Source organism: Rousettus aegyptiacus, unplaced genomic scaffold, assembly GCF_014176215.1.
Source record: "Rousettus aegyptiacus isolate mRouAeg1 unplaced genomic scaffold, mRouAeg1.p scaffold_m13_p_4, whole genome shotgun sequence".
NCBI classification, from domain to species: Eukaryota; Metazoa; Chordata; class Mammalia; order Chiroptera; family Pteropodidae; genus Rousettus; species Rousettus aegyptiacus.
This window is the reverse complement of record NW_023416307.1, coordinates 85059711-85131799: the sequence shown is the minus strand read 5'-3', so window position 1 is coordinate 85131799 and position 72089 is coordinate 85059711.

The following is a 72089-nucleotide window of genomic DNA, read 5'->3' as shown; positions in this document are numbered from 1 at the left end:
ATCTCTATCTATATATCTATACTATATTATCTATCTATAGATATATGTCCTATGGATTCTGTTTATCTGGAGGATCCTGACTCTGACTAATATAGCACTATTATGTGTCAGGCCTTGATTTTGGTGCTCGAGGCAAAAATAGACCCCATACTTGCTCTTATTTAATTTACATAGTGGTAAAATAGCTTTAAATCAATGATGAAGGAAAGGAATATGGTGTTATGGAAGTTTCTAACTGGGGAATTTGACATAAGCATGGATATGTTGTAAAGATAGTCATGCTCATTGAACATCCATCAGCCTCCTCAGTTTCCCAGCTGCCTTACAGTTTAGGTGTGTTATATGACAAATTCCAGTGAATAGGAAATGATGTTTATCATTTCCAAGTCAAAATAGAGAAGAGTATATGTGCCTGATCCTCAGAGGATTCTTCTTCTGCTGAGGCAATGGAGGAAGCACGTGTTTTGCAGGGAGCATTTACAGGATTCTGGAGATCTCATAGGCCTGAATTTCTAAGTGAGTAGGTGGAGTAGATTTCTATAATATACTATCAGTGAGCAGGACAAGCTATACAATATGCAGGCTTAATGCAAATATAAATACTGTAAACCATTGAATTGTACACTTTAAAATTGCAGTTTATGTTATGTGTATTTTACAACTTTAAAAAAGTTATTAAAAATACCAAGTGATTACGACAGAGTCTTAAACCAAACACTGGCCCTTCTGAGCACAGGGCCCTATGTGACTACATATGTTACTGGCCCACAAAACTGGCCTTGTTAGTAAAAACAGACATGGATTGTATCAAGCTATTGAGATTTTCGTGTTATTTATTTCACAGCAAAGAAGGGCCCAGTTGGGACCCCCATAGTAGAGGCTTCACAGAATCCTGAGCCTCACCTTTCTTTACCCTATAGCTTAATAATAGATTGTCCTTTGCAGCTTGACCCAGAACTTGGAACGTCCCCTGCCATAGAAAGTTGCCCTGAAACTTATGATTAATGCCTTTATTCTTACTGATCACAATCTTTATGGCCTAGCATTTTTTACAGACTACTTTCGTCCTTGTTCTTGGGTTGCTAATGCCACTGGAGGACCGCATTGCCAAAGGGAAGGCTCTGTGAAGCACAACAAACTCCCCCCACCTCCTGGAACCATCATGCAGCCTCTAAAATAATGGCCAGATTTTCCCTTACATACCCTAAGCTGAACTGAAAAGGTAAGGCAGTTTTTGAAAGTGTTAACCTCTGCTTTCTTAGAGCATCAGTGTTCTGATGGCAAACAATTATTCTAAAGAGCACAGCTCCTATGTCGGCCTTTTGGCTGAGTGGCATGAACTCTAGACTCAGTTGCCTTCCTGTTACAACAGTATAACTTGACATACACTGACTAATAAAGATCTGAAGAAGGCTTAGCTAAAGAAATGATTTTATAAGCTAATATTCAAAGAATAAACAAGAATTAGCAAATTGAATAGAAGAGAATTACTCAAGGAAAAGAAATAGCATATGCTAAAACCTTTCGTCAGGGAGATCATTACAAACATCATATAGCAATACCTTGCTTATTGAGTATTTCTAATTGCCCCTCGAAAATACACTTTACCACCCAGATTTCTGCTCCAGGAGCTGATCTGTATATACTACAATAATGCACTGCCTTAACTTTGGGTTGTAGTTAGCTTTGGCCACTAGGATGCCCTGACAAAAACAGAAACAGAAACAAAAACAAAATAAAAAACTGAAGGAAAGATAAGGAAGTCAGGATATTTATTTATTTATTTCTCTGGGTCCATTCCTGGGAGGTTGCCTCAGGCGATGTTCTTCCACAAAAGGCCACTGTTTCTTTCAAATCTTCTCCAAAGTAATCTCTTTCCAAATTCCATTACCACCCTCATCCCTCATTTCACAATCCCTTTGGTAATAAGGGTGGTAACACTTTTTGGTTGTGGTTTTATTCTTACAAATTTGTAAATAGTTCCTTTATTTAATCCTCTCGAATTATAATATTTTAAGAGTTGTCTTATTGTTCTTGTTTGGACCCAGTCTAAGTATACAAGTACCAGAGAGTACAAGAGTAAGTATGGGAAGTGGTTAGAGAGCCATGTAGAGGCAAGGCAACCCAAGTCCATGTGGATATGTTTGTGTAAGCTGTTTTCTGTATCATTTTTAAAGAGAAATCATTGATATAAAAACAGAAAGATATTAACAAGACTGGATTTGTATTTCAAAAAGAAGAATCTTGCTACAATGTGGAGAATAGATGGAAATAGACAACAACAGCAAAAAATATAAGGATGCAGATTGGGAGAATATTACAATATGGTAATGTTTTCTCACAGCAATTACTATTTGTCTTTCAGACATTAGCTTTTAAAATCATTTTTATAGTTATGATTTTTTCGGCTCTTTATTTAGTCGGGATATAAGAAGGCATCAATGATATATCACAGATATACTTTGATAGTAGGTAATACCAAAATTACAATGGCTTAATATACTAAAGGTTTATTTCTCACTTACAAGGCATTAGATAGTGTTTTAGACTAACTTATTATGGGTTTAGATACATAAAAGTAAAGCCATCAGGGATAATTGCTAGGTTTCCATCTGATGCCATAAAATAGAAGACTAGAGATGGCTTGTGTTATTTGGGTCAGCACATTGGTATATAGAAGGAGGTAAGATTTTGATTATGAGTGCCTTAAAGGTAAGGAGTAGTGGTCTTGTGTTTCTAACACAAAGAATAATTTGGGTTGTGAGCTACCTGTATGTAGGAGATAATCGAAGCCAATGTATTTATCTAAACAGAAAATATTTTTATGTGATTCGCATGTGCTTAGAAGAAATTTAAGGAAGCTCTTCTTTTCTCCTTAGTATTAATCCCAATGTGCTTACTAGTCTTTATATGAATAATCAGATGTCTTTCTTTCTAAAGAAAGATATAAGGTGTATTAGTCAGCTCAGGCTACCTTACAAACTACCACAAACTGGGTGGCTTAAGCAATAGAAATTTTTTTTCTCACACTTCTGAAAGCTAAAAATCTAAAATTAGGGTACCAGCACTGATGTATTTGGGTGAAGGCTCTCCTCCTGGCTTTCAGACTGCCACCTTCTTGCTGTAGCCTTTTGACATCTATGTTTGGAGAGGAGAGCTCACTCCATCTTCCCCTTTTTCTAAGTCCACCAATCCCATGAAATCAGGACCTCATCCTTATGAATTTATGGCCTCATCTCCCCCTAATTACCTCCCCAAAGCCATATCTCCAAATATACTCACATTGGGCATTAGAATTTCAACATATGAATGGGGGCGGGGTGGGCACAATTGAATCCATAGCATACTGAAAAGGGAAAACCCCTTATGAAACTAAAAATGCAGACAAAGTAAAAATTTTTATATTAAGGTACAGGGGCCATTTATGCATCTCGAGAAAAATGTGTGTATAAACCCTATGGGAAGCTAAAATTGGGAAGCATTTGTATTAAATCAGAAGTGAATCCTTGTGCCTAGATGAAAGTGGTGATTTTGAGGTAAAGAAGCTTTGATAAGAGGAAAAGACATGGATTCAGGTGAGAGATTTCTCAAAGGTTTTGGGACAAGAGGAAAAAGAATTTCCCTTTGTAGAGATATTCAAAGTTGGCCTGTTATAAGAAAGAAATAAGAGAAACAAGTTTAAATTTGATGTGAGTACCTTGGCTTGATTGTAAACACTTTCAGAACTAGGTCTTCTTTTGCTTCTATATTCAAGGTACCTGTTAAAGTGTTTCGAACACTTATGTCTGCAATGAAAGGTTTCTTCACAGGGATATTTTGTGATCATAATGCAAATTTAAAGAGATTTACAGTGTACAGAGACAAAGAAGAGCTGTGGGCTGGGAGGCATGTTAGAATTGTAGTTACACTTGTTAGAAGAAAACTATTACTATAATTACATTTGAAGCAAATATAACAGACTTTATAATATATATGATATATGCCTATATATTAATACTTGGTTGTTTTAATCCTTGGACTCTACATGTTTATGTGAATTATTTTCTGTTAAGTCAATTACAAAACATCATTATTCTGCAGAGACTAGTCACAGTTCATATGAGTAAGGAAATAATGTCACTAACTCAGCTGCCTTTCCCAGAAAAGAACAAAAGTGTGTAATCAGTCTAAACAAACGTAGAGGTAAGAGAGCACATGTTTTTTGGTTTCAATCATCTCTAAACTAGATATTACCCATAATTTCAAGGTAAATCTCAATTGTATTACCTAGTTTATATTTTCCTCATTCCTGTAAAGAAATTCACATCTTAATTCTTTTATTGGTAGAAAAAAAAAATATTACAACTTCCATTAAATCATAAGTTTATACCTCATCATGGCCAATAATGATAATTAATTAGAATACTCGAATTAGCTGGAATAATTGTTTATCACCTGGAATAACTTATTAAAATAAAAGGATATAAATCATGCTATCTGTTCATGCCCATTCGAGTCTATTTATTAAGTTCCAGAAATATTTGTTCTCTTTTAATCAAGTTTGTATTTTAGAGAAAGATGTATATTATAAAGAATCTTGTTAGGAACTAAAATTTGCCTCCCCTGCCCCAACCACATATTCAAAACCTATCCCCAACATAACTATATATGGAGATTGGGCCATTAGGAGGTACGTAAGGGTAATGCTCTAATCTTATAGGACTGATGATCTTTTAGGAAGAGTAAGAGAGAAGTGTGCCACAGAGAAAAGACCATGTGAAGAAACAACATGAGGGAGAATGTTATAAGCCAGGAAGAGTATCTATCACATTATTGGAACTGGATCAGGGACTTCTAGAATCGTAAGAAATCAGAATCGTAAGAAAATAAATTTCTATTATTTAAGCCACCCAGTTTATGGTAATTGTTATGGCAACCCCAGTAAATTAATATAGGTTTTGGTACTGAGAAATGGGGTGCCATTTGGGCTCACTTGCTTTTTTTCTTTCCTTATCCTTCTGCATCCTGAAGAACTGCTTCCTTAATTTCTAGGCCCTTAGATCAGCATCAAAAAGTCTTAAGAACAAAGCCTCAAGTCTGTTGACCACAGAAACAGTTTGGGTCAAACTAAAAATAACATCTGTCAGCTCTTTCCATCTTGCATGAAGGTGGAAAGATTCTACCAGCATCCCCTTGAAACCAGAAAGAACACTATGACTGATATCAGAACCTGATGCAATGATCAACTCCCTCCTACTGTAGCCCTCCCTGGTCAATCAGTAGAGCCCACACCAACTTCTTTAACTGCTAATGAGTTTTCCAGTATATAATCTATTCACTAGAGGCCATCTGGAAGCCCAGATCTTTGAGTGCTAGTTTACCTGTTTCTCTGGACTTGGCATCATTTTCTTAAATAAACCTCTAATTTCTTTGCTGTAAATTCCTGTCTGTGCCTCTTTGGGGTTTGTTGTCTGCAGATAAAATGAATGCCTTGAGTTTATAACACTACTGTAACAAACACCTAAAAGTGAGAAAGTATCTTTGGAACTGGATAATAGGTAGAGTCTAGAATGCTGGTGGAAATATGAATGTTAAAGACCATTCTGGTGATTTCTCAGAGGAAAATAAGGAAGAGATTACTAGGAACTAAAGGAAAGGTGATCCTTGTTAAAAAGTTGCAAAGAACATGATTGGATTGTGTGCATATTCCAGTGTTGTATGGAAAATGAAACCTGTGAGCAACCAAAACTGGATATTTACTGTTAAGGGGGGAAATTTTCAAATGGCCAACTTCTGCTCGCTTATTTAATGTTTAACCATCAGGCTAATAAAGGCTCACAATTCATCTCAATTGGCTCTGTGGGTCTTAAATTTGATCGTGCCACAACATTTACCTGAAGAAATTTCCAGGCAAAGTGTTAAAGGAGCAGGTTGGTTCTTCCTGACAATTTATAATAAAACGTGAAAGGAGTGTGATTAATTAAAGAATAAATTGTTAAGCAAAGCGAAATCAGAAACTTGAAGATTTGGAAAATTCTCAGAGTATTTATATTGCAAAAAATGATTAAGCTTGTTCTGAAGAGAATACTAGGGTGTGCCTGCACAACCATTAGATAAAGAAATTAGTATGAATGTGAAAGTGATTTTAATTAGCTACTTTGGTAGAAGGCAGGAATAGAGATGGAATTATATCATCAGAAACATTGGACCAAAAGAAACAAGGGAAACAAAGAGAATAGAATAGAATGTGTTATGGGTGGACAATTTTTCAGTAAACCAGTATTAAATATTTACTTCTGATTCTGTTAACCAGGGTGTGGTAATCTGATCAAGGAGATGCTGTTAACCAGGGTAATCTGATCAAGGATATACTAATGGCCAACTGTTAACCAGGGTGTGGTGATCTGCTCAGGGATGTGCTGGTGACTATATAAGCTGCCTCTTCTGGGAGCTCGGGGCTGATCTCTTCTAACCCTGCGTGGTGGAAAGTCAGTTGCTGGCCGGCTAATAAAGGCTCACAATTCATCTCAATTGGCTCCGTGGGTTTTGGATTTGATCGCATCACAACATTTGGAGGCCCCAGCAAGATTCTTCCCTAAAAGAAAATGGGAGAATCTCCTAAGACCCACGACCCTGGCCATCTTGGGCGAGGACCTGCCCCGTCTAGGGGGCGGCCGCTGAGAGACATTCCTCAGCCCCAGACGCCAGGCAGACTTGCCCAGGAGGGCAGGCGGACAATTAATCTCAATTGGCTCCGTGGGTCTTAAATTTGATCGCATCACCAACAAATGCAGGAAGGCTGCATGTGTTATCCTTTTGGAGAAGGAAAAAATGACTTCAAAGTCAATTCAAAGACTGTGAGGGATGCCATCCCACCATAGGCCCAGAGGGTAAGGTTGCTTTCTCCTACTTTTCAGTGGACAGTGAGGCCACCACAGTTAACTGCATTAACTGGACCCTCACAGAGAGCCTAATGCATGGGGCCATCCCACAGAGTCAAAGGAGAGGGACAGCTTTGCAGAGCCCTGGGGTGTTATTGCCATCCCAGTGAACCTGAAGGGCAGAGCATCAAAACAAAGAATTATTTTTGAGCTTTAAGATCTAATAAAATTTCTCCTGCTAGGTCTTAAATTGTCTTAGGGCTTGTCACATCCTTCTCCTTTCCAATTTCTCCATTTTGGAATGAGAATGTCTACCCTGCACTTGTCCCATCATTGTATTTTATAACTTGTCTGGTTTCACAGGTTCACACCTGGAGAGGAATTTTGCCTTGAAATGAATTTTAGCCCCAGGCTCATCCATACCTGATTTAGATGATTTTTAGATAAGACTTTGGACTTCAGATTTTAGAGTTGGTGCAGTAATCAGTTAAGACTTTTGGGGCTGTTGAAGTGGAATGAGTATATTTTACATGTGAGAAAACATGAATTTTAAGCTATGGGCTGAATTATCCACAAAATCCATGTGTTGATGCCTAAATCCTTATTTGATTGTATTTGCAGATAGGGACTTTAGGAGATAATTGAGGTCATATGGACATATGGTCATATGGGTGGGGCCCTAATTTGATAGGATCCTTGGTTTTATATGAAGAGGAAGAGAGGATCATTCTCCCCTCCCCCACTATGTGAGGGCAGAACAAGAAGGCTGCAATCTGCTAGCCTGGAAGAGAGCTTTCACCGGGAACCAAACTGGTTGGCACCTTGATCTGAAATTTCTCAGCCTTCTTATTTCTGACTTGTCAGAAAAAAAATTGTGTTGTTTAAGCCACTTAGTCTTTGGTATGTTGCTATGACAGTCTGAGGTGGATAATAGAAACCTCTTTTTAAATATTTACATAAGAGAAAGAGTAAAAAATCCCTATCTCCCCTACCTTAGAAAGCAGTATGCAGCTTTGTATTTTCTTTTTTAATAGAATCTGTATCCATAAATGGTTATAGATTCCATTTAAAAAGCTTAGGTTTGGTGGGGGTAGGACAAAGTATGAATAAAATAATGGGATATCCTGGCATTATTACTTATTCCTGTTTTTTTAAGCCAGATGGTTAATGGTGCTACTGCAGGACTCTCGTGAAGACTATTGTTATCATATCAATCTTTTGGCAGTAGCTTTCCTTTCCCATCACCAGTTGCCAGGGAAACTCAAGTATTGATTGCTGTCTTTTTGCTTCTGTTAGTTCTCTTTGCTCTATTTTCTGAGTTTGCTGAGATAAGTCTATAAGGAAACAATGTGTATGTGTGTGTGTCTGTATATGAGAGTGAGACACTTTTTCACGTGCACTAATCTGACTCATGTTGATTTACTTTTTATTCTTTTCCCCATACAACTCGTAGACCACTAACTATATTTGGACCCTGTAAATTCTCTAACAGAAGCAGAGCTGGCTTCCATTGTGATTTCTCGAATTTCTATGATCTTTCAAAGCATCTAGAGTGCTAAAACTGTGAAGCAGGAACAAAATAGCTATAGGAAATAATAGATTCCTTTTTGTCAAACTATAAGTTCCAGATTTAACTGCAAGAAATATGTTTTCTGTTTTGAGGAAAGAAAATACCACTAATAGTGTTATTGGTTCTGCTTTTTTTATGCTCCAAACTCTCATTAGGATCATCCAGAGGACCGAGTGTAGAAATGACTCTGTCACTAACTGTCTAGAAAGATTTGAACATTGTCATTTAGCCTCTGAACATTACTAATTCATTATACATTACTGAAGGACCCACTGTATGTCAGATGTTGCGCAAGGATAAAGAAAGAAAAATGAGTAAAAATATACACTAAAAAAAAGAGGGAAAAGTCCTAAATCTCAGAAAAATTATAGCCTTGTAAAAGGAGCAGATATGAACAGTAGTATGTACATCAACCTGGGAATCACAGCCTACTTATATGCAAAATGTGTGGCCAATGATCACTATGCCAGGTGGTCAAAATATGTGCATTCTTTAGCAGTGGTAAAGAAAGAGGACACAATATTTATGTCCAAGTCACAGGTTTTACCAGAAGAGATGGTGGTATTGGTATCCAGTCTTCCACTTGACCATGCAACTGAAGTTGAGCTGCAACCTGAAGAAGTATGAGAGACTCAAGTAAATACTGCTTTCACATGGGTGCATCATGCAATTCTGCCACTTTGGTGGTTTTGCAGCTTTTGGTTGCTCTGAATTTCTCTAGCCAGAGCAGGACATAATTTTCCTAGGAGGAGGGAGCCATTGTGGCAGGCAGAGCAGAGAGCTGAAATACTCATTAGACCCAATAAATACTCATCATATAGAAAGAGTCATTAGTAGAGATCTGAGACTTGGGCAGTGTCACCTGAAGGCAAGGTTTCATCTCTGCATACGTGGGATGCCATGATATTTGAGAAATGGGTAAATTGTCTTTGCAGGAACTTCTTGTCTTTGTAGAATCATTAATGTAAAGGGAACTGAGGTAGCAAAGTGAATCTTAATGGTAATGCAACCTCAGCATTTATAGAACCTAAATGGGGAAAAGCAGTTGATATACAAAATTAAAACTGACATATGAGAAATAGCTAATGAATGTTGGTACAACTAGCTATTAGGACACATAAAGATGTGGAGTTAATAACTCATGAAGAATTTGAAGGACAATTCAGCAAGAAAGGCTGTAGTTGAGTATTTTCTTAAAGAAAGAATAAAACATTTCCATATAAGAAAAACAGAAGTGTTCATTTCAAAAAGGCTTGAAGATGAAAAAGCATGGAAAAATAATGATAGCACCTTGAAAAAATCCATCAGTTAGAAATGTAATCCATTGCAAATAATGAGAAACTCAATGATAGTAGTTTAAACAAAGAAAAGTTTGTTTTTATCACAAAACAAAAAAATTCACAATAGACAGTTTCTGGATATTGTTTCAATAGGCAAGAAGACTAAGGTGTTGGGGGAAGGAAGGAGAGAAAGAAAGGAGGAGATTGGGTCAGCCCTTAAGAAAATGCCAGCACCATATCAATCCGAACTAGATTCAGGGGGCTAGTGGGGGATCCTGGATGCCAACTTACCATTCCAGGTGACCTTTGGCTAACCATAATACTATTAGCCTGGCAGCCTAAGAAAATCTCCACCTTCTATGCCATCACAAATCTGAGAGAGCTAAATAAGGAGGGGAAAAAGCTCTTTCCTAATGGGAAGGAGCAGTCTACTAGGACTTGCCTAGGAATGTGTATTACACCACCTCTAAGCTTTGAATATTCCACCTTTTCATTTTATATATAGAAATTACCAAAACCCACTTCTCCTTGGGACAGCTTCTCTTCTCCAAGCCTTCCTGCTCTCACCATCTTGAGAGTGTACTATCCTTCTCTAATAAATAGATTACTTGTTTGGCTTACCCTATGTGTCCTTTAATTCTTTCCTATAGCAAACACCAAGAACCTGATCACCTAAAATAATATAGTTTGGGGAATCGATTATGCCTTTCTTTTGTGGTCGTAATGTGGCTGCTGCAGCTCCAGATAGCAAACATAAAATTCAGTTAAGAGGAAGAAGAAAAATTGGCCATGCCAACCATTCTATGAAAAGATAGAGCTTGGCAAAACTCCTCTTCCCTTCTCCTATGACTTAAGCTAGATTTCAGCCTGAATTGTATCACACGCTCCTTATTCGAACCTCCCTACCACTCACCCCCCATTAGCAATAAATCATTCTTGGAAAGCAAATATTTAACTGAGAACATTGCTGTATTGGGAAAAAAGAAACAAAGAGTTCTGTTAGAAAGATTAAAAGAATTAACCAACAAGAAATAAGAAAATATTACATATGACTAGAACAATAGTCTTTGGGAGGAAGTTGGAGGAGCTTCAAAATAAAGCCTAAAAGTAAAGTTATGGTCTGACCTCAAAAGCCCTTTGGGCTATATTTATAAGTCTTTGTCTTTTGTTCTTCAAAACAAGAACTAGGCTACTTCTCTTTTTACTTTATATATTATAAGGTACTTTGTGAATAATCCTGAACATTCTAAAAATGGCTTTATTTGAATGTTAGCAATTTCTTAGTCATAACCTTCCTGTGTACTCTATTTTCCCTAAAGCCCAATGAATGTGGAACAGGAATCTTTCTTCCAATTCTTCCTCCTTCATCACCATCAATACTGTGACTTTTGCCACATAAAGATTAATGTAACCAGAAGGAGACTCTGCTTAAGAGAATACCATATGAGAAATCAATGAGGACCAACAGGATAAGCAAAGGACCCAGAGGCAGGAAATTCTGTTCAAGCCCTGACTGTCGTATATGAGCTGTGTGGCTTCATGTACCTCAGTCTCTGGACTGATAACTTGGCAGAAAAACTCAAACAATAGAATTGAATTAGTAAAATTTTAGAATCCTTTCTAGTTCTACAATTATGTATTTTTTTTTAGTTCTGTATTATATATTGATTTATTTCCTTCAGCTCCTTCAATCATATACAAGAATTATGGCTTTTTTTTTTTTTTTAAAGATTGATAGAATAGCATTTAGTGGGAAAAAAATCAAGGACAAAATCTGCCTTTATTAAGAGATACATGAATTTCCAACTTAATTTAGTATTTGTGCAAGTAATAATTATGCTATAAAAGAACATATTAAATAATATCCCCTTAATTTAGGGTCTTACCTTTCTATGAATTCACTCTCTCATTTCATTGTTAATTTTTTTTTTAATCACCTACAGGACCTGATCTTCCTAGGTGGTCTCCTATCCAAGTATTAACCAGGCCTGACCCTGGTTATTGACCCTGCTTAGCTTCTGAAGTCAGACGGGATCTGATGTGCTCAGTGCAGCATGGCCGTAGACTTCATTGTTGAAAATTTTGAAGTCTTAGATTTTCAAATAATTCCCTTGTTTCCTTCAGAGCTCATATCTGCCCATTAAGCTTGGAGCAGCAGCTTTATGTTCCTAGATAGTCACAAATATCTTTAAATGTCTTTTAGGCATGACCATGCTTATAAAAATGGAGATTTTGCAACTGGGTTCAGGGGAATAATGACCTCACTGTCATTTATTATCAATAAGCCCTTGACAGTAGTATGTGTAGGCACTCTGCTGGACACAGATGCCAAGCCTAGGCCACTTGACTGACATCCAGGCTCTATGTTTATTGCTCATCTTGGATGATTTTCTTCATTTAAATTTGACAAATTTCCAAAGTTAAAATAGATATTTACCACTGTTGGGGCTGAAATCAAACAAACTGATTGTGAGATTTTCAAGGGAAACTGCTTAGTGCCAGCACCAAAGACAACAATGTTCACTGATAGAGTAAGTCATTATTACCAAGGGTCTGAAGCATGCTGCTGTTACAGGGGAGCTGACATTTTTCTAACTGGATTGCTTCTGTACTTTTAAAAGACAGACAACTAGAGTGTCACTAGAGATAATAGGATCTGGGACTAGAAAGCCTTCATATTTTATTAGGGCTACGTTCATCCCATTTCTTTAAGTCACTGGAGTGTTATTTCACATTCCAGTGTCTGCATAGCTGTATTGCCTTTGTTTCTCAGTTCCATTTAAAATTCTCTGGCATATCGAGGCTAGTGAATGTCAGTAAAGATAACTATCAACATGCAATAACTTTCAACTATAGGAACGCATAGCTTAAAAACACTTAAATGAGGAGGTCTTTTTGTAATAAGTGGGAGCCAAGGGAGAACAAATTAACTCCAACCACTCTGTATCTATGTTAGATTTCATTTGAGTTTGACTGTGCATAGACATAGACATTCATCACAAATGGGCAAGGAACTAGAGTGTATTCCAGTGAATAATAAGCCTACAAAAATCAAATGAGAAACTAATATGCTGCATCACAGAGAACCTTTATATCAACCAGCCTTAAAATCATATAAGAATTAGGGAAAGGCTATAACTTGAATTGCAATTACAAGAAAATCCTACAATGAGAACTTAATTTAGTAACTTGCTTAGAATTCTATCCTGGTTTTCTATTGTTGCATAACAAACTGCAACAAACTAAATGATTTTAAGCAACAATTTATTATTACCTTTACTGGTTCTGTGAGTCTCTCATGAGATTGCAGTCAGACACTATAAGGGTCTGGATTCTTTTGAAGGCTCCTCTGTCTGGAACTACAAGATACCTTTTTCAATCACGAGTGTATCATCTGCATGAAAGGGACAACTTAGGGCTTCCCAGGCATCCTTCTGTCCATGTTACCTCCTCACGGGGCTAGCATAGGTATCCATAGAGCGCGGCAGAGAGTTGGCTTTCCCTGGGTCAAGTGTTCCAAGTCTCAGAGAGTTGGCTTTCCCTGAGTCAAGTGTTCCAAGATAGAAACTATAAGAGTTCTTATGATCTAGCAACAGAAGTCCGACAGTATTATTTCTGTCCCATATTATTTGTTACAAGTGAATCACAAGTGTCAGCTCAGATTCAAGTGATGGGAACTATACAAGGGCATGAATATTGAAAGACTTGTTCTTTTGAGGTCCATCTTTAGAGAATAGCTACTAGTATCTTGTTAATTTCTTAGCTAAGTGGATTCTTATAGCTTACTATGTGCCAAGCACTATGATAAGTACTTTCAAATAAATTTTCTCTTATATAGATAAATTAATTGGTTCAAATATTAGTTGATGGCAGCTCTGTAGCAGACTGTGGTAGACAGAATTCTAAGATGGCTTCCATGGTCTCTGCCATATGGTATTACTCTTTTGACTATGTTGTGTTACTTAGTAAAAGGGATTTTGCAGATTTAATTAATTTTCCTAATCAGTTTACCTTATTATAGAGAGATATTAACTCTAACTACTCTGTGCATATATCAGATTTAATTTGAGTTTTGACTGTGCATAGACATAGCAATTCATCACAGATGGTCAAGGAACTAGAATGTATCCCAATGAAGAATATGGCTACATAAACCAAATGAGAGATGAATAACCTACAGAGAGCCTTTATATTAACCAGCCTTGAAATCACATAGGAACTAGAACAATGCTTATTCCTTTATAATAGGAATAGTGAGCCTAACCTACTCACACAAGCCTTTTAAAGGCAGAGAATTTTCTTTGAATGATAGCAGAAGAAAAAGTCGGTGACATGAAGCACATGAAGGATTCAAAGAGTCATTGATGACATTAAAGATAGAGGTGGTCATGTGCAAAAGTCACAGAGCAACCTTTAGGAACTGTGACTCCTGGCCAATAGCCAACAAAGAAACAGGAACTTTGGTTCTGCACTCATAAGGAACTATATTTTACCCACGATCAGAATGAACTTTGAAGCAGTTTCTTCTCATGAGCCTCCAGATGAAAGCTCAGCCTGGCTGACACTTTGATTTTGGCCTCGTGAGCCTCTAATTGGAGAACCCAGTTGATCTTGCCCACACTTTGACCCACATAACTTGAGATAATAAGTGAGTATTGTTTTAAGTCACTAAGTTGTGGTTATTTGTCACATAGCAATAGAAAACTAATTTGGTACCTGTGGAAATTTTTCTGATACTACAAACTTGCTTGACCTTTATGTTTTCCAAGTCTTATTTCTCCACATCTGTATGTAGTTTTCCAGTGAATTATTTCTAATACATTCATTTCACATAAACTTTGTCTCAGAATATGATTCTGGGGAATCCAGTCTAACAAGAGTTGTTAACAAAAGTGCTTTAGAAACTACATTGCCAGAATGGAATTCTAGAGTGGGGTCATTTACCAGCCAGATGGCAACAGGGGTGCAATTATTGGTGGAAATTGGATGGATTGTAACTCCTGGCACAATACTGCCTTACAAATGCCAAGACTTTTTTTTTGTGTGTGGTAAATTTGAATGAGATGGAGGTAGAAGAGGAAATATTGGTTTATGTAATATTTCTAGCATTCAAGCAATGTAGGAAAAATGGTTATATATTTAGAATTGTAGAGTTGATTTTTTTTTTTATGAGATGTCACTGATGAGCTAAAGAAAGAAAATGACAAACTCAGATTAGTCAATCACCAACTAAAGGCATGATGTGAAAGTGAAAAGGTCCCCCTGGCAGTACTAATGGAGGCTGTTATCTCCTGCAGCCAGAGATTGGCTTATGCTGAAGATCAAGCCCAGTATGCAAGGGTGAGTCCAACAGAGCTACAAAGGATGATGAATTCATAGTTCGTGCAAGTCTCTGAAGTAAGGAAGGGAGTGGGATCCTACTACCTACAATGGAGATATTTGGGTGAATGTGCTTGAATACATTGAAACTTAGAATACTTTGAATTCTCTGTGTTGGTAAAAGTAGCCACTTTCTATTACTCTAGCAAAAGCTCCTTTCCTAAGGACAACACAGAGACATCTCTTTTCCTGAGATCATGCTTAAATCTCCTCTGAGGAGTTCTCTTCCTGGCTAGAGCACCAATAACTAGAGTCAAGTTTTAGGATGGCCCGACTATGAAGTATCAACTCTACTAAGAAAGGATAAGGTCTTTTTATTAAAGAAAAAAAAAAAAATAGGACCCGGATTATACATAGCACCTAGAATGAAGAAAAATTGACTAAGAGTAGATTTGAGGATACTAGTCAAAGTGAGTTGTATATAAAACTAGATTTGATGGATTGAATAATATCGGGGCTCTATCCCATGATTCAGATTCAACATCCTAGCAAGAGCTTGGTCTTAATATACTGTTTGGATGACTTCTGGAAGGATGGACATAATGATGGTTCACATTAAAGTATCTGAAGATGACAGAGCTACATTTAGCAGAACATTGAGGAAGAAACAAAAATACTCAGAAATAAATGTGCAAGAAGAGTTCTATTGTATTAGTCCAAACCACCTGCCTAATAACTATGTTTCTTAGGAGGGCCCAGAAGATACTCCTTTTACCAAGAAAAACACTCAGTAAAAGAGATACCAGCAATATGGAAGCTCAGTGATGGCTATCCACTGGAGGCCCATATTAGTAATAGGAAATACCATTGTGAAACTCTACCTCTGTTATGGTAACGGTAGGATTACAGAATAACTGAACCAGGTGATAGCATTTAACTATCAGACACAAAGTGAGTATATTTACCATTATAGAAATTAAGGTTGGACTGGAAACTAAGGGGCTCTGACCCTGACCTACAGGGATCTAGGGTGATAGCTAATATACCATGGTATTCTCAAGAACCAAATAAATAGACAATCACTAAAGTGTAGCTTAATATATATAATCAAAAGAGATTGAAAGCAGATGAACTGACATTAATGACTGTGGTGGAAAATAATTATTCCTCATTTCATTTCCAGAACTGAGTTTGACTGAGAAGATGAAGGCTTCTTTGAGGAAAGACACTGCAATTGAGATTTATATACACTGGGCTGGAGGAATACCCTGAATTTTCCAAAGTTTTCATTAGAGTGTCCAAAGTAACATGATACCAAGGATCCAATATTCCACTGTAGTCACCCATTATAGTGGAATGCCAGGTGATAAATAGAGTCCTTGTCCAATTCCTGAGGAACCACAGACTCACCTTGTGGTCATGTGTAGCTTGTGAATTTTTAATTGGAATGAATATACTTATAGCTACATTTTAGTCTTGATCAGGGCTATTTTAACTCTCTTGCTCTAGGTCATACTCCAAGGGGATCTTGATGTTTTGGAAATTTCTGCTACATCACAGCCCTGTGCTAAGGAGTCCTGAAAGACAGTGGGAAAACAAACAAACAAACAAAAACCTCTCAGCAGAGATTGATAGTGCATCTGGTCTTCTACCTGACATAGAGAAAGAAGTGGCCTTTGGGAAAGACATACTCAGATTTCTGGGCAGTGGCAAAAGGCTTGGCTGTTTGATCAGTGGCTTAGAAAGAGTAAGATTGGAAGAGAAAGTCTAGGGAAAAAAAGGTCATATGGATGGGTTCATGGGAGTGAGCAAAACACATGAAGACATTTGTATACCACATTAAAGCCAACGAGTAAAAATGCATTGCATAAGGCACTAAACAAGCAGGTGGACAGGATGACTCATCTCATATATGTCAGCTGCCCTTAGTTCCAGTGCTCACAGAATAGACCCATAAATGGACCAGCATTTTAAAAGAGGTGGTGGCTATACATGAGCCCTCTAGCATGGCTTTATTCTAGCAAGTCTGTTATAGCTACTATCATTGCTAAATATTTAAATTGTCAGCAACAGACCAATCAGCTACTTGGTGGCAAGTTGATTGCACCAGACCCTATTCACTTTAAAATGGGCAGTAATTGACAGATGTGCTGGTATGTGTTTTCCTTTCCTCCCCTTGATATTTTGATCAGTACTTAAAGGCTTACAGTATATTTGATTTACTGCCATTTTATCTTGTATAATAATTCTTGAGACCAAGAGACATATTTTGCAGGAAAATGATTATAACATTGGGCATGACCCAAATGATCACTGGGCCTATTATTTGCTGTACCATCCAGAGCCTGCCAGCCTGATTAATGTTGAAAGGCATGGTTAAAATTCCAACTTGCAAATAACACTAGCTAGTTTAAAGAATTGCCTTTAGGTATGGTATATGTCTTTATCCAATGGTCATTTTTTCCTGAGTTTCTGATAATTAGAACATATAAGTCCAGAAATAATGGGATAGAAGCAGAAGTGACCCTTCTCGTCATTACTTCTAATGGCCCATTTAGAGAATTTGCTTCCTGTGCTTACAATTTTAAGTTTCTCAGGTCTAGAGTTCTAAAATTATGTTTTCCTGGCTATTTTCAGCTCCTCATGCCAGCAGACCTTTAGATAATAAAATAACCATATTGACAGTAGTGCTTGACTTTGATCATTATGAGGAGGTAGAACTATTTCTATACACAGGAACAGAAAATAGTATGTCTGAATCCTGGAGATATACTATGGCATCCTTGGTGATCTGAAGCCTGCTTCAACCATGAACAGACCATAACCATACAAGGGCACAGTCCCAATAGCTCGATTGAGATGTAAAGATCTGGGTCATCCTACCATTTAATTAACCAAAAGCAGCAGAAGTATTAGTCAAGAGTGAAAGAAAGGATGCTAATGATGAATATCACCTAAGCCTCAAGACCAACTGCAGAAATAAAGGCTATAGATTTATATGCCAATAGTTTTTTTCCCTTAGTCTTTATCTATCTATTATCTATCTATCTATCTATCTATCTATTTATTTGTTTGTTTTCTAGACCTGTTGCAAAGCAGCATCCTAAAGAATCAGTTCAGTGAGTTTACTGTGAGAGTTGAATAGATCTCATCATTGAAAAGGGTGTAGTATAGCCAACTCTGCTTCACACGCATTCTTCGAGGTTACCTATTCCATTCACTCTGATTCCAATAGTCAAAACCTGCATCTTTTGCTCATAGGGCTCCACTCAGGATTTGAGCTTATTCTACTCACACTAATAGAGTGGGGATAGCCCCAGAACATATGTCCTTTCATGAACAGACCTTAAACAACAATTATGGTAAAAAGGCATGAATCCTTAACTCTCTTAGACGTTGATCTAGAAGACTGTAAATTATGGTGTACTCTGTTTATAGATTAGCATTTTGAGATTGAGCTAAAATTACCATCTCCATGACTTTGCTTACTTCATCTATGCTTGACCTCCTTTCATCCTCAGTGCACCTTCCCCTGTATATTAGACATACTTGTTCCTGCCCCAGTTATATAGAAACAAATTTATCTTTTCATGATGTTCAGGGTCAAACAGCTTAGCCAGTATAGTTTTGCTGCAACTGAACTATAGTTAGTATTTAGAACTTTATTTCGAGTGAGACATAATGCCATTGCAAATCTTTAAGCAGAGAAACAACATGGTTTTACTTTACTGAATATTTTGTCAATATATCCAGAGAACAATCAAGGACACTCACGAGGAGACTATTGTAGGTAAGAGATGATGATAGTTTGAGTGAGGATGATAACATTGGAGGTTACTAAAACGTGGTCAGACTCTGGATATGTTTTGAAAGTAGAGCTAATATTTGTTGATTGATTGAATGTGCACCAGAAGGAAAGAACACTGTCAAGAATAACCCCAAGATGTTGTCCTAGGTAATTGGAAGAAAAAATTTACCAGTTAGTATGAAAATGACAAAAGCAGATTTCTTTAATGCATAATAATTCAACTGGAGATAAGCCTTTTTAGGAAAGGTCCTATCTCCATATCCAGCCTTCCTTGTGCTTTATCTTGTTTAGAGTTGCAGACTCTAGAGTTAGATTAAATTTAAAATTTGGCTCTATCACTAACTTGCTTGGGTAAGTCACAAAAAACCTTAAAACATGTCATCTATTAAAAAAGGGGGATAATAATTGTACTTATGTCATGGGATTAAGTAAAAAAAATAAAATAAAAGATTATATGTGTATTCTGATGTGTTTAACAACCAGATCTTCAGGTTGGAAAAAAAAAAAAAAGAAACCTGATTTGTAGCATCATGATGTCACTAAAAGTAGAGCTGCGTGGCTTTATGTCAAGTTTGCTCTTGTGTGTAGATAAGAGCCTGCACCAGCACATCACTGAATTTGTCATGGTGATTTGCCTATACTATGTGCTCATAAGTATTAGCTATTAGTGTTACTATTTGTATATACACAACACTTAGGACCTTGTATTATATTGTATGTTTATGTGTCAGTCTTTCTTCCTATATCATATACTTCTGGAGGGCAAGGATCATGATTATGTGGCTTGGAAAACTTATCGAGATACTCTAAAATCTTCTTTTTGGTCCTACTCACCCTATTTCAGGAATAAAGATCCATGTCTTTATTGTTATGTATGGATACGACCATCTAGTTTACTTCCCTCTCTCCCAAAGTGAAACTAAGTTATCTTTGTTATTCCCTTTGCCACATTTCTTGTCTTTAACTTAAGCCTCCTTTTTCCTGCTTCTTTTTGAAAAAATATTAACTGAACAAATGAATTGTCAAACCAATGAACTATGTACAGTGAGTGAATATAGAAAGAAAATTAATCTTGAAAACAGATATAAACATCAGAACATTAGTTTGGGTGATACAGAGGCACCCGTCATTAGGCGCTGGAAGACAATGCCTGCAAATAATTAATAATAATAATGATAGAAGAAAAATAATAAATATATATATCACTAATAAGATTATACATATAGACTACTAGGAGAGTCATTTGCTAAGCATTTTCTCTTCATTTTTAAAATTAATTATCACGGTGACCCCATGGGATGCACAGCATTATTTGTATTTTACAAAAATTATCAGCAAGGGATACTCGGGAGAGAAATAATGTTTGGACCCTTAGTGATACATATAAAAACAAAACAATTCTAAGCCTCATTAGATTAGGTTGAAATTAAGAAAAGGTTAGATAGCTACTGTGGGAATATGTTCTGGCTCAACTGGGATTAATTCAGAAAAATTGCATATGGTTAATCTGCATATGGAATCTTTATTGAATCTATCTATCAATAAAGAGTTAAAGAAGATAAAGAGGTGAACAAGACCGATCTCATCTGATCGCTGATGCTAAGCAAGGTCGGGCCTCGTTAGTACTTGGATGGGAGACCACTCAGGAAGACCAGGTGCTGTAGATGTAAAAAAGTTTTAAAATAAGGATTGGAAGATGACAAGGTCCTTGCAAACTGTAAGGTTAACCAAGGATTGCCTCACCTAAAAACTAAACAAAACAAAACTAAACTAAAGTAAACTAAACAAAAAGATAAAGAGGAAGAAAAGGATAATAGTACATATAAAGATTCTAAGTCAACACAAATATAAAAAATGACACTGAGAGAGAGAAATACTTTACCTACACTTAGCATATAGTTGGTACCTTATTTTTTCAGCACAATTTCATGAATTTGAATTCCTTTCATTTTCACAATATGACTCTGATAAGTGGGCATTCTCTTTTCATCTTCTTTGTGTGAATTTTACTATTGCTTTCTTGAGTTCTCTCTTCAGTACTTACTAATGGTAGCTGTTTTATCGATGAATCTGAACAAAAAGTTGGGGATGGGGAGCAGAATACCATAGAAGTTTCTCTGCAATGAGATAGACAATTAGAATTCCTCCATTTCTAATTTGCCATTTTATTTTTACTTATTCTTCATTCAACTAAGTTTGCACTAATTTATATATAGAAAATCAACAAAGCTTTTGGTGAGCTAGAATAAAAAGAGCAATGATTTAATATCTTCTATTTGACATAATTGCATTATAAAATGATTAAAATTGTGTCTGATAACTCTTGTTATACTTAACTATTAAAAGCTCTTCAGCATTATTTAACACTTGAAATATAGTTTATATAAATGCTTTAATTAAGAAAAATTAAATTCGAGTCAATTTTAGACACAAATCTGTTACCACTTTTTATAAACACCATAGTGAATACATTATGATCTTCTCCGGGAAACCTGAAAATCATCGACCTTGGAAATTATATTAGTGAAGACTCCTAGAGGCATTTGACAAAAATTCCAAGTTGAATAAATTAGACAAAACAAGGAATGTTTTAGTTTAAGAAATATATTATATAGATGAACATCCAATATGTAAAAATGTCCAGGTACAGCTGAGGCTTAGGAACTCTTAGAAATAGAGCTTGAAGGATTCTATGTATTAACTGAGCTGCCATTTGTCTATTTATTTTATTTTTCTCAATATTTAAAAGTTATAAAGGATTCATCTATATGGCAAAAAACATGAATTTTAATAGCTTCTGTGTTTTCCACCTTAAGATGAATGTCAGAGACAGACTTATCTTGCTTAGTCTTGTTTGGTTGAGTTCCCAAGCTTGGAACAATGACTTCAGCCAGGAATCAAGGAACTCTGTCTTTTCCAGCTTTGGTCAGTTTCTCACCCTTGGACTGATGCTGGTGCTTAGGATATAAAGTCATGAAAATATGGCCTCTATATAGGGAACCATTAATAGATAGGGGAAAGTCTAAAAGAGAGTATTGGGCAGACCAGATGATAGATATTTATCACAGGAACATAAAGAGAGTTTCAGATTCTTAGATCAGCTGTTACTGGGGACCCAGTAACCTCTTTAATAAGGTTCAAAATGGTCCTTGGATAGCAACTCTCAGACTCCAGTAAGCTCTTTTTACAGGTCAAATCTATCAGGCACAGCTCTCCTCCTGTCATTTGTTATTCCTTCTAACAAAAAGAGTACTGTTAGTATTCACAACACTTGATAAAATGAAATTATTTATTTACTCAACATCAAAGGCAGTGTTAGATATTAATTAACCCTTTTTGTTACTATAGAAAAATCATTACAATAGTTCTCTATTCTTTCATTACTAAGATAGTGATTTAGCAGTAGTTCCATCCCTGAAACTCTTTCTGTAATAGGCTCTGACCTTTAACAATTATCTACAAATAACATTAATATTTTCCTTCTCAAACCTTGCCCTCTCTATCCATTGTCTTCATTCTGTCTTTCAGATCACATTGTGTCATACAGAGGACATATGCTAGATGTTTGGATTCCAGAATTACAAGCTTCACAACCAATTTGTATTTGCATAAAAGCAGACTCACACACATTAGACACATTGCAGCATTCAACCTGCCGACTTCATTACTGTTCATTTTACCATCCTACAGTAGATCCTACTGAAAGTGTAACATAAATCTCAGCAATATAAAGGTAGTATCCCATAATCATTCATCAAAGAAATAAGATGTTATGTTACTCTGTGAATCGCATCAATGATGAGGTACTTGTTAAAGAACTTATGGTTTGGAAACAAAGATGTTAAAATCTAATTGAAGACTTGAGCCAGATATTTTGAAGGATATAAGGAAAACACAAGGAAAAATAAATACATAGCTCTTTTATTTTGGCCGGAAGTGCTATGCCAGCAATACTACCAAGAAGAGACTATTCCATGTATTTTAAAACAGACTGATTCAAACACACACTCCATGTACAATGTATTAACATTCTAAGGCCAATTTTGTGACTTGCTGAACCAGAGAACGGGTTACTTCATATTTGAAGATTTACACTAAGCCTTTTCTTTCCAATTTTCCTTGCATGCCAGGAGTTACTGACGCCGATTGAACTCAGTGGCTCAATAAACAACTTTGCTATCTCAAAAAATACTCTGTATTTGCCAGCAAGATGTTTGGGTTTATCCAAAAAAAAAAAAAAAAAAAAAAAGAAAGAAAGAAAAGAAATAAAAACAAACAAACAAATAAATAAATTCTAGTTAACAGAGAAAAGGGATCACATTGAAACATATGCACTCTTATTTTGACTCTGGTCATAAATCATCTTCTCTGGCATTGATTAATTGGTTTTCCTCATAATCCAGAATTTTATGAAAATCCAGGATAAAGAACAATCAGAATATCAGCAGCAGGCAGAAAGGGATACATTTTCAAAATGTCATCTGGAGATAATGGTGCACAGACAAAAATGTTCCATATTTGATGCAGCTTTTTGGTTATTCACATTTTTAAGTGATTCAGTTCCTTTTGTCAAAGTCTTCATTCACCCTCTTTCTTATCTCAGGTCTACAACCAAACCTGATAAAGGTGAGAGTGACATGCTCTTCATATTCCACCTGTCAGTGTGACACCAGGGCATCCTGAACTCATTTAAAATTTCCTTGTTATGATGTCTGCTTCTTCAGGGTTTATTGCTAATGATCGAATTTTGCATTGATAATTTAATATAGTCTCTTAAATAGATTATAAGTGGGTTAAAACAGCTGTCTGAATGTCACATACAGTCAGTCTCTTGGAGGTAAAAATTGTAATTCTAATAATAGTTTCACTTTGAAAATTGATAAGCTTTTCATTTGAGAACTAATGTTTGCTGATTTCTGCTTTCTGTTCATTCACTTTCTTCTTGACCTACTTCATTCCTCAGTGACTACATTTCTTTCATTTTGATCTGTTTTAAAGCAGGCTTCTCATAACTCTGTATAATTTAGCAGTTACCATCCTAAATGATACATATTGGTCAGTAAATAATGGTTATTACTATAAATTTATAAAAGTAAAAAGTGTGGTAAGTTACAGGAAAGAAAAAGAAATAGAACAATGAATCATATTCAAGGATCCAAATATAGACCAATATACATATAGGCACTTGGTATATGACAAACACATGTATGCTTTTGTATATGGAAGGCTTAAAAGATAGCATTGGGAAAAATGGCCATATATTAAGAAATCCGTATATCTCAGATCACCAATGTAGCATTGTGATAAAAATTCCTACATCTCTCTATGATTATAATGTTTCCATTTGTACTTTTTTCATTGTTTTTTACTAATTATTCTATAATCTGATAAAAATAACAAAATAATCTTTACTTTCCTCAAACATGTAAACATTTGCACAAAAGAAAATAGAATAAGTATAAAAATTAAATAAGATGAAAATACACTTGGAAGAATTTGGGTTGAATGAGATGAAAGTAATATACTTAGTTCCTTAAATGTATAAAACAAAAAGGACATGTGAGCTATTAATAAATATCAGTACAATGAATCAGTGAGTATATAAATGCATGCTGCAGCTCTTAGTCTCTTTGATGGATAATTAACAACTGAAATAACATAATATTTAAAATCATAAATATATGTATGAATTACTAGTCTGGGAGACAAGGACCACAGAGAAGTGTAAGTGGTGTGCTATAGGAAAGGCCATTATTTCTCATAAGTCAAACACATATCCTTTTTTTAACTCATAGAATACTAACATATTGGTATAGGAAAACTTCTAGTAGATCTTCTAGTGGAAAAAAACTCATCCAACCTTGTACTCCCTGATATTACACTCCTGACAAGTAAGATATCATGCTTTTTGAAGAGTGCTGGAGGGAAGGAAACCAAGACTTCTTCATAAAAATAGAGTATTAGAAAATAAGGTTCGTTTTCCTTGGTTCTAGTTCTGGCTGATCAGTTAAGGAGTAGACGAGCAAATCATTTAAACTTGCTGAGTCCACATTTCCTCTTCTGGAAAATAAAAGAATTGAACATGATAATCTTAAGGTACAAGTTTATCAACATTAAATATGCTCATTCTATGATTATATTTTTAGAGACACTTTCATTCAAAAATTTTTCACATAATCAACCAAAAATTTAGTGATGATCCTTTAAGAAAAAATTGCTCTTAGTGGTAGATATTTTTTCCTTCAAAATGAACCAGCACAAAGCTTCATGGATAAGAAAGCAACATAAATTTTTATCACAGATTTGCAAGTTAGAATTTGGCAGTCATCACCTCATCTCTGCTTTACTTGGCTTCAGTTGGGATAGTCCAAAGACTGATTGCTAAAGTATTGTTCACTCAGATGTCTGGTGGTTTAATGCTAGCTGTTAACTTGAACCTTAGCCTATGCTGGAGGGCAGAACATTTATGTGTGCCCTTACTACATAACCCAGCTTCTTTCCTCACGAAATGATGGCTATGTCCCAGGAATGATTGTCCAGAGAGACAATCAGATACGCTCTATCATCTTGTATAGCCTAGCTCTAGAAGTCATTTAGTGTCAATTCTTCACTAATCTATTCATGAGAAACAAGCCACTAAGTTTCCACTGGATTGTTTGTGTTAAAAGAGACTGCTCTTCTCAAAATTGCAAAGCAGTAGTTTCAAAATATGATTCTGGGAAGGTTTCTAAGATATTTTCGGGAGTCTGCAAGGTTAAAACTACTTTCTTAATAATACGAAGTTATTATAATTTTATGCTTATTCTCTCAAGAATATATAGTGGAATTGTCCTACCCTAAATAACAAATAATTTCGCCATCAAAAGATAATTTAAAAAAAAAAAAAAAAGATAAAATCACGTCTCTCTTTCGGATATAAAATGATCATGTGTTTAAATTTTAACCCTACTCTTTAACTAAGAGAACCAGAAATATGAGGGAAGTGGCTTAAAGGAAAAGTAAATAATAAAGCCCAAATATAGAGAGAATAAAGGATCTTAAAATGAATTGCAAATGGAGGCAAAACTATTTATTTTTATTATTATTATTTTTTTTACCATAGGGTTCAAGGAAAGGCATTTGGACCCTTACTAAAAAAGACATCTTTCAGCTACCTATAACAACTACCTACATGATGTTTAATAGTTTCTATACAATCGGAGCCTGAGAAGGTGAACAAATGTATTACAGACAATAGATAGAGTTCTATTAAAGAACATTTCCTCACACATTACAATAGATTGAATGCAGAAGCAGATGTGAAAATCTGGTTATCTTTCATGAAACAAAATATTAAAGAAATGTGAAAATATGTTAATAAAAGGCTCCTCTTCCACAATTTTTTTGTTTTGAAATAGTTATTTTTATAAAATATGTTAACATATGAGTCACTACTATTTTTAATGATTTACTTAACATTTAAATTTTTCTGTTTTAATTTCTAATACAGTAAATATTGAAAAATATAACCAACATGAACAAAAGGTCCATTTATCTTCGATTAACATTAACAATATAAAGGATCCTGAGACCGAAAAGTTTTAGAATTACAGTTTTAAGATCTGTGATTATAAAGGGGATCAGACTATGACACCTCAAAATATGCCACTTTGATATAATAATTGTTTTGAGCTGAAAGTAATTGGGATATAAGAACAGCTGCCTAAAAGCAGAGCAAGGCATACATTTTCCTTTCGAAGGTGTTTCTTTCCTCTTTCTCCTCCCCATTCCCATTCCTAACCAAGAAGACAATCAAGTCCATGGCAAGTGTGAGGGTCCAGGAGGAGTCACTCAAGATATGCTTCTGTAGTATGCAGATTGTTTTGAACTAAAGGCAACTTGAGCCACAGGCTCAAGAGAATCTTCTGTATACCCTCCAATACCCTCTTAGTTATCTAGAAGAACTTGAATTAAGGTCCTCGCCCATAAGAAATTATCAGAGATAATTTATTCTTATCATCTTATAATGACCCTTTGAAGCCCCTAAGGTGTATTATCTCTTTCTTCCCTGAGGATATCTTATATGCCTTGATTCCCCTTTGTATTTCTGAACCTCTTGTGCATACAGGGTCTCTGACTCTGAGCTCCCACACATATGCATGTATTAAATTTGGTAATTTTCTCTTGCTAATCTGTCTCATGTCTAATTGATTATTAGGCCAGCCAGAAGAACTTTGAGGGAAGAGAAAAGTTTTTCCTCTCCTCCTCCCCACACAAGTTTGCATAAATAAACCTTACTAAAATAACATCTATTTTTCATTATTTCCCCCATATAATTCTTAGTCACTCCCCTACAATGTGTTGTTCCTTGAAGCTCAAATCAATCCCTTTTTCTTTGTTATAAAGGTATATAAGGTCCCAAATCTAGCCACTTCTTTGAGTTTCATTTTTTCCCCCTTGAACTCTCATGCATGTAAAATATTAATAAAAATTGTATGCTTTTTCTCTCATTAATCTTTCTTTTATTAAATTCACAGGGCCTGAAATCACTGAACCTAAAGAGAGTAGAGGAAAAGATTTTCCTCTTTGTTAGCTGTTTCGTTTATTCTTTTCAATAGTAAATTCATGGACAATTGACCTCTGGACACGCTGTATGTCCAGTTTTTTCCTGGTTATCTAAAACTTACCAATCTAGTAATTCTACTAAAAAGGGAAATAGTCTGCCTTGTTCTTCGGAAACTAACATAGGTTCTCAACAAGAAAAACATGATCTTCATTAAGTTCTTAGAGATCTTTCATTCAAGATTCCTTTTAATAACTTCTCTCGAGATTAACATCGATTCATTGCTCTACATCTGGAAGAACCCAATTTTTGTCTCTTTAAAAAAAAATGGGACTGCATTTTTTCATTTTCAAACTTTTGTCACCTATTTCATTTTCTACTCCATCACATTACCAACTGTTGCCAATGGTCTTCCCTGATTTCAGGTAATTTGTTTCTTTTCAACTTTCTCCATTATCAAAGATTATCCTTGAATATTTATATATTTAGCAAATAACTCAGTTTACTTTAGGCATATTTCTCTTTTAAATTAAATTTATCGGGATAAATTTAACATTATATAAATTTTGGGCGTACAACTTTATAATTATAATACTATACCTATATACTAATCTTTGGCCTACTAAGGTTGCTATCTCTGTCTTTCAGATAATTTTAGATATGGACTATTAAATTCTTTATTATCTTTTGCCTCTCGCTTTTTAAGGCCTATAAAATATTCCTTAGACCCCTAGAATGCTGTTTTTTCAAGTGTGGTTCAATGGCCATTTATATCAGAATCTCTTGTTTTGCTCACTAAAAAAAATGCAGATTCCTAGACAACAACCCACTCCTGTTAGGTAGCTAGTCAGAATGAGTGACAGGGAGAACAAAGGAATAGGAACCCAGCATAGAGACCTCCCAAAAAACACCCCAATGGTAGTACATGTATACTAGGCAAAGAGTTATAGAGAAGCCGAGTGTCAATAAAAATGGCCTCACTTGCCAATCACCTAAGAATGTCATTGGAATCACCCATCACAGCCCAGATATAATGCAGACATTTCACTTCTGGTCCTTTTTTGCTATTTTGTGGTCCTTTTTGCCCTCTTATTGTTGTGGTGATTGTTATTACAGTTCTTATTGCTGAAACCACGTGCCTCCTTGGAGCATGCTTTGTCTTTCTGAAATATACCTCTAACAAATCTTTTCTAAATCTCACTGACCTGTAATTCTTCACTGCGTTAATGAGGAAGATCAGAGGAAAACACTAATTACATTTCTGCACTGCTATTATCCCTCTCCTTTCCCCCTGCTGTTGGGGCCACCCGAACTTCCATCAGCCCCAATGGTAACACTCCTACTCTATTGGAATATGTGTTCTGAGTTCAATATCTGTCATTTGTAACCAAAGATTTTTAACTGACATTTAAAAAAATATTAAACTTTTTATGTGTTTTAGCTATCTTTCTCATTTAGTCCTCATAAAACCTTATTAGTTCTATTTCATGGTTGAAGACACTGAAGTACTAGTTCAAGGTCACACAGCAAAAAATTGTCAGACCTGGGAATCAAATCAGAAACTTGTTTATTTTTATCCCTTCTATCGCATAAGCAGATTAAACACCTAAGAGGTACTGGGAAGGGCTTGGTGACAAAAACAAAAACAAAAACAAAAGCCTACAAACTCTCATTGGCTCTGCCTCAGAGTCCAAAATTCTCAGCATTCTCTAACTTTTTCAGTTAAAGGAAGCTGTTTAAATGCAAATTGTATCCGGGAAAGTTGTCACATTAATAGCTACTACCAGCTATTAACTCCTAAGCACAAATCAATGTTCTTGTTCTCTGGACTAGACAGGACTCTTAAAGAACACACTGTCTGAAGAAAAATTTTGAACTGAGAATGAAGAGAATGAGAAATGTTGGAAACATGAGGATGCTTCACCATGGGCGCCTTGGTCAAATAACAGACCACAAGTGGTAGGAGGTGGGCAGGCCATGACAAGTGAGGGTAGGACCAGGACACATGCAAAAAGGGCTCTTTTAGAAGGGGTAATTAAAGCAAAGATTACCTATTTTTCTTTTTGCATAGGACCATTTTAAATTCTGACAATCCATTTTGATCATTCTTCAATCTTTATGATAAAATATAAGAAATTACCCCCAAATGTGTGGTGTGTGTTAAATATGAAGAATTAATCCAAGGCTGCCAAATATAATCACATAAGGTCTCAGCATGAGCTCACATTCAATAATCATTAACATCTTTAACCTATTATTCAATTTCTTTAATGAAGAAATTGTATAATGTATCTTATTTTTTTAAACCAAAGAACAATTGGATCTTTTTTTCTTAGGGTCATATATATGTACAATGAAAACTATGACATTAAAGGATGAAATCATGTAATAAACATTACCACGTTGCTTTGTTGTCAGAATCATCACTAATGGAATGATGTTGAAAAGGTATTGCAGAAAGAGCTCTAGATTTATAATATTACCCATAAATTACTCATAAAAGGTCTCACAAACCAATAAAATAATTCTGAGGTGGCATAAATTACCAAATTACTTGTTAAGTTAAAGAAATAAGTGACAGAGCTATTTGGGCCAGAGTGGCTAATGTCAATGCCTAATAAATTTGTTATAAAATGTTACAGGATTTAAAAAATGATCATTTAGGCTTGGATTAACAATAAAAAGCAAGAGCTTTTCCTAAAGCTCTAGGTGAACAATGCACTTGAAAATGAAACACTGGCAAATTGCCCTTCTACTGTGGGAAAAAAAAAAGAAAGAGGCGGCAGCATCTTTGTAAGCAATCACACTAGAGAAGGCAGCCTTCTTCCTGGGGCATTAACAACATCTCAACAGGACTCAGAGATTTTTGTCAAGAGCCACAATTTACACAATAATTACACCCGTTGGAGCAAATACCGATTCCAAATTGCCTCCTACTTCTTGTCCTCTCCCCAAATCAAATGTTTTGTGCATGGACCCAAGTTATTTTATATGATTAGTTTATTCATGTATTCATTTAACAAATACTAGCTTTTGTGTGTGTTTTATTTTTCCAAGCAATCAATTCATAAAGCAGACACTATTTTCCTTTCTATTAATGTATTGAAAGAAAAAAAGAATATGATTTTGAAAGTTTCTGACATATCTAAGCAATGACTCCTCTATGTTCTTAAGGGAAATAAGTATTTTTTAAGAGTTTGGCTAAGCACACTAATCATAATTTATTAACAGAGAACCAAAGATAATAAAAGATAATCTGTATTTATGTGGAAATGGTAGAGATTCTATTGTGAATTTTATAAGACAAAGGTAGTTTTTTCAGACTATTAGTTGCTGGCTTTTCAAGGACAGATGCAAAGCTATCATTTTCCAGATAAATAGGATGAGAAGAAAAGGTACATTTGCCATGACTTAAGCTAATGCACTTACTGTACTTCACAGAATATTCACCTATGTCTGTCTTGACAACATGGGAATTCAATGAACAGATGATCAAACTCTGCCTTCACGGTGCCATGAAAGAGAAGGGTAATCTTAGTCCACCACAGCTCAAATTATTGATGTCCAATCTCATTATGCATTATTAGCCTCTTTATGGTGTTGGGACTCCAAAGAGAGATCCTGTTAAGAAGCAAAGAGTACAAACAGGATCAGTGGGATATTGTAATCAGGTGGAGGAGCAATGAAAGTGCCCGGGAAAAGACCTCCAGATGGTGATGAAAAAAAGATGACCTCCAGGGGAGATGCTACACAAACTGCTGGAGGGGAGTCTTGTGGTCACGAGCTGGGATAGGACCGTGAAGAAGAAGGAAGAACAGCCAATTTTTTCTTCTAAGTAGAGATAGGGGCAAAAAAAAAAAACCTCTTTGGGGATTAAGTACAAACCCTTTGAGCCAAAGATATTTGTTGATGATCTTTCCTGAATTTGTTGATGATTCGTTGGTGAATTTTCATCAGTTATACACATTCCCTACTCCTGACCAGCAGGAATTAGATATTTCACATATGCATGAAAATATCCTTGCCTATTGAGTTTATAGGTGTTGGTACCTTTCTCTGATATAACTGGACTCTGCTGTCTGCTATTTCTTCAAATCTCTTAAGAAGCAAACCTAATTAACATTCTAGAATTCTCATTTTGAGATAAATTGAGTATGTTTACATAAGAGGTCTTTTTTTTTCTGCTACTGGGAAAAACACCAATGATTTATGTGGTGACAATTTTTCTATATATAAGATGAGAATGGAATAAATTAATATTTGTTTTACTATTTAAAATTATGTACAAATGTGAACTATTTTTGTTACTATTCCATTGACATTGAAATTCTTTCATTATTTGTTAAAGTTATGTAAAAATTCCACTATAAAATGAGGAAGCAACTTATTAATATTGACAATTTGGATTTCCATTCTGTTGACAATAAGTCCCCAGAACTATGAAATTAGATTATATTTTTAGAATTAAATGAGGAAGAATTAATATCTAACAGTTAAAATTAACTATTAATGTCATTACTCCCCCGTAAAGCAATTAGTAAATAGTTACTTAGGAGCTCTAAAGACAGGATTCAAATATTCTATTTAAAGCTATATATTAACAAACTTTTTTTTTACTAGCTGAAGCTTTAATGTAACCAATCCTATTCAATTACAAGTACGCAATTATTTGCAAATGTACAAATAAAAACAAATTTAGAAATAAATACTTTTCAACAGGAGACAAGGGTCAAACGACAAAATTAAAACAGTTTAATAATGAGTTTGATGGTCTTTATTCAAGGTAAAACACTGCATGGATTGGGATCGTATTGTTACTGTTGGAGCAATCGGAGTTCTAGTAACACTCACACCTCTAGCTCCTTTTCACAATACAAATAGATTTCAACTCAGTGAATATAATAAATATTTGTTTATTAAAAGCATATTATGAGGTAGAAGATGAGTCAAGCCTAAAACTGGCTAACCATGTGGAAATGAGGTTATGTATCCATGCAGAGGAGGAAGTGTGGGTTATGGCCAGGGAAGATGGAGAGCTGTAACCCCAGGGGAGGGAGAGGTCTGCCTTATATTTAGGACCCTGATGAGTGGTTCCAAATGTATTCTCAGGTTTGACACGTTGGCTGTTGTATAACTCTTTGCCTAGTGCGCATGTTCTTATCCAGAATTTAGTCTGTTATAATTAGATTCACGAACTTCCAGACAGAAACATAGTATTATAATGAAGCTTAAATGGTAGGTAAATTAGGGTAGTACCTTCTGCCCAGATGTCTGTAGGCAGATTAGACAAACTATAGGTTGTGGCTTTTCTGTCCTTTGTCTCTGGGGATGCAGGAGGAATTCTCTAATTACCAATAGGGTGTTCTTTGGGTGGTCTCTAGGCAGGACTCCCGTTCCTTTGTTCCCCCTGTCACTCATGTCTGACTAGCTACATAACAGTATAGCACTTCACAAGCAGTAGATTAGTCTTCCTGCAGGATTTGGGGCAAGAATGGCTTTTATAGAACACTGGAAGTGGTAATGTAGGAAATAGAGCATGATTGGCTAGGAGGTAAGAGATTTCCTTTTAAGGCTAGCAGGTCCTATTTTCTAGTGTAATGTAAGCTAGCTAAAGCTGATTTGGAGGATTGTGATTGATGTACATTAGGTTTTCTTGACAGTGAGGTATTTCCTGTAAGTGCAGGCTGACTTAGGTTTACATTTGTGACATGGGCCAAGCCACTGGGGTGATCTCCATATTGTGGATCTTGATATACAAATTACCTTCATCACAAGTTATAAACATGTTATAGAACCAAGATAAAATGGAATCACTGTGTCAAGAAGAATATTGAGAGAGCCAATGCAAGCACAAAAAGGAAATTCAATCTAACCTTACAGGAATTTACAGCTCTTCTCAGAAATCAGCCCAGGGCACCAGCCAATCCCTTGACACCGAGTCTGTTCTCTTTATCTCTGGACTGAATAGTTCCCCTGACTCCACTACCCTGATCCAGATAAGAAAGAAGACCACTAGGCAACAAATCAACTGAAAAAAGCCAAATAACTTCCATATTTATTCCATAAAAATCCCTTAATCTGTAAGCAACTCAGAACTCATTGCCCCTGTAGCCTTAATTTTCCAACCTTGAAGGTCAAAAAACCTTGCAATAAAGTCATCTTTATGCTTTGTTTTATTCAGTATGCAGTTTGTGTTTTGACAACGTGATTTAGAAAAGCTCTTATAAGAGGTTAGATAATAAGAATGTGTCTCTGTAAAATGCACAATGATACAAGGAGACAGTTTTTGATTTGGTAAATCTAATCAGTCATGTGAGTTGAGCTGGGATTAAATGATCACATTACTTATTTAAAAAAGTCAGAATGAATCATGAGGTCAAAAAATAATCTAAATTTCTGCAAACTAGTCTATATTGTTCTCATGGTATACACATCATGATTCCACAGAGAACAATGGAAATAGAGAGAGGGAAGGAAGGAGGGAGGGAGGGAGAGAGAGAGGGAGAGGGAGAGGGAGAGGGAGAGGGAGAGGGAGAGAGAGAAACTGTGTATATGTAATATTTCTCTGGAAAAATAAAACATATAAAGAATGATAGGTTTGAAACACCGTGGTAAGTCTGAGACAGTAGGGCCACTCTAATCGTGGCAGATGATTAGCTATGACTTACCATAAGAATGCAAGCAAGGAGGAAGAAGTACTCTTTTACCCCATTGAAGAAGGAAGTAGGGACATTTCATTATCCCACAAGCAAATCTTATTTTCCCATTCTCACAATACATCTTCTTTATATTTACCTTATGTTATCGATGTATAATTACTACTATTTAATCTTTAGTTTACTGAGGGCTGACTTTTTCTTACTCTTCTCTGTCCTTAGCAGGGTAGCTGTAAAAACCTGGCACTCAGTAAATATGAGAAATAAGAGAGGTGAGAGGAAGGAAAGAATCACAAACTCTAAGAGGAGCATTTGACCTGCCAGGGAATTTTGACTCCTACTTGCATCCAAGATAAAGATATTTCTCCACATTCACCTTCAAGGCAGCAGCTCTTTGACGAAATAGGGAGGCATTATAGGAGGAGGTACAGGATTGGCAGTTTTCATGTGTGGCCGCTTAACATCAATACAGAGGATGTCATGTCTGAAAAAATAAGGTGAAGGGATGTCAGACTAAAAGGTTTTGAGTCTCTAACCTTCTGCCATCTCTAGCATTCCAAGACTGTATCCAATTGTATATTGGTCAGGTGCAGACAGGATTATTGATGCATAATGATTTCATTAGCAACAGAATTCTCCTTTGAGCAAGGTGTTAAAGATAAAATGCACTGCTCCTTATTAACCAGTAAAAGAATCTGAAATGGACTTAATTTAATTTAGCTCTAAGGAATTGTAGGTCTCTGTAGCGAGCTGTGAATAATCTGCTTTAGATCACTGCAGAAAGTGCTATGTATTCAAGTAGGGGAGAGGACATTTCAGTCCTTTCAGTAGGTATAGATTAGTGTGGTCATTAGCACAACTTTATAAATCCACCAGTTTAGAATTAAAGAAGGCTAGAAGGTCACAGGCTGAAATTTCTCAGAGCACAGCCCATTAGAGACATTTTAGAAACAGTTTTATAATTTCTCCTTGAACTCTTGAGCTCTCTGCATTAGACTATTTACATTTTGACACACATCGTGTCAGTCATGTAAGAGAAGATAGACATCAAGTGCTCCAGGGCCCTAATATACCATTTAGGAGGGAGCCACCAGCTGTGGCAATGAAAATGCAAGGGAAGAATACAAGGTTTTAAAGGACCCTTTGAAACATAAAAGAAAAATTACAGTGTGCCTCGCTGCTTGATTGTCTCCTGTACAAAGGCAACTAACACTGACTAGAATCTGTGGCCTTGTAGCCCACGTGCCTTCCAGATGATTTAAATTACTCAGGCTTGAAATGAGAAAGCTTGAGGTCTCGTCTTGTATGTAGACTGATGCAGGCATTTGGTTGCTTTCAATCAAACTTCAATGTGAAGTATCCCTCAGTCACCTCCTCCCCTAACTCCCTTAAAACAAAACAAAATCAAAACCTGACATGAAAAATGTTGTATTAATTCTTGTTGAAGATCATCAGTTGAAAACTATATCATAAGCTTCATAAATAAATAGGCATTACTGTGTTTCTAGTGATCATATAATATTAATATTGAACCTTGACAATGTCACTTCTAAGTTGATAAATGGAATTCATCACTCTTTTTTAGAATGTCACCAGCTTTAAATTTGGGAGTGGACATAATAGAGTACTGCGAGCTGAATATTCCTTAGGGATCTGACTGTTCTGAGGATCTGAGTACAGCTTTTGGCTAGGGAGAAATACATCTACTCTATCCTGTTTCATGCTTGCTGCCAGCTTCTATAAAGAAATGAGATGTAACAGTTGATTTTGACTCATCACACCATTTAAAGGATGAGAGTTAATTTGTGTTACTACATCCTATATTCCATCTATCGCTTCACTGACTAAATGGATTTAGTTCAGATAAATGTTGCGTTATTTTTTTTTTTCAATCAAAAGCTCAGTACCAACATATAAATTAGAGATAATTCGTACATTTTAATGAAAATGTATGGGAAGTAAGTAATCAGCATTTATTGAGTGTCTGTATAGTGACCCAAGACTAAACACTATGTGCAGTGTTCTCAAATTTTTGTGACACATTAGATCCCCTGGGTGGTTTTTAAAAATGCAAATGCTAGTGCCTCATTTCACATCTACAGAATCAGTCTCAGAAGGTGGGCCTAAAGATATATGTGAATTGCATTACACATGATTCAGGTGGATGTGGGGTCCATATTTTGAAAATAGCAGTTTATGATTTCGATAAAATCCATATTCATGTAATAGTGAAAACTGTACTAGATTTAGAAGCAAATTTCCTTGGTTTCATCCTTAGTATCTTGGTTTGCTAATTGTGTTCTTGCCTTATTCAATTAGTGTTGCTAAGCCTTATCTATCTATCTATCTATCTATCTATCTATTTATTTATTGATCGATTGATTGATAAAACTAAATTAAATTAAGTCCATTTCAGATAATACAGTTTGTTTTTATCCTAAAGGACCCATCTAGCTGTTTAACCAACCTCATTTTTTAATGTGTTTTCAAGAATTTTTAGTTTTTTTTTTTTAACTGATTTTGTAAAAAATAAATCTAGACTAGGGTAGTATTGAGAAAATTTATGCTAAAATAATGATGTTCACCCTGCAATATTCTTTGAAAAACTGTAATTTTAAAGATACGTGAAAATGAGCTCTGCTTTTATTTACATAGATTTGTAAATGACTCGACATTAGTGGTATGATACAAGGCCAAGAATGGGTTCTGGTACTTGTAAAACAAATAAATAAATAAATAAAAGAAAACAAACAATCTTAGGCTTTTGATATAAAAACAAAAAGTTAAAGTGAGAGGCAATGAGCATTTGTGTGAGATCCAAAAGAATAGCTATTTGGGAAACACTGTTTCAGGCAGAAACCCTAAGAGTGTTCCAATTAGGAGGCTAAGGCAAGGGGGTATTTATGAGAAAGAGTAGGGAAATAATTACCTAAATGAAGAGGAACAAATACATCAGTGTAAGAAGGTATTTTTATAAGTGCAGGCAAGTTAGTATAGTAATGTTAATTCTAAAAAATATTTTAATTTTCAGCCAGTAGTTATAATATCTGCTTTCTTGTTATCTTTGCAAGCAGTTGTTTGGGATATAATGATGCTTTAGGCCCAGTCTAAAGGCTATTTTTCCCAGTTTTAACATTCCAAAGTTTTTAATCTTAAGACATGTAAAGCAGTTCCTTTGGGGTGGCAGCTCCAACTCCATTTTAAAGTATCTCTATTTATACTATTTATTTACAGGCCTCAGAAATTATTGTGAGCCCAATGAAACAAAACAAACCTATGAGCTTGGTAATGACATGCAAAACATTTGGGTTCTAGATTTTATTCTAGAACTCAGATCCTAATAATTTATACCAACCTCAAATTTAAACGTCAAAGAGAAAGAAATTTACAAAAATGTGTTTTTCCTTTGCAAAATTATACTCTTTAAACTATTCCAAAATAATGTTATATTGAGTTAATAGCTTATTTTCTTTCCTTACTATGGAGAAATTATTATTATGTATTTTGCTATTACAGTTATTGCTGGGTGATAGTCAATACACTGCATGAGAAATTAAGCTTCTGAATACTCCCCATTTGCAGACACATCCACTCCTCCATCCCTTAAACAGAAAGAACATTCTAGTAAAAAACATTGTGTACTATACCCACTCCTATCTATAGCAGATTTATTCATATAGATAGTATTTTATGTACCATTTTGCAAAGGTGGTATGATATATGCAGTTTGACAAGGATGGGACTAGGAGTGTGGGAAGATATCAGAATATATGATTTTTCAATACTTTATTGATTCTGTTGAATATCTTTTGTTTCTATAATATTTTGCTAGTCTTTATTTCTAATTAGATCTTATCAAAAAAATAGTACAAACCATACCAAAGACATTGTTTTCAGAATCAGAGAAGTACAAAACTAGGCATTTGGCAACTCATTTATGGATTCTTTTGCACCTGCACAATTTCTTTCTGAGTTATGCACTTGAAAGCCTAATGCCATGCCTCAAGGGTAGATCAAGGTATGCCCTGGCAGGATCCATCTAAATAAATTTCTCAGCACCTGCAAATATTAATTGTTAGTCAAATTTAGACAGCTGAGGTAGGCAAGTCGTTCCTCCCACCTTTTTTTCCATCCAGTTCCAATCACAATTACAGATAACTAGATGATGTTTGACATTAATAAATACAAATGCCTTTCTAGGTCGGGTTAGTTTCTACAATATTGAAGAGAGGAAATAATATTCTTTTTAACTAGTGCTTAAAACTAAAATTTATTGTTATTATTGAAGAGAAAAAATACTAGATTCAACATCAATGATGATCTGGTGTGTAAGAAGGAATTAAATACTAAAACACATATAAATCTCTGTCTAACACTGATAAGACTTTCAAGTTGCAGGGGAGACAGAAGTGAGGAGGCCAGAAGCAAATTCCACAAGAAAGAGAAAACTGGAAAACATAATGTGTGTTTCACTGGTGTGACTGGTAATTAGGTGCCTGCCAATAGTCAATAGACTGTTTACGAGGCAGGAAGAGATCATACCTGAACCAATGTTACTTTCGTATCTTCAACACTCAACACAGTAACTATGTGTTGAGTGAATAAGTCAAGTAGAGTGGCTCTCCATTTTCTTTTTCTTTTCTGAAGAAGATGATGACATAGAACTTGAAGGTATGAAGAGGAGAGATTCTTCATCACACTCAAAGTATATGAAAATATTCTTCAATTTCTGGAGAGTAGTTACATTTTGTTGCCAAATTCATAAATAACAACCATTTTCAAAAATTAATTTTCAATGTGAAAACTTATGAAGAGAGGGAACTGATAGGTTTTTCGGGAACTAGGTTAAGCACGCTATGTACATTTTCTCATGAGACAGACTTTATACCTCTCATTCTGCAGATTGCAAAATTTAGGCTTGAAGAGGTGGGCTAGCTGGCCAACTGACACATTGCGATATGGCAAGAATTATTTAATGCCCTAAAAGGCTGAAAAAGTAGTTTAGAAATAAATAAATAGAACAAAACTTTTTTGAGTAGTTCTTTTACATATTCTATGCTAGGTTATTGTGTAATAAACATACATTCTTATTTTGTTTTTTGTTTGTTTAATTTAAATGTGTGCTCTTAAATTAAACCAGGGTTCAAAATGAAATATAAATGGACATGCATATATAGATACAAATAGAATGAAAAAACAAATAGATTTATAAGCAAACTTTATATTATTAAAATGTTATATTTTGTTTTCCACTCAGAATCATTCACTGAATAATAGCTGTATGGAGTTCCAAATGAGTAAGACTCACTATTGAGTTAAAATAATGAGGAAGAGGGATAATTAGGACAAATTACTATGTTATAAGGACTATCATGGAGGTATATAAATGGACTATGTAAACAGGAAGAATGAACAACCATTTCATCAAGAGAAAATGTAAGTAGGGAAAATGCAATCGATGAAATAACTTGTACTGCACACAGACACGCACTCAAAATTTTGTTTGTTTAGTGAAATATATTACCTCCTTATTGAAATTAAAAACTACATTGTTCTACTATAAAAAAAAAGTCAGATGGAACCTTCTTATAAGACCAAGATAAATAAAAGTTTGTATAAAACTCATACACAAATAGTTGATATTTTATACTATTAAATTGCAGAAAGATTTACATACAAGATAGTAAAGGCTTTTTAAAAAGATAATGACTTGATCAGTTTTTTGTTTTAAAAAGATTATTCCATTATCACTGTAAAGAATGACCTGGGAGGAATGCCATGAGTCTTAGATGTGTGGCAGTGAGCAATAGTCCCAGTAAGAGATGGTGAGGGGCTCATGCAGAGAAGACGGGGAGAGGTAGGACGATCAGAGAGAGCATGATAAGGATGAGTTATGAATAACAACTCAGTTTTATAGGAGGCTTCATGAAACCCATAAAGGACAGAGCAAAACTTTGTAACAGTACACAACAAAGCCTTAGAGCACTCTATTTTGCCACTTTAAATTCAAGAATCTTAAAAAAAAAAAATAGATTGTAGTTATGATGTTGCAAAATAAGACATGACAAATTTGTAGAATCCTCTTCCCATCTTTACATGCTTGATGCATATTTTGTTTGCCATTCCAGACCCTCTTCTCTTTTCTCCCCTAACTCCTGCCTCACCTTCATGAGGCTGACCTTTATTCGCACTCAGGCCCTCTGTACTCAGCCAAGTTTAGATGTCCCCAGATCTACACCATTGTCTTACTGGTTCTCTGACCAGTGTTTCTCGAGTAAGGGCTAACATTGTTCTGAATATTGTGAAGCTTAATCTTTCCTGCCACTTTAGGTCAAGAGTGCCTCTATTTGGGTGGTTCACTTTCCTTCAAATTGCTCACAGGCACAAGCCCACAGAACTTTGGTTTATGCTTCAAACCTCTTTCTTTATACCCTGTAGTTTCCTTATTGCTGCTGAATGGGAGACTTCACAAGACCACTAAGTGCCCCTACATGACACAATTCAGCAAAAAGGAGGAGCTGACAATTCATGGGGGCTATTAATAGTCAATGAGACCCCTAATATTCTTGAGAGACATCACAGCTTTATGGCACTTCTCTGGAGATGTTTTGTGAAACTGAGCGATCTGCTGATTATAGAGATGGGGCTAGAAAAGCATTTTTTAGGTATTTGCTCTCCCTTTGTTGCATCATTTCCCTTTTCCCTGCTCCTCATTCCTGCTTCGCTGGGATTGTACTCCCAAAAAAATATGTTACCATAAGCTCTGTGTAAAATACAGACTTGAGATAAGACACCATTTGGTTTCCTACTTGGGACAATGGGGCATAAATGCATGATATAGGTAGCTCAGAAGAAAGTGTGTGTTGGTGTTTTTGTTCCCCTCTTTGTCCTTGCCAATTCCACCCTAGCTTTCTCCTGCAGCTAGTCTGTTTGGGTTCTAATATCTGCTCCCTCCCCTGGTTCCTTCAGGCCTAGGGGAAAAAATGACTCCAGGTACTGTACCATTTTTATTGCTTTCTCTTAACCCTGCCCACACCATAATAATTAGTCCATTTAGAACATATGCTTAATTACCCTGTTGAGTTGTTCAACAACTTACTTGAAAAATTTTGCAATATATCCAAAGAATACACCATAAAAATAAGGCTGGAAATTGACATGTTGATAATTTTAGAATAGGAACAATGAAAAAGGTCTACCACTTTTATAGAAAATATAGGTGAACAAAAGAATTGGTCAAATCCTATTGGTAAAGGGGTTGAACTGTGTCATCATTAACATCTTGCAGGTCTAACATTCTGCGATGCTATCTCAGAGACCATCACAATTTTTAATGTCAATCATATCATTTGAATAAAATAATAGAGGGAAAAATTTTGGTAGTTTTCATTATTTTGAGTTATGCTAGTAAATGATATAAAGCAAACAGGAAAGGTGCTGTGATAGACTAAAACAAAACAACACAACAAAACACTTGGCCTAGAATCAGAATAAATGAGATATAGCCATTATCAATATACTTATTAGCAATTTGACACTGAACAAGTCATTTCTCCACCTTGAGTCTTAGTTTATCAATATGTAAAATGTGGTTGAAAACACCACGTCACAGGCCTCATATGGTTGTTATAAAGATGAAATAAGATGAAGCATATGAAAGTACATTATTTTGCTAGAGCATTAGTTATATTGTAGATACAGAGGTAAATGTTTGCCACCCATGGAAATAGCCTAATATCCATAAAAGATTGCGGTCTAAAATTGTGAAACAGAAAACATTGGTTATGCTTATTTCAGAGGAAAGCTCTGTGCTTATTCATGGCAAATTCACTTTTTTATATCAATTTATAAATTTTTGCCTAAATAATGTACACTTGGACACAGTGCATAATATAAGTAAAGAAAAAAAAAGACCCACTTTACATTATTTACAATCAAAAAATGTATTTTCGGCCCACGATTTTACAAAAATGTTTTTGTAGTCAATATGCCTTAATATTTTTTTCTGGCACCTTTTACCATTTATCCAGTGTAGTGGGAAAAAAATGTCACTTTTCCAAAACAAACAAAATGTTTGCCTTCTAGGAAGATAGCCACAAGCATAGACCAAGCCCCAAGCAAATCTTGGTCTGAAGATAAAGTTTAGAGTCAATTCTTTTGACTCCATATTGGTTGCCTCATTCTGGGATAACCCCAAGGTGCTCTGAACCAGATATTCATGGCTTCCATGTACATACTCTGAAACTGCAGCATATGTTACCATGGGCATTCCAATCGCTCTTATTCCTCAGACTAATTCAGAAAGGGCATTTATTAACTCTTCCTGCTTTCTTTAGTTCACAAGTCAAAATTTTACTGACATCTACTGTAGAATTAAAATCAGATTCAATATCTCATCAATTTTCAGCATAAAAAAGCCAGTACATTTCAACTGTGTTACTGTATCAGCAGTAAACACATTTAATAATGTCAATTACTGACTTCAGTACTTCCCAGATCTGGAAAAAAATACGACCTCTTGGAGATACAGAGTCTTTTGCAACTAAGAGAAAAATGCATTTATTATAGAGTATGTTGCAAATATTTTCAATGGGTACTAACTATACAGAGATAGTGTAATCTTTTGTGATTATTTTAGAGAATACAAATCTAGGCTGAAACACTGAATAAATCACCAAATTCTTTCATCTATGGTTCTTTAAGAAGTCATTGAATTCCTTTAGAGGAGTTACATCAAAATATTCTGGAGAGAAAAATTTATCTGAAATCTCATGCTGACTCTTGGAAATTAGATAGTTGAATTCCACATAGTGATAAATAAGTGTTTATTTGTTTGTTTGTTTATCATGACAATCACCATACTCTATTAATTGCTTTATTATGTTTACTCATTTTTTATATCAAAACCATATAAAGTTGAAATTATTATACCCATTCTATAGAAGAGGAAACAAAGACTCTGTCGTGATAAATAATTTAGGGCCAGCAGCTAATAAAAGAAAGAAACAGATTATAACCCATTTTCTTTTTATAATTTAAGACTAAGTTTTTTCAGTGATGTTCTTGTTCCATTCAGGAAGACATTAAGAATTTATTTCTTTAAAATCTTGGTTTCCAAGACTATAAGCAATATTCTTTCCCAGAAGTAAAAAAAAAATTCACCCTTCTCCTTATGATCTTGCACATAATGATACTCAATAAGAAACAAACAAGAAAAATTCTCTTTGTTATATTTTCCTGTAGACTGTAATTAAAAAACAATAAGAAAAAACAAACAAACAAACAAACAGTGCCTAGCCTCACAGTCCATTGTTGGAGCTAATATGTTTAGCTAAGAGTCATATTGTGAATGCCTTGCCTTAGGACTCATTAATGGCATGAGAGTTCCAAAACCTAAGAAAGATTTCATTAAAAATAGGACTTTTTAGAAGAATGAGAATGGGATCTTGATTTTGGAAACATTCACCTAGCCAAAGGAGATAGAATAGACAGCCCAGTTCTCTCTTTCTACTACTGTCCTCTTACCAGGGTTATGGAAATGTGTTGCCCTTAACTGAATAAATCCATTGACAATGTACTTACAGTAATGATATCCTTAGATTTTTGCGGCCAGGAGTGCACCTCTGAGTAAGAGATCTGCACACATAAAACTACTCCTTGAGATTCAAAGAACTGAAATAGAAGCTGGTTGGTTCAATTTCAGCTGGCAAAATGCTACTATTAACAGCAAAACCTCCATCTTCTAGTATCAAAGAGACAGGGAAAACAATAAGGAATTCTAGCACAATGAAGAGATAAGAGGTCAGAGGCCAGGTTCCTGGGTTCTTGGAACCTGTTAATCTCCACCATAGGAAAAAGAACCTATTCACCTGGTGATAAGGATGAGGCTGGATGTGAGAGAGTGAGCCAGTTCTCTTCCTTGCCGTGACTAGAGAAGGTTTCATCAATCCACTTAGACAAAGTCTTTGTAAATGGCAACCCTAAGGACAGAGTTTCTTTTGGGGAACAGAACAGCAGAAATTTCTTCCAGACAGAAGGGATCTGGAAGTAATGTCACCAGGACCAATGATTTAGCACCAGGACAGAAGGAAGCTGGCATACCTGACTCGCCTGAGTTTCTAAGTTGCTCATTTACCTTTCTATGGCAGGATGAGATTTTCAGTTCACCTTATACTTTTTGCTTTCCATTTCTTTCTTTCTTTTTTTTTAAACACATGTTATCAATTAATTTAATCCTCAATCAATGTTATAAGGGAAGATAAGACATTAAATACTGTCAGAGCAGTGTTTCATATCCAGGCAGTCTATCTCCAGAATCTATGACCGTGACAATTTTTTTTCATACTGCTAGACTTTTCCCATTCCTGCTGGAACAATCTTGTATAAAAAAACTTCACAAAACAGTATGGGATATGTTGGTGTGGAGGTACACTAATAGAGAAAGATCTATGCAGTAGCTTTTCCATTCTGGAGAGTCCTAAGAACTACAGCTTATGAATGCTCATTAGGGTCCATTGCCATCTTTCTAGCCTGGAGCCAGGCTCTAGAAGAAAATCCATAAAGGTAGAAAAGACCCAGAGAGACACAAGCAGCAAGATGAGAAGGGAACAGCCAGAAAAAGAAGAGGCCATCGGAAAAGGATTCCAATTGTGCTGAACTTTTCCTGGCTAGAAGAAGCAAAAAAAGATTTTGTGTTATAGTCTTGACTTTGTTTTTGTTCAAAGGAGATCAATAGTAAGATTGATTTTTTTTTCTGTTAATGAGCAATCTTTCAGACAATTCAGCCTTAACTAAGGGGTCACATTTATTAATTATTGTAGTTATTGTAAAGTATTTGCTTATGCATCAGTCTCCCTCAATGGACTATGGGTTCCTACCTGGAAACTCCACATTTGTTTTGGGCCTCTCCCCAGCACCCAGCTTACAGTGCTGTTTAATAAATGAGAGAACAAGTGCTATGTTGGTGCCATTATTCAGCTCATGTCTCTAAGCTGTGGAACACTCTTGTTAGTAAACTATTCTACCTGGCAATTCTCTGGCAATGGGAATGACTTTGCACCCTAAAAGAAGTACCCATGACCATGTTCTCTACTAGAACTTTGAAAATAATAGATACTAAACATTCCTCAGTGGACTGAAATCTCTTAGGACATCCCTATCAGTCCTCGTGGGGGATTTATAATGTACATAGTAAAAAGTTGGGCCCAATTTCATTTCAAAATGAATGCAAACATTAGTAAATGTCAGCAGCAACAAGGAAAGACACAAAGCTCAGCACCAGAGGTTTATATGACTCCAGCATCTAGTACACATGTTCTGGGCTACTGAACTGTTGGCAAGTTTAGAAGTCGAATAATTAGCGTAATTTTTTAAAACTCTTATAAACAAACCTTATCATTTGAATTGTAAATACACTGTGATTCCCCTAAATATAAAATGTTCTAGTTCATTATATTTTATTTTTATAATGATGTGAAACTCGACAATGTAAAAACTCAAGGTGAGAAAGTGACTTTTATGTATTTATTTAAAATCCAGAGCTGCTAATTGTTTGTTTGTCAACTATTACGAAGGTAAAAAGAAAAATTAGTCACTTTAAAAAGTGTCAGCTAAAGGACCAACTTGACAAATTTAAAAATTTTAAAAAGCTAAAATTATTTAGTGTCAGAAGCAGATTAATATAAATAATAGTAAATAAGTTAATATTATTTGCTTTAAAAAGAGGAAAGAGAATGAGAGGCCATTCAATGTAGCTATTGGGATGTTATATATATATTTTTTCCAGTTGAACAAATAGCAACATGACAAGACTTTGCTTAACAGTTTATATTTGTATTTTATTTGGTATATGTACAGGTGTATATGCGGGGTAGTTGAGAATGTAAGGAGAACTGGGTAAAACAGACTTTTCCTCTCCCATCATGAAGGCACATCTATGTGGGTTGTATTCGGAGAGTTAGAACACTTGTCTTATTTAATAGATTATACTACAAATTAATTATTTAATTAACTGGGAAACTTTGCCATTACTTTAGTTAGAACTACAAGGTCTCTCTACTAAATGTATTATTAGCCATATTATTAGCTATTTCTTCCCTCCTCTGACAACCCTTAGCTTCTGTACTTTCTCCCAATATCTTCCTTTTCCTTATTACTGTGCTATTTGGAACCTCTTCTTCCACTGACAACGAATTGCCTTAGACCTCAGTGCCTCTACTTGATTTTCTTTTATGTGTTACTTAATTCTGGCTCTCTTTTGTGGTCCTCCTCTGTATGGGCTTCTTATTCCTTCTTGTCCTACATATCAATGGAATACAAGATTGAGATGGTACCATTCTATCTCACAACTGCAACTATAGTCATAATAGGCTTAGTCTCTGAATTTTCACCTTAACTTCTACCATCATCTTGGAGAACTTTAACATTCATGCACATGATTGTCTACCATGCTAGTTCCTTATTTAGTTGTGAAGGCATTCACTAGACCCAGTCATAATCTTGAAAGTATTCACTTTAGTGGAAATAGTCATTAAATATCAGTATTTCTAAATATCACATTCCATAGTTCTAATTCTTTTATTTTCTTATGTCCTTTAAATTGTTTTGCTGATTTACATATGATAACAAATGTCTTGATTTCTCCTTGTTTCCAAATATATTAGTTCCTGCCTCAATTACTTTATGGAAATCTCTAGCCTGGTGTCTTGTGTATTGAAAGTATTTAGAAAAAACTAGCCTATTGTTTGTGATATTGTTACTGTCATTATTTTTCTAGTTAATGTACTAGAAAATATGTAAACATGGTTTGTCCTTTTCATCATTTTTTAATTATTTTTTTAGTTTTCTGACCTTATTCTTCCTCCACTGTCCACACTAAGCAAGTTCCAATATTGTTAATCCGACTGCTTTTCTGTTTCACTCACACTGCCGCATTCTCTTTAGCAAAGCATTCCTTGCCTTTATTCCCTAAAGCCCTGACAACAAATGTATTTCAATCTTAACCTTTTTTTCTAGTTTATGTTAGGAAAAAAGATATAAATGCCGACAGTGAAATAATGCTCAGCAATTAGAAGCAATTGACTAACTGTTCACCCATTAGCGTGACTAGATCATAAAAATATATCTCTGAGTAGGAAAAAAAAAGTAAGATCGAGAAAGAAGTATACAGTACAATAATAACATTTGTGCTAATTAAGAATACATGAATATATATATATATTTTTTTTTTCCAAATATCTTATGGTTTGCTACCTCTGTTCACGTTTTTCTCAAATACGTATTTGAGGGATTAAGAGGTACAAATGGATTGTTGTGAAATAGACATGGAGATGTAGAGTGTAGCATGGGAAAGATGGTTAATAATGTAATAAATATGTAAGGGGGAAGAGAGGTACTAGATATAGTGGAGTGATCACTTTGCAAGTTATATAAATTTCTGACCACTACGCTATACAACTGAAACTGATATATTATTGTATTCTGTCTGTAATTGAAAAAAAAGCTCATTGAATTGTACAATGTAAATACAAAAAAAGAGAGATTTGTATGCAAATAAAAATACATTTTCAAAAAAAAAGACTACATGAATATGGAATGACACATAGAACATTTTACAAGAAGCTATATTACACTACTCTGTGGACTGGTCTCCCAGGCTTAGTACTTGACCCATTACAGTCAAATTGCTAAAATTCTTCCAAGGCTTCTCAAAACTCTCAAAGCAAAAACTGAAATCACGAAGGTCAACAAAACCTAGCACAATTCTACTGTCTTGCTTTGTTCTCTATGTTTCTCTATTCTGCTACGGTCTCTTTACTGCTTGCTGAACAAGGAAGGGATATTTTGACTCTGATCCACTCCCCTTGGACATTTTCCAGTTGCTTTCTAAATATCCCATGATTTGCTACCTCTGCTCATGTATTTCTCAAATATTTATTCGAAGTCGACTTTTCTAGGTACTGCCAGGAGGAAGTGGTGGTCACAGAACATATTCACTAATACAAGAGAAAAGAAATATTCTTTCCCTTCTGCCAGGAGCTTACTTTCCAATGTGTGTCCCTGTTGGGGGTAAGATGAGAGAGGGAGAGGAGGAAAGGCATATAATAAGCAAAATGAGCAATCTGTAGAGTGTACTAGAAATTGACACATTTTGTGGAGTAGAATTAGACTGGGAAGAGGAATAGAAATTACAGGCAAGGGAGTAGAGGACGTATTAACATTTTATTTTATTACTATTATTATGCTCCAATGACTTTTAACTCCACATAGCTGGAGAGTTGGAAAGAAAGCCAGGAAGCTGTGGTCTCAGTAAGGGCATTAAAGGGGTGCAGAGTACCCTACATCTTTTGGGACCCTCTTCACATTCACTGTAAGAATGGGCATGATGTACAGCCAATTTAGTTCAGGGCATCTAGCTGCTTCATTTTAAATGCATACTCAGGGAAGACCTTGCTGGGAATGTGACATTGAAGCAAAGACAAAAAGAGATAAGAAGGTGAGCTGCTTGTGTATTTGGATTTTAGTTGAAGCCTCAGGGAACTAGGACATGAAGGCGCTTGTGCATTCTAAGAGCAGCATGGAGTCTGTTTCCGAATGATATGGGAAGTTCTTCGAAGGTTTTAGGTGGGGAAAATACATGATCTGGTTTCAAGTACTTGTCTAAATGTCAATTTCTCAGTGAGACTGACTACCTCAATCAGAACCCCAATCTCACTTTTCTTGGTCACCTCTTATTCTTATCTCCTGATTTCTTTTTTGTTGATAGCACTTATGGGCATTGAGTCTATACACTTTATTTTTTTCTTTCTTTCACTTTTTCTCATATTATAATGAAAAATCCACAAATACAAGAAGTCATTTTTTCTATTTTGTTCACTGACATATTTCCCAACTCCATCTATACATGTAAGTGTTGAGAATAATGTACTTTTGGATAAATAATATCACAGATAAAAGACATATGAATAAATGCCTATAAGAGAGGAGTAGATGAATGAAAGTGGAAAGAGTGATAACATTGATGAATAAATAAACCAAGAGGAAAAATACATAAATCTGTTTTGATAATGTGCCACAAAATATTGACTATAATTTATTCAACTCTTGATAAAATAAAAATACATATATGCATGTTTAAATAGAGAGAAACTCTCAGATACAAATTTTCTTAAATTTTTGATGCTCTGTAATAAACTTTACTGCCTCTGTGTCCATTTTCACATCCACCCCCCCTCAATCTGTTACCATTGGGTCAATCTGAACTCCAATGCTGCCCCAGCAACAATGGAGATTCTCAATCCTTTTCACTGTCTCAGATGATTCTAACACAGAGAAATTTAGAAGTAAGATTTATTAAACGTATATTTTAGAAGGAGATGGGCTATGATCAGGAAGGTGGTAGTTCTATGGAATTTTGGAGGTGAAAAGATAAAAACAGAGTACACTCCAAGGAAAAAGTGAGTTCTCAGTGAAGAGAGCTGTAACAACATAGAATTGGGAAGGTCTGTATTATATTAGGGCCATGTTGGGTGGTTACAAAGCCATTCTTATGTCATTGTCACATGAGTTCATTTTGATTGACATTTGGCTGCTAGATAACACTTTGCCTAGTGTGCATGTGCTTGCCCAGAATTCAGTCTGTTATAATTAGATTTATGAATGTCTGGGCATAGACACACTATAATGATGGTATAATGAGGTTATGGTTATGGATAGGTTAGGGTAGTACCTTTTGTGCAAGTGTTTGTGGACAGACTAAACCATCTTCAGGATTATGGCCCTTCAGCCTTTTATCTCTCATGATGTAGGATTGATTCTTTAACTAAAAATGGGCTGTTCTTTGGGCAGTCTGGGCTGTCTTTGGGTTTCTGTTCTTTTGTTCCCCTGTCACTCATATCTGACTAACTACCTAAAAAATCTAAAGGCAGAAGCCTTTCTCTTATGCAAAGTGAATCCTTTTATGTTTGTTTAAGATAATACTCCCTTCATCATTCTTAGGGGCATTGCTTCATAATTTATATCCTCTCTTTTCAGACTTTTAACTTTATTCACTCCTAAGAGCTATTCCCTTCACTATATTGATGTTTATATGTTTTTTATCCCACTTTAAAAATCAAAAATAAAATCAAGCAAGTAAGAGAACTTCTGACTCTGCATACCCTTGAAAGGCTGTTATGTTTCCTTCAGAGCAAATCTTTGAGCAGGAGTGTCCTAAACATTTTGTTTCTGTCTAGCAACTTCCAGTTCTGAGAACCATTTCTCAAACTGGTTCCCAACCTTGTTATACACATAAAGCTCTTCAGTTAGAGTATCATTTATTTTTTAACGTTTTTGATATTTTTAAATATATATATATATATATATATATATATATATATATATATATATATCTGTATTCTCTGAGATCCCAAACTTTTAAATTCCATTTTAAGAGAAATTAGATCAAAGGGAAACTTGTCAACCAAGTCTAAGAAAAAAAATCAAAATACAAATCAGGGAGCAAAATTCTTTAAGGGATTCCAGAATGCATGGAAGATGAGTGAATACAAAGGAGTGTACATTAAGGAGATACTACCAAATGTGTTGAGAAATGTTAAGAAATATTGGCTCAATCCGAGTCAACAGCTTGATTCATGGGCTAATAGAGACAGGGAACTTGATTCTATAAAGAACTGTATCTCCTTCTCATGTTAATGACATTATATAGGAAATAAGACATTGCTTAAGCCCTCAAGGAACTATAGCCTACTGCAGAGGGATACTTGATGTAAACAATTACAACTAAATAAGACAATTGTTTTAATGATGTGTGTGCCAAGTGCAGTAGAGGGAGAAGTAGCATCTAGATTTGGCTGGAGCTGTCAAGTTCAATCTCAGAGAGAATATAGCATTTGAGGTAAGAGTTTTAAGATGGAAAAGTTGATTAGACTCCCAAGAGAAGAGGATAACAGGAAGAGAATACAGTGCATAAAAAGGTACAGAGAAGCAAGGTTTGCTCTGGAGTCTATAGGCAGTTAGATATTTTGGAGTTAAGAGTAGGAGATAATAAAAATAATGGAGGGCTATAAAATCAGGAGTTAAATGTTGAAAGACTCTTTTATGTCCTGTTAAGGAGTTTAGATTTTTATCTTCTAGGCTATTGAAAAACCATTAAATAATTTTTGGAATGGAAAAAACATGGTAAGATTCATACTTTGGCAAGATCACTGTCTTTCCTGTGGCAGGTAGATTAAAGAAACAGTCTTCCATGGAACACAGGTCTTATATGTCTCGAAGTAAGTATATTGTAGTCTAATACATTTAAGCAAAATGCTGTATACTTTACCTTTTGGGAAGTTCACAATGAAAATAAAATAACCTAAATTTGTTTTTAGTAAAGACAATTGCATAATGAATTTAACCCTGGATTTCCCCAACTTATTTGATGTGTCAACGATCCTAATTGCAAAAAAAGAGAAGTCACTTCAGTGAATTTAAGTACAAAGGTAGTTATGAAACAGTATTAAGCAATAAATTTATTCTTTAAGAGGGTTTGAGAACCAGGACTGTAAAATCTACAATGAGAAGAATCCTCAAAAGTGCACCACAAAGGCTGCTCTCAAGAAAAAGCATCACTATTACTTAAATCTATCATCTCAGTTCAGATCAGTGAGAACTAAGACTGCATGTCATAAATTCTTCTAGGAAAGCAGGCCATGTCCACTGCTAAACTCTGCAAAAGATTAATTCTCTGTAATTTCACTCTGTTCCCTTCTAAAATTGTGCAAGCACACTGATTGGAAGAGTCAAAGAAAATGCCACCATTCTGTCTGCAAGAGAGACTGAGAAATTGAGTTCAGACTTTGACAGAAGTGGGAATCAAAAATATAGATTATTTCAGACATAATGAGTTGCCATAATATAATATATTTCAAGAAATATGACTACAGAACCCCCTTTTTATCTATCACCTATTATTTAATACCTCCTTGGAACAAATATATGTTGTTTACACACTTTGAGTAGTATTGAATCAGAAGCAAGGAGACTAGCAAGAGGGCTACTGATGAACCAAAATTCTTAAATCTTCACATTTTCTATACCTTAGCATTTCTACTTAATTTTTTCTCATCCTATTTGTGGTAAAGATTTAGCCAAAAATAGAGTTATTGTAGCATTCTATTATACAATAAATACAAAACCTCAATGCTAGTTAAATAGATGTGGTAAAAGTATGTAGAACAAAAATAATTTTTGTTAGAAAAGCAAAATTTTAAGTGACACTATGTTCTTTAGCTTTTAGGTTTAAAGAGATTCCTCTTTATGTTGTTGGCTACTATTATTGCATAGAATGTTTTCAAGGGTAGGTGAGGACTGTGAATACAAATTTAAATAGGGGTACATTCCAAGAGAACTTGTTTCTATACTTGCTTCCATTTTCATATGAAGAATGTTAGAAATAAAAAATAATAATAATAATTTGGGGAGAGCTGAGTTGTAAAAAATATTAGTGTGTTGATTTCCTGAAGCTATCATAACAAATTATCACAACTTGGTAGCTTAAAATAACAATTTCTTCTCTCATAGTTCTGAAAGATATGAGTCCAAATTCAGTATGTAAACAGAACTGCATTCCATCAGAGGATCCAGGGAAGAATCTGTTGCTTGCCTCTTCCTGTTTCTAGTGGTTGTTGGCATTTCTTGACCTGTAGTCACATCACTCCAATCTCTGCTTCCATAGTCATATCATTTCCATCTTTTCTGTCTTAAATTTTCTTCTGTCTTTTTCTTATAATACTCATCATTGGAATCAGAGCCTGTCTGGGTAATCCAGGATGTTCTCTTTATTTCACGAGCCTTAATTACAGTTGCAGAGATCCTTTTGCATAAGGAGGCAATATTTACTGTTCTGGACATTAAAATGTGTACATATCTTTGTGTGTGTGTGTGAGGGGGTCACTTTTATTCCACTGGAGAGCAGGCAAGTAGAAGTCATGTTCATTAACATTTCTATATCACAGGGTCACTCCTTTAGGAAGAGTTGGAGGTAGGGGCAAAGCTTTCTGATTTGGGGTGGTATATTAGGGTTCTGCAGGAAAAACAGAGCAAACAGTGTGTGTGTGTGTGTGTGTGTGTGTGTGTGTGTAGACAAATATTTCTATATCTATTTTTCTATTATCCATCTATCTATTGATTTATTTTAAGGAATTAGCTCTTGAGATTGCAGAGGTGCAAGTCCAAAATCTGCAGGTTGAACCAGCAGGCTGGAAAACCAGAGAAGAGGCACAGTCTGAGTCTGAAAGCTGGCTGTTGTCACAATTTTTTCTTGCTTGAGGGAGGGTCAGTCTTCTGTTCTATTAAGATCTTCAATATATTGGATGAGACACACCCATATTATGGAGAGTAATCTCTTTACTCCAAGTTTAAATATTACTCTCATTCAAAAAGTATGTCCACAGAAATGTCCAGAATACTGTTTGACCAAACACTTGGGTACTAGTCAAGTCAATACATAATATTAACCATTAAAATATGGGGTGGCTCTAAAATAATTTCCTTATTTCCTTGCCTAGAACTTCTGAAGTCAGGGGTTTACTGAAGTATATTTTCTAGAATGGCTTAAGGAAATGTAGTGTTTTGGTTAGATTAAAAGAGTCTAGAAGTCACATGCCTTTGCTTTCTTTCTTTCTTTTTTTCCACCAATTGTTCATGTATGCCAGTGTGTACAGAATATTACCTATAGGGTTCTTGAAAATTTGAGAGAGAGAGAGAGAGAAATCAGAGCCTGAAGTCATTCAGCCAAGTTGATATAAGACTTTTGGGGGTTTAGCTCTTGATACTGACAGAAGTGAAAAAGAAAGAGGTTGAGGATAGTCTGAATGATGGAAAAATAGACATTATCCTTGCCAAAACCAGTATAGTAGGAGCAATCAGTGACATCAGATGAAATCAAATTTAGAGCTCAGGCACCTTCTTTGCACTCACCATTTCCAATTTGAAGATGTAGGCAACAATGGGTTCTGTCAGCACCATGGACCACAAAAGGAGAGAATACAAGTAGCAAGAATCATCCGTGGAACACGTCCATCCAGTACTCATACAACCTACCTCTGCCATGCATAGCTTTCTTTCAATACATAGAAATCATCTCAGAAAAGGAAATTAATTTTGAATGCGATGAAAATTTTATCTCTAAGAGATCGTTTCCTTTAAATGTAAGATTAAAATTTTGTATAATTACATAAACAATGGTGTATTAAAGTCATATACAATGTTGTTCTAGAAGTATATTTTATTACATCAAAAATACTTATTATATATTATTAAATAAAAAAATACAAGTTGTAAAATAGTATATATAATAGGGGATCTTTTTTTCTATTAAAAACAACATAAAAGTATGCATTAAAAGGTTGGAAAGACATTCTACAAAAAGCTAGCAGTAATTATCTATGGGTGATGCACTTATGGTTGATTTTTATTTTCTATTTTCATTCTAGATTTTCTACATGAATGAATTCTACATTCATGTAGATATGTGGGAAAAAATAAATGGGAAATTATTCCTTCGTCCATATGCCTAGTTGCAATTAATACACTAACATTCCACTTTAATATTTAGTTCCTTTTGAGTTTGTTCAGTATAAATATTTCTTGATTTTGATTACTACTTATAAATTGATAAAAACAATTTTCTAGATGTGATCAACTACTTTGTAAAGCATTTACTGACTTTGAATAAACTGCAATACTTATGTTTCACAGAAGGAAATGCCAACCAGAAGAAGCCACTTTCAAAATCTATTTTTAAGGTTCAGTTGAACATATCTTAGTGACCAGATAAATGCTCACTATATGGCACGAGGTTTTGCCTTGGATAAAATTGGGTTTGAAGACTGATAAACTGTTATTTTTGAAAGGTTTTTTGCTAAGCATAAAATTGCTTCTCACTTTTTTAGCAGCACTGTTTTTAAAATGTCCAAATTTTTGATTGATTGTATCTTGTAAGTTTTATTTTCATAGCTGTTTCCTATATTAATGGCTATTACATTTTTCTTTTTTCATTTTATCTTAAGTTCCTGTTAAGAATAGAGCTGTATGATCTATTATTCCTAAGAATGACTTCAAATTTTCTCATTACTGCAAGACATTAAGTTGCCAAGATATGATTTACTTTAGTAAGTGCCTTTTATGTCATCTATGTTGGAGAATTTTTGTGACTGTTATTTAAATTTCATTTCCTTGCCAATCTGTCTCAGTGTTAAAAAACAAAGGACTGACTAGATGTTGGAATCTACTAAGATATGGAAAACATTAACTAACCACTACTGCCTCCTTAGGCAGACTCCACCACAACAGACCACACACCACATGAAACCAGGGCAGCCACCTGGAAAAAGCAGAAGAGAGAGGTATTCCTTGGCACTGCTTTTTCAAATGTGTTCCTATCAACTGCACACATTTCTGAATATGTTGAAGCAAAGAGAAGACCACAGAAGTGGAAAATTGGAAGGCAGGAAAAAAATCCCCTCGGGCAAAGATTTAAAGTTAATTTTCAAGAATGTTTAGAAAGGGAATGCTTGCCGGAGTTCGATAAAGGTACAAAATACAATAGAAGTCTTCTGTTCTGATGCTGAGTGACTGTGTTGAATTGGCTGATAAGAAAATGAAATCGTGTAAACAAATTTAAGGTGAGGATGAAGGAGTTCAGTCATGCTGATGATTTCCTAAGCAAGGCTCAGAAAACTGTCACTGTATCTATCTGAGAAAGTGATGTCTTACATGTTTGGACCCAGTGCAACATTTGAAGTAAATAAATAAGGTTTGTAGAAATACGCTAGTTTAAATCATCCCTCTGTTGAATGGTAAATATTCAAATATTTTTTTGTAATGCATTAAGCAAGAGTGAATAATTTGAAATTTGAAATAAAACAAATATTTAAGAGAAGCAAAATAATACCATATATTAGTTTAAAAATCATTAAGATAATTTAGTAGTTATGTTTTATTTGCTGAAAATGTCTATGGCCATTATTATTATTTTGATTTATAATATGCACTTACTTTTAAGGACTCCAGGCACATGTAAGTTACAAAACTATAAATGATTTAAACAAGGGCATAACTAACAATGGCACTTACAAATTGTATTAGCACTATAACATCACTGTTACTCATATCAGCAGACTTCGGTATATTATCTCAGAAATTACATTGTTGAATTATTCCCATTCTTGTCATCATATATATCCCTATTTAATGATAGTAACATAAAAACCATTTAAATGTTAAAATACACTTTTAAGTCATGCTTTCTAGAAAGATTCTTAATAATTTTATAGCTGGTCTCAAGTTTCCCCCCCCCCCTCTTCAATGTAATCATCAGAAATTGCCTTTATTAAAAACAGTAATGGCAAGATAGTATGTGCCGTATTATGCACTTTATGTGTCAACAATCTTATGAGATAAGACTATTATTGTATCTGTTTTAACATAGGAAGGAAATCAAGGCACAAAAAGTTTAATAATTTTTTTCAGTATCACATTGCTAATAACACAACAAGGCTTAAAGCCAAACTATCTTGGCTCAGTTGGGAAATAAAGAAGAAACACATTCCCTTTCATCACTGATTATTCCAGGTTTGTTTAATGTGTTTTGTTCTGATTTTTTAAAGCAAATAATAATAATTTAAACCATTAATTGGTGTTACCCATGGCATGAATTATCAACTGCCAAACATTTAAATATTTGGAAATATGTGAATCTTGGACCAACCTTTCAACTTTGTTTCCATACTTCTTTTGTTGTTGTTTCTGTTGTTATTGTTGGACTCCAGTTGGTAGCTGGATAAGAGAGACTGAACAGAACAAAAATGATGAGGCAGAAAATCAGCAAAAGTTCCTGAAGTAGGCAATGGAGGAAGTTTACACAACTAAAATATCCTTCGGTTAAAACAGGCAGATGTCCTGGCAGGAGATAGTTTGGCAGCAGAGTCCTATAAAACCATTAGCATGAAGAAGATATGTTGAAAGCTATTGTAATCCTAGCTAAATGGTATTCAGAGGCATGTACGTGGCTTTAGAAATGAAACAGGAATAGTGTAATTGATAGGAAACCAAAACAAATTGAATAGTAGAATCCAGTGAATAAGAACCTGAGCTATGTAGCACAGATTTCTTTGGAGCAGAAACAACAAGTGAAAGTAAAAATCAATCTTGCCAATAAGCCTATGATGTTCCTAAAAGAACAACCATTTTTCAATGGATGAAGAACAAAGCTAACACAAAACTGTATTTCTAATAGAATCATACCCAAGACCACCCCACAGCTTCAAAATTACTAATGGTCACTTCTTCAGAGTTACTGATACTTTCTTATTGATGACATCCCTAGCCATGCTTCATTTTTCTTACTTATTAAACAAAAATTATTGAAATAACTAATTGAAGAACTGTTGACTTCTTAAATGCATCTGTCTCAAAATGGGTCTCCACTTCTATAAATCTGCTTAGAATTAACCAGTGCAAGACAAAACCCCATAAGAGATCCTCTTCTTCCCCATGCCCTTTTCCAACTTGCCAGCACAGTAGTTCCGGTATGTGTTCTCCTGTGCTTCAGGAAACTACTAAAACTCACTTTGTTTCATTATTTTTGTGGACCTGGACATCTTTAGTCAATGGACTTTAACAAACCATTTCTTAGAATAAATATGCCTGGACAAGTAATACTGGCTGTTTTCATTAAACTGGCATATAGTACAACTGACTAGAATCAGACTTTAGTCTAGAACCTTCAGGGGAACTAATTCATAAAATTAAGGATCCTAGCTACAAAGTTCAGAAAGATTGAGGATTAGAAAGTCAAGAAGGGAACCACAGCTAATGATACAATAGTTTTTAAATTTATTTTTTATCCTAGAATTTAGAGATTTGAGATTAGGATGGTTTTTTAGGTAATATAGTATGGAATTTAGATACTATTTTGTTTGAATGTTTAATCTTAATGTCAAGTTTGTTACACATGTGTTAAAAAGGATCTAACACTGTACAAATAGGTTTTCTAAATTTGTCTTTGTTTTCTTCTATTAAAAAAAGTTCAGAATTTGTAATCAGTATCTGAAAGATTCTATCCTTGACCAATAGGCATTTATATTTGATGTACATTTTCTTAGCTAGGCTTTCATGGACTGTAATTTAGGGTTGTTATGAAGACAGTATGAGCAGAAGAAATGCATTGCTTTACCCCCCCCCCCCACAAATTAATTATAAAACATAGATATTCTACATTTTAAATACAGAATGTAATCCACTATAACATATAGTCTTGAAGATGTTTTCAGTCCTCCTTATTTATTTACCAAAAAAGAAGTGAAAAGAAAAACAGTGTCTAAACCTCATTATAAATTCCTGACTGTGCAGTAAAGGTGCAGCTGCTAGCTATTCATCACCTAAACTTTGCATTGTTTCTATTGACAGATCATTTTAATAACCACTATTCTCCAGTTGATGTAAAGTATTTCACATTTCTATACTCAAGCAATTTATTTTCTAACTGCCTAAAATAGGAAATTTTATTTCTGCTCTTCTCCCTGGTGAAGTGCAGAATTTTTCTTCTTCTTTTTTTCTCTTAAAAGTGCACCTGAATAACAATGTTTTCCTCTTCAAAAAGAATTTTAGTCTAACAGTTTAGCCAGACTTGATGGATAATGTAAAACTATTTAAACAGAAAGTACTCAGTGTCATGTGACCCAACATACTTGAGAATTTTTTCCTTTGTTGGCTGACCCAATTATTGATCTCTTTTGTCTAAATTTATTAAATGTTTGAGCTAAGTATTTTTTTTTTAAGTGGAAAAACTAGTGCATATAAATCAGGGACAATGTTTAGTATTGTGTAGACTAGAAAAAGAGACTGATGTGTGTTCACTGCCTAACATCTTCTAGTTGCTCAACAATATTTCCAAGCCTTCCATCTCTTCTGCTTAATGAAAGGCAGAAAACAGTGCTATTTTTTTCATGATGTTTTGTCTAAGAATCAATACTACAATGACATTATTTTGAACAGTAAAACGTCTCTCTCATATTATACTCTAAGTTAATGTTGTGACAATATTTCTCTAGGATCTTGTTGTGACAAGATCCTAGAGAACATATACTCCAGTTTTGCTTATGACAACAAATGAGGCTTGGATTGTCAACTTATTTACTTTATGTATTGAATCATGAAGCTGAAAAATACTTGCATGTGAAACGAGAAATCACAATGTTTTGTAGAGATGAACTTTATCACATCTCTTTTATGCCATTAACTATCTGAGTGCAAACTGATTTGAGAACAACCTGATGAAGTTTATAGTTTTAGTCTGAGGGAAAATTAAATGCTAGCTCAAAAGACTATTTTCAAAACCCTTGATGATTTTGTTTTTTATTGCATTTCCTTATTTCTTGCTAAAGCTATTTTGCTGAAGGCTACAATATACTAAGAATTAGAGCTAGTGGACTGGAAATAAGTCAGCTTTGAAGCCAAGTGGCCAGACTGCCTCCCTCTAGCAAAAAATATCTCCTTATGATAAAGTAGAATTCCTTTATAATAGCCGTTGTGAACTTCTAAGAGATTACCTAAGTGTTAGGTCCAGATTATAATGTACTTAATGTCATTTTGAAGGAAGAAAATACCATGTTTGTTCAAGTAAGCCTTAAAAATAACACTTGAGGTTTACTTACCTTTCTGTTCTGCAGACAAGGCAGGATGAAGTTAGGAATAAGATAAACCTATAATCAGCATCAGGGAGAGGGTTTATGACCATATGTTGTTGCAATTTAATAAAGAGTTTGGTGGGAAAAGCCCAAATAATATGTTGGGCTTTATCAACTTCAAATTCTATGTAAGATTGTATGCCTTTTAATACTTGAGTCACTATGACCTTGAAACTGCATTCTGTGAATTGAAAAAATCTTATTCTATTCCTCAGTTTCTCTTCCTGAGACATCTCCAAAGTTCACTAGAGTTAGTTTTGAGCAAGCATTAATCAATAGAAATCATATAACTAACAGTAGATAACTGTCATTGGAAAATCTAGCTAGCTGAAGTAGAGTCCGTTGCCATATTAGCTAATTGTCAAGACCTGACAGATTAAGTAGTTTGGATCAATGATTGCTGACCATGTCTCTGTATCCTATCAAGATTTCTCAGGATTCAGGGTCAGGAGAAATTTTAAATCAGATACACATTTTGCTGGTATTTGCTATTTTTGCAATGTGTGGCATGGTTTCTATTCTTCAATAAAGAAATCCATCCAATAAACAAAAAAATCCAATAGTGCACAGGGAATTTTCCAAAAACCTTTGCTAGTTCTCTCAAAGGACCTATTGTAGAGGTATTTAAAACTCCAATTAATTTATTCATTTATCTCAAGAAAAAAAATATCATTTATAAGATTATCTTGCATCTATAGATAAACTCAATTTACATAACTATACAGAATTCATTAGTATCTCTACTCTAATTTGGAAGACTTCAAGTTTTATTCCCAAATGATAGGTGGGTACTTGTCTTATATGTATGCAACTAAAAGTCCCTTCCTGGTGCCTTTTCAAAAGTAGAAAGTAATTACTTCCTAGAAAGTCAGATAAGCCAAAGAGGTAGCCTATTTATTAAAAATCAAAACAAAACAACAACACTCATTTAAACATATCATATTCCTAAATTGTTTTCACTGGGTACCTACCTATGTAATTTGTGCCTATTATTTAGCTTAAGGATCTCTATACAGTATTTGGGTTATCATCATGGAGATCCTAAAGAAGTATATCAATCTCTGGCTGATATAATTTGGATCTGGAATTTTTAAAAGAAATATTTTTGAGCTATATGATTAATATATTCTTCTAATGGAAGATCTTAATTGTTTTTGTTTTTTATCATTTCACTTGGAAAAATTAGCTCCTTAATTATAAAAGTTCTTCAGCACACATGTCAAATTATGAAATAAGGTTTAGCTGTTTCAGATACTATATGATGGATGTTAAAAACTTATATTTTCAATATATTTGATTCAGACTAACTTGTCAATTTGTTTAAATTTTCTCTGCCTTAACAGACATTCAATGAGAATGAAAGCTACTTTTACCTTAAGATGGAGAGTGAAACCAATGGGATGAAATGTGGACATGGGTTAGAAAACACTCACGGTCGCTCTATTCTCTTTTCTACTCTGAGGACAGTGTTTATCATATTTTAATACCGTTTCATTAAATCTTTTAAATTTTTGGACTTCTAAGGGAAAAAGAGTTACCTTTTTTATTCTTGCTAATTGGAACATTTTTTTAAGAGTGAACAACTCTCAAAATTTCTCCCTTCTTCAAAAAGTAGATGAGATAGGATATTCATAAACTGAGAGGGAAAAAATTCTGTGTCATTCATGAGTGGAGGCTTTCTAAATGTAGTGAAACATTGTGGCTATTAAAATGGCTTGTCAGATAACACATGTGTGTTTGACTTAGGCTGTTTAGTTGTAAAGACAGAACTGGGAGCCATTGTATATGTAAATATTCACCTTTTATCTGTTTAAAAAGACTTTAGAGGAAGATGAGTTATGATTCCTAACATTGGTAGATCACCTTGTGGAAGTAGGTTTAAAAGTTGTCTGGGTGAAATAAAGTAATTAATACAAATAAAAAGTAATTCACAAATCTCAGTGCCTACACACATGCACACACATACCACAATCTAATGCAGATTAGAGGTCTCTCTTGGGTAAGGTTTTCCACAAAGTTTGCAAATAAGAGATTTTGGCTCTTTCTCATGTGACTAGGTCATATATGAGTCCTTTGTATTTGTCCTCAAGGCACAGAGAAGAGAACACATTAGTTAAAAATCTCAGGGAGGTTTTATCACGCAGGACAGAAAGAAGTAAATATCATTCCCATTCACATTTCATTGCTCAAATTTAACCATATGGATCTCTAAGCTAACCATAAGAAAGGTTGTGAAATTTTCTTTCTGCTTACTCAATAAGAGAAAATGGGATGGGTAAGTATCTAAACAGGGTCTGCTACAATGCTCTTGAAAACAGATGATTGTGCTGCATTTTTGTGAAGTTTGTAAAGCTCTTTATGAACAACTAGAGGTGAGCAGAATCCTTAATGTGATCGCTGCCCTCATCACAAATCCTGTGCAACTCATTTTAGAGACCTAAAGACACTGTGGTTTTTTAGCAAGTATGATAGGACATTTATTGAAACTATACCTGTAATGTTAAAATTGTCACCGATTTGATCTAGGCCTAGAGATGCTGGCCAGTGAAAGGAGGTTTAAATGGGTAAAATTTTGCATAAAGGGACTTGGCTGTCTCTGGTTTGGGACTCTGGCTTCTTTAATGAACAGTCATAAGACTTGTGAATAGTCTCCAGCACTAAGAAATAATTATTTGAGAGGGTATGTTTTCTATGTTATGTTTGCCTAGCTCACTTCAGAAATAAGATGAGGCTACCATGCTTAGTTTAGTAAACTCGATCTCTTTGTTTTTCATCTCTGTCACCTAAATTAACCCCATTGTTAGTGGGAACTAAAGGAGAGAATTTCAGACAAATCATGTACTGCGAAGTAGAATATTAGCTCCTGGATGTAATGATCTTCTTTCAAAAGTTGCCTAAACAATACCTAATACCATGCTGCTCTTGTCTTCAATCATTCACATACATTATATAAGAAACATGTTAGCCATTATTTCCTAGGTGGTTAAAAAATTGGAATTTTCTTTCTTCACTTTCACTCTTCTCCAAAATGACTCACTTTAAACTCATTGAGGATGATGTGTTAAAGTATTTCGACCATTATAGAATTTCAAGGATAGGGCCTTTCATGTCCTATATACACTTTGTTCTTTCCTGAATTTCTGATACAGGACAAGTGCAAAATCTCTTAACTTTTAGCATATGGTCACATCAAAAATAGACCCTGCCTGGCCTAATTGTAGTCTCAAACCATTGGTCTAGTGCTCAAAGTAGAATTAATGTCATCAGTGAATTAACGTCTGTTTGAGTTCCTCTACCAGTTCTGTCCATGGATAAACTTTCTTGCTCTGAAAGTGATATAACTTTTTTTCAAACTGTTAAAGATGTGGACTTATATGTCCCTGTAGAGAATCTATCTTTTGGCATTTCCTAGAAGGTATCTCATGGGATCTACTTTTGGTGAATTTTCACAAGACATAATTCCATCTTTGTAATAGTGTTCCTATTCTGTGTTTTAGGGACCAAGTTAAGTTTTCTCTCTGTCTCTTTTCCTCTGAGAGTTTACTGTGACAAATAGTGAACACTTTAAATATTCATTAGGTAAATGCATGGCAAATAGTAGGTACACTTTTTTATACCTTATACTAACATATTAATTGTCATAGTAGTATCTTGTCAGAGTTATTTTTATGGCATAATTTGGTTAACACATAGCCAAATATTATGTAAGAGTGTAATAATAACAGATAGCTTCATCCCTAAATTATAACACTTCTAGATAACAGAGCCTATAGCAAATAGTTTCAATACAGACACAAAATTGTAGAAAATTTAATTATCACTTTAACTTCAAGCATAAACACTAAATATTTCAACCAAAACAGCAAATTTTACAACGTAGCAGAGATATAGGTGATTCTATTTGTCCCTGGGCTTAGTCCATTTATATGTAGGCCTCGCTACTAAATTTTCAGAAGAGACTATGTGGATACTTCTGTGCTCAAGAGAGAGCATTCTTTTTAGATCCTGTTCTCTGTCCTCTCTCAACTCTGTCCTCTCTTACTCTTTTTGTTCCTTTTATTAACACTCCCCACTAAGTTTATTACCTCCCCTAATGACTGGCCTTTGGCTTGAGTTATCAGACATTTTCTATTTAATTATCAGTAGGGGAAGATGTAAAGAGAAATGTGTAGAAAGATGTGTATTGATGTTGAGAAAATCTAATAGAAAATCAGTCAATTTGTACTTCCAGTCAAGATGGCAGAGTAGGTAGATGCTATGTTCACCTCCTCTCATGGCCACATCAAAATTACAGCTAAACTATAGAACAACCAACAATTGCCAGTCACCTGAGGTCTAGCTGAACAAAAGTCCTACAACTGGGGACATATAGAAGAGACCACCTTGAGACTGGTAAGAGGGGTGGAGATGTAAAACAGGCTGGTCTCATAACTGTGTGTGAGAATTAAGAATTAGGAGGAAGATCTTGGTTTCAGAGGTTCCCCTGGAGAGTAAAGGGTACCAGCCCCACAGTGGGCTCCACAGCTCAGGGTTTCAGTGCTAGGAAGAGAAGTCCCCACAACCTCTGGGTGTAAAAACAAGCTGAGATTATGTCTGAGTGACATGTAGGGCTGTAGGAGTCACAGATGTTCCTCTTTAAGAGTCCCCACATGGACGTACTTATTGACAGACTCACTTTCTCTGAGCTCTGGCACTGGAGAAACTTCTCAAGGAGTGCTGGAGACACACAGGGAGGAACTGATTTGCCTGATTTCAGAGTGAAGGCTGGAGGGGCAGCTTTCTCCTGGACATAAGTGCTAGGAGAATCCACAAAGGGGAGAGCCTTCCCCTTTCCTGGCTAACACAGGATATTCTGCCCTGGTGATTCCCTGAGACTCCACCCCTCCCAATTTACAGTCCCGTCCAAGCCTTCTCCAGTGCTTTTTTGTTTGTTTTTTTGTTTTAACAATACAAGTGGCCCATCTTGGCTCACAGTACATACTTACCTAAAATCTCTCAAATGTTTGAGAAAACCAAACAAGGATCATTTGGCTTCGGTGTGCCCTATACCTTTTGCTAAGTAGCCCTAAGCCTGGCACTAGTTAGTGGCAGCTAGTCTTGGTTCCTGACTTGGCCTCTTGAGGCACCTCTAAGTCCAGCACAGGTGGCAGCCATCTGAGGATTTCCTGGTGACTATTGCCAGGTGGTCTACAGTGCACAGGCTGTAGTTGAACTTGGCCTGCTGCTGGGGCCCTCCCAGTAAGCCCTTGGGCCATCATGCCTGGTGACCACCTTCAGTGGGAGCTGGAGCATCACTCAGGGCTGCATCTGAGGTGGACACACCCAAAGGGACGACTGAGCAGGAACCAGAGTCCTGCTAAAGTGAATCCTGCTCTGTAGGGTCAGCCTCTCACTGACCAATCCTCACAATCAATCAGCCCGAGTGTCAACCCCTCTCACTGATGTGCAGAAAATAACTAAGGCTCAACAAAAACAGGAGGGCACACACACCTCATGCAAGGGACATACCTCGGGCACCCAGCTCAGGTGACCAGGAAAGACTGCACCACTGGGCACCATAGAACACTTATTACATAAAGCTACTCTACTAAAACTGGGAGACTTAGGATCCCTACCTAATACATAGAAACAAACACAGGAAGGCAGCCAAAATGGGAGATAAAGAAACATGTCCCACATGAAAGAATAGAACAAAGCTTCAGAAAAAGAACTAAACAAGATGGAGACAAGCAATCTACCAAAGGCAGAATCTAAAACACTGGTTATAAGAATGCTCAAAAAACTTAAGGGAAGAGTAAATGAACTCAGTGAGAACTTTAACAAAGAGACAGAAAACATAAAAATGGAGGACAAAAACATAAAAAGAAACAGTCGGAAATGAAATGAAGATTACAATCACTTAAATAAAGACTATATTAGAGGGAATCAACAGATTAGATGAATCAGAGGATCAAATCAATGACTTAGAGGAGAAGGTAGTAGAAAACACCAAATCAGAATAGCAACAACCACAAAAAAAGAATTAAAAAAAAAAAAAGGAAGATTGTTTAAGGGGCCTCTGAGACAACATCAAGCATAACAACATTTGTATCATAGAGCTACCAGAAGGAGAAAGTGAGTAAAAAATTGAAAATCTATTTGAAGAAATTGTGATAGGAAACTTCTTTAACCTGGTGAAGAAAATAGATGTACATGCTTAGGCAGTTCGGAGAGTCCCAAATAAGAAGAACCCAAAGAGGCTCACACCAAGACATATCGTAATTAAAATACCAAAGGTTAAAGACAAAGGGACTCTTAAAAGCAGCAAGAGAAGTGTAGTTGGCTACCTACAAGAGCACTCCCATTAGACTATCAGCTAATTTATCAACAGAAACTTTGTATGCCAGAAGGGACTGGCATGAAATATTCAAAGTGATGAAAAGCAAGGAACTACAACCAAGATTACTCTACACAGCAAAGCTTTCATTTAAAATTAGACAATGCTTCCCAGAAAAGTAAAAGCTAAAGGAGTTTATCACCACCAAGCCAGTAATATGATAAATGATGGATGGCACTTCTTTAAGAAAAAAAAAAGAAGAAGAATATATATCAAAAATGTGAATAACTAAAAGGCAATAACTACATATCAACAATTACTTCAAATGAAAAATAATTAAATACTCCAATTAGAAGATAGGTTGTCTGAATGGATAAGAAAATAAGATCCTTATATATGCTGTCTTAAAAAGACTCACTTCAGATCAAAAGACACACACAGACCAAAAGTACAGAAATGGAAGAAGATATTTCATGAAAGTAGGACAAAAAAAATCTGGGATAGCAATACTTACACCAGACAAAACAGACTTTTTGAACCCATATATACATTGCAGCATTATTTACAATAGCTGAAATATGGAGGCAACCTGGGTAACCATCAATGGATGAATAGATGAAAAAGAGGTGGCACATATACGCAATGGGCTATTACTCAGCCATGAAAAAAAAATAAAATAAAATCTTGCCATTTGCAATAACTTGGATGGACATAGAGAATATTGTGTTGAATGTAGTAAGCCAGACAGAGAAAGACAAATGCCATATAGTTTCATTTGCATGTGAAATCTAAGGAATAAAACAAACAAACAAAGCAGAAACAAAGTTTTAGGTACAGAGAACATTTGAAGGTTGCCAGATTGGAGGGGCATAGGGAGGTAGGTAAAAGAGGGAAAAGGATTAAGAAGTACAAATTGGTACTTAAAAAATAGTCAAGGAATGTAAAGTATAGCATAAAGAATATAGTCAATATTGTGATAAGTATGTATGGTGTCAGATGGGACTAGATTTTTTGGGGCGATCATTTCATAAGTTATATAAATGTCTGGTCACTTTGTTGTACACTCTAATATAATATAATATTATATGCCAAATATAATTGAAATTTGTTTTTAATTAAAAAAAAAAAGGAAAATCGGTTAATTTGTACTTCAAAGATGAAGCTCCTCTGGCATAAATACCTTATTAAACCAAGAGTGTCTGTCTCTTCTCCAAATGTGAGATATATTACAGAAACTCTCTTCTATTATTAAATTCAGAAGACAGCTAAGGAAAAAAAAAAAAAAACAGGATAGAAGGAAGAAGATAAATCTATTATGCTTCTTAATTGGTTCATGGTTAATTTGAAGCAATGGGCTCCATATGCTAAGTGAATCTAATCAATGAAGTGAGAGAAAAAGAGTGTGTAAATTTATAAAAAGGAAGAAAAGTCAATTGAGGTGTCTTGGAAGATTGAGAGTTCTTGGTCCCAGAAGTTATTTTTGAATAAATCTATTTTAAAACTAAAATCTAAAGTCCTAGGCGGCAATTTCTATCTCTAGATCTATATACGTATATGTAGAGAGAGATAGATATATTTATACATTATGTGTAATATATTACATATATAGATGTATATATTTACATATGCATCTATATATAATATATGCAATATCTAATTAAATAAGGTAGAGACAGCTATATATGTATTTATATATAAAATTAAATAAGACAGAAACAAGCTAAGCATGGAGATCTATTATTTAATTTATGTAATCAGAAATAAATATTTTTCTTGGTTACAGATTTTGGAGCTACTGATATCTCTTGAGAACAGGTAAAATAATAACAAAAAAACAATTTCCTAGTTTTCATAAGACTATTTTTTTATTATAATGATCTTGCCCAAATCAAATCTGTTTTGATTTCTCTCTAAGATAGTGACATCACTAATCTGAGCTAATGTATTTTGGAAAATATTTTATTTTGGTTAACTTATTTTCCAGTTATTTTGTTGTTCATTAATGTCCTCATTTTTGGTTAGAGGGGTATGAGGATGAGTAGGAAGTACAGTGAAAGGAAAATAATTATCTTGAATAAATCAATTTTGCATCTTATTATGATCAAACAAAGCATAATTTCTTTAAAAAAGAATAATCCAGGGGTTTAAAAACAATAAAAAGTTATATGTGCTTTCACCTGTTTGCATGTTTCCTTTAATTATTATAGATACAATAGTTTGCACTATACTTTGTGTGTATTTTTAAGTACATACATATGTCCTGACTTACCATTTGATTATAAAATATTCCTAATATAAAGTTTATGAAACATTACTTATGATTTTTTTTAGTCAGCTTCTTTTTGTTTACAACTTTTGACATAATTACTTTAAAAATTTTAACGATATAATGAGTGAAAACATATTTTATATCTTTACTATTGAAGGTACAATTCTATGGGTTATTAATGTTTTTGGACCAGCAATTAACATTATGTAAGGAATAAACACAAAAGAAGTGGTCAGCCTATTAAGGAGTATTTTACTGGTACTTCAAATACAGTATTTCCAGAAGGAATTTAATTATTTTTTTTCTCAAATTTTTACTTTTGATACTAAAACACTACCATGTGTTTCATAGTCTGGCTCATGATATTGTCCCACTCATACCACTATCTCAAGAGTCATCAAGTACCATCTTTATTCTTTTACTCTTTCCCCTAATGCTTGAAATCACCATCATATCGATTTCCTGATTATATCTCCACGATCACATTTTTTTAATTTCATTTTCTTTCCCTGTTCTAGTTCAAGCTCATAATTTATTGTCTTGTCAAAACTACCATAATCTATTTCTTCTTACTATCTCTATTCCTTTCCTTTATTTTTTTAATCCATAGTATACAATAGTCAGAGTGAAATCCTAATGCAGAAATATTATAGCATCACTTTTCTTATAGAAAAATTTTAGGTGGTGACCCATTATATTAGTCAAGGTTTGACTACAAGCTCAGAAATTAATCCTAGTTTTCCAGCAATGACAATGGAATAATGACAGACTTAATGGAAGGCTAGAAAATAGTTTGGAAAATGTGTGTGGGAAAAGGTCAGTCGGTAAGGATTTCCCAGAAATACAATAACTGTATTTTAGCAAAACAGTTTGGCCAGAATACTCCTATTGCTGCTGCAGGGCACCTTCACCTCTAGACAATAGATAAATCTTTCCCTTTGACTTCTGTACTATAAAAAATATGTGCTGCATCACATAGATACCACATGGAGTAGAAAACTCCCAAACCAGGAAGAAAGTTGAAATCTAGAGAGCCACTCCAGTGAAGGCCAAACACACACACACACACACACACACACACACACACACACACACACACAATTGGTATCTCCCAAAAAATCATATATTGAAGTCTTAATCTCCAATGTGATGATGTTAAGAGGAAGGACTTTTGGGAAATAATCTGGTTCAGATGATGTCTTGAGGATGGAGCTCCACTAATGGGAAGAGGGTCCATATAAGAAAAGAGCTGGAAACTCTGTGTTAACAAAATGTGTGTGTACACAGAAAGATGGTGGCAGTCTGCAAGACAGAAAGAGGACTCTCACCTTGAACTGAACTGCTGGCACCTGATCTTAGACTTCCTGGCCTCAAGAACCATTAGAAATAAATGTGTGTTATTTAAGCTACCTAGTCTATAATATTTTCTTATGGGAAACTAAGTTGACTAAAACACCTTCCAAAATGTCAGCTTTGCATTAGTCATCCTGGACAACTAATTATTCTTGCAAATCAATGATTACTTTTCATACTTTTAAGTCTGTGAACATGCTATTCCTTCAACTCAAGATTTCTCAACCATGCCGCTATTGGTATTATAGGCCAGAAAATTGTTGTGGGAACCTGTCCTTTTCATTATAGGAAATTTGAAAGAATTTTTGGCCCCCACCCACTAGAGGCCAGGAGCACTTCTCCAATTTAAGACCAAAAATGTCTCCAGATATTGCCTAATCTTTCCTAGGGGGTCCATTTACCCCAGGTAAAGAAGAAAATCAAGAAAAAAAGATTAAATGTAATGTGAGATTCTAGAAAAAATGACATTTATGGAAAAACTTTATATTCAAATAAGGTATTTAGTTTAATTAATAGAACATTATCAAATTAATTTCCTGGTTCTGATACCATGGTCACATAAGATGTTTGCTTTAGGAAACATTGGTCAAGAACTTTTGGTTTTATTCCATATGTCAGGAGTTTGGAAGTCATCATTCTATCTTGATAACAAGTAAAAAGCTGAACATACTGAAAAAATCAACAATTTTTTTTTTTTTTTTTTTTTTTTTAATCTGTAACAGAGGGGAAGACGCAGGGCAAATTGCTACTCCCAAGATTGGAGAAACATACGGGTGAGTACAGGGAGTCGTGGCTTACCAGGGCCGAGACTCACAGCAGAAACCTCTGTGGAAATCAGTGTCGAGTAGAAAAACCTGAACTATAATTTGTGAATTGCTGGAGGCTCAGGATAGATAAGTCAGAGTGGAAAACTCCAAGGGGACCCAGGCATAGGGATGGGCAGAATATTGTGTAGTGTACCTCCAGGAGCTTGACCAGGTTACCACAGGAAATATAGGGGAAAAATCCCCTTGTATTGCCAATAGGGAGAGAGGAAATGGAACATTTTGAAATACACCTTAATAAGGCCTATCTTCAGAAGAAACTAGCTAACCAGAGCTTAAACTGCTGGGCTATTATCAGAGCCTAACTGACCCCGCGGGGAAGGAAAATATTCTAGCAAACTCTAGTCACCCAGTTTCATTTAAGAAGGGAGAGAAAAACTAAGAAATTCTTGTAAAGTTCACAGTCCAGAGGCATAACCTGACTAAAAGACTAAGACCTAATTATAGGATCATAGAATGCTTTCCCTTCCCCCTACCTAACCACCACAAGACAGCATGTGCAGCTATCCAAAAAAAAAAAAAAAAAAAAATTACAAGTCATACTAAAAGACTAAGCATTTAAAACAAATGTGATTAATATGCTAAGGGATTTAATGGATAAAGTAGGTGGCCTAAAAGAACAGATAGGCAATGTAAACAGAGAGATGGAATCTTAAGGAAACAAACAAACAAACAAGAAGAAATGCTAGAATAAAAAAAAAAAAACACAGAAATCAAGAATGCCTTTGATGGGCTTACTGGTAGACTGGATATAACTGAGAAAAAAGTGTTTGAGCTTATTGATATATCAATAGAAACTTCAAAAACTGAAAAGCAAAAAGAACAAAGACTAAAAAACAAAATAAAACAGAACAAAACAGAATATCCAAAGATTTTTGGACAAGTTCAAAAGTTGTAACATGCATAATGGGAATACAAGACAGAAAAGAAGAAGAAAAGAAAAGAAAAAGAAAAAGAAAAGAAAAGAAAAGAAAAGAAAGAAAAGAAAAGAAAAGAAAAGAAAAGAAAAGAAAAGAACAAGAAAGAAAAGAGAAAGAGAAAGAGAAAGAAGAAAGAAGGAAAGAAAGAAGGAAGGAAGGCAGGAAGGAAAAGAAAGAAAGAAGATAAGAAAAAAAAAGAAAGGAAGGAAGGAAGAAGGAATGAACGGCCTTCCTTCGTTCCTGCACTTCCTTCCTTACTGCCTTCCTTCAGCCCTCCCTCCCTCCCTACCCTCCCTCCCTCCCTCCCTCCCTCCCTCCATCTCACTCCCCCTCCCCCTTTCTTTCTTCCTTCCCTCCCTCTCCCTCCCTTTCCCTCCTTCCTTCCTTCCTTCCTTCCTTCCTTCCTTCGCTTCCTTTCCTTCCTTCCTTCCTCCCTCCCTCCCTCCCTCCCTCCCTCCCTCCCTCCCTCCCCTCCCTCCCGCCTCCAGACAAATTTGCACACAATAGTGACAAAGAATTTCCCCAAATTAATGTCAAAATTCAAAAGATTCTAAGAAGCTCAGAAAACAAAGCAGAATGAATTAAAAAAATATATTTTCAAACTACAGACAAATGTTTTTTTGTTTGTTTTGTTTTTTT